The sequence below is a fragment of the Camelus ferus genome, chromosome 24, assembly GCF_009834535.1.
Source record: "Camelus ferus isolate YT-003-E chromosome 24, BCGSAC_Cfer_1.0, whole genome shotgun sequence".
Taxonomy (NCBI): Eukaryota; Metazoa; Chordata; class Mammalia; order Artiodactyla; family Camelidae; genus Camelus; species Camelus ferus.
The window spans coordinates 5,826,913-5,894,839 of NC_045719.1; the positions used below are offsets into that span (position 1 = coordinate 5,826,913).

The 67,927-nt window shown below is 41.3% G+C and overlaps 2 protein-coding genes across 3 annotated transcripts; both read right to left on the minus strand.

The window, feature by feature from the left end:
* Positions 1 to 24,968: 24,968 nt before the first annotated feature.
* LOC102510666 (myosin regulatory light chain 12B) lies at positions 24,969 to 37,452 on the minus strand. Its single transcript, XM_032467369.1, has 4 exons — positions 37,311 to 37,452; positions 28,833 to 29,031; positions 26,373 to 26,534; positions 24,969 to 25,478 (listed from the first exon to the last, which is right to left on the minus strand). Exons 2-4 carry the CDS (start codon positions 29,014 to 29,016, stop codon positions 25,306 to 25,308), a joined length of 519 nt encoding a protein of 172 aa, XP_032323260.1. The 5' UTR covers positions 29,017 to 29,031; positions 37,311 to 37,452; the 3' UTR covers positions 24,969 to 25,305.
* A 4,530-nt stretch (positions 37,453 to 41,982) lies between these two features.
* LOC102511070 (myosin regulatory light polypeptide 9) lies at positions 41,983 to 52,056 on the minus strand. 2 transcript variants are annotated; one of them, XM_006194326.3, is made up of 4 exons: positions 48,001 to 48,144; positions 46,737 to 46,935; positions 46,105 to 46,266; positions 41,983 to 42,987 (listed from the first exon to the last, which is right to left on the minus strand). In XM_006194326.3, the coding sequence occupies exons 1-4, from the start codon at positions 48,001 to 48,003 to the stop codon at positions 42,815 to 42,817; spliced, it is 537 nt and encodes a 178-aa protein (XP_006194388.1). In that variant the 5' UTR covers positions 48,004 to 48,144; the 3' UTR covers positions 41,983 to 42,814. The 2 variants fall into 2 exon arrangements, with proteins under 2 accessions (XP_006194388.1, XP_014422836.1); XM_014567350.2 differs by lacking the exon at positions 48,001 to 48,144 and adding an exon at positions 51,891 to 52,056 and having other exon boundaries at positions 42,485 to 42,987.
* Between the last annotated feature and the right edge of the window lie 15,871 nt (positions 52,057 to 67,927).

Here is a 67,927-nt window from a genome sequence, read left to right on the forward strand (position 1 = left end):
AATTCCTTTGCCTCCACGTGAACGACTCAGCGCTTCCCAGGATCTGAGTTCAAATGGGGAAGGAAAGGAGCGTGAGGGTCCGTGGAGCTGCCTGGAGGGTAGGACCACTATGATGACAAGGTTCTCTTCATTCCCAGACCCGTAGTTTTTACACAACTTTCAACTGATTTTTTCCCCCTACTAGGAAAGGACATAAACAGTACTAAAATCCACCTTACACCCCTGGTATCTGGATTTGATTTATAGCAGACATGCTTAAATTCCCTACATCACTTCGTGTACAATTTTCCTCTTTAGTAACCAAAGTTTAGCTCTTTGGGGTTTAGCAAGATAGGAAGGCTAATGCACCCGGGGGGAAATTATGCCATGCACTTTTTTTAGTGTTGGGAGTAGGGTTGCCAGAAAAAATGCAGAACGCCCAGTTAAATGTAAATTGATAAAAAAGGATGTACTTGTAAAGAATATTATTCCTTGTTTATCTTCCATGCAAATGTCCCTGGGCATCCTGCATTGCTACTGGCTATCTCTGGCAGCCCCCTTGGGTGGTACCCAGACGAGCTCCTCTCCCCCAGCCGGCTCAGCTTCCAGCTGCAGAGTTATTGCTGGGCTTGCTCAGGGAGTTGGTTTGAAGTTATTTGGATTTGATGACCTTTTCTCTTTCCCCCTTGTGCAGGAATTCACTTACCAAGACAACTAGAGGAAGTGGTAATCAGATACTGCTTTCTAGAAACTGTTTAATAAGCAGTGGCCATCTCTTTTTCTCCACCTTCTTTCAGTCATGGGGGCAGGATCATTGGGATAAAGTCATTCTAGCTCCTTATTGTCAAATTCTGTTTTCATGCCCTTCACCGGAGTATCATTCTTTAGAGTGGTGTTTAATCAAAGCGTCATTCTTTAGTTATATGAAACGTTTATTTTCTGTTTTCCTTCTAGACATGGAAGCCAGAGGTGAAAGGCAGTCTCTCTCAAGTAGCAGCTGGGATTTGGTGCATTTCTACAGACAGAAGTGGGGCCTTTGTGGCTGTCTGTCTGGTGAGCCCAGCTGGGCACAGCGCCTGGGCACCCGGTGAGGCTGGACAGGAACAAGCACATGGGCTCCAGCACCTGACCGCTCCGCTGCCAGCTCCCTGTGCGTCCCAGTGCAGCGACTTCACCTTTCTGTGCCCTGTTCTCCTATCCATAAAATGAGGGTGATGTTGTTATTGTGAGGATCGCAGACCCAACGACAGCAAAGCCCTCAGAACAGCCCTCAGTGACTATCTGTTAAACACATCAGCAGATCAGCCTTCCATTCTGGGACGTTCCCTCTTCTCTCTAGAAGCCACGTGTTAAGTGGTTATAACTGTTCCACCTAAACCTACAAGATTTCTGAAGGAATGAGCTAATAATTCTCAAGGAGTGCAGGTTCTTAGAGAATCTGGCCACTATGGATGGGAAAATATAAATTGTTATCATCAGGGGTGGATACTTTTGAAAAATCTGAAAATTTCTCTAATTCAGAAGAAGGATGGAAGTACTCTCTGCATTTCTGGGTAACACAGGGAAACAGGTGCCTCCACAGTGTGGGGACTGCAGGCTCCTCTGAGCAAGCGGTCCAGGGCACCACTCGCGGGCAGGGCTCGGAAGTTATCCTGCTCCTCCGGCAGAACTGACCACGCCTTTCTTTCTCACCTCCGTGATATTATCACCAAACTGGCAAAGAGTGGATTTGATAACAAGTAAATCTGAAAACCCAACAACCACAGCGTGAAGAGAGAAGACCGGTGCGTTAGGTGCCAGCAGGGGTGGAGAGGTCTCGGCACGAGCTTCTCCATCAGGCTTTCCTCTGGCTCCCATGTCCAGAAGGAAAATAGAAAATAAATGTTTCATATAACTAAATAATGACGCTTTGATAAAACACCACTCTAAAGAATGATACTCCGGTAAAGGGCATGAAAACAGAATTTGACAATAAGGAGCTAGAATGACTTTATCCCTATGATCCTGCCCCCACGACTGAGGGAAGGTGGAGAAGAAGAAATGGCCACTGCTTATTAATGAAACGCAGATCATGGGGGCAAGCACAAGGAATACTGCAGCGCTAAATGAAGAAAGGACCTTTGCATGGACACCTGGCGTGCATTCTGCTTTGCACAACAGGAGTTCAGGCCCTTCAGACGGTGGTGGGCATCCAGAGGAACCGAGTCTAAGTGTGGATAGTCTTCAAAAGCTCTAGGGGTTAAGAGCAATGTGTTTGGTATATTCTAAATCCCACACTTATATTTCACTTAAACAGGTAAGTAGCAGAGCTGGATTGGATTCCACACTGGCCTTGGGACCTTGGGCAGGTTTCTTGACCTCTGAGCTTCACTTTTCTATGGGGTTGTTGAAAATATGAAGTAAAACAGGTTTCAGTTGCTTTAACTGTAAGATGAGGATATTACTAGTATCTAGAAAATCATCAGGGAAATGCAAATCCAAACCACAACGAATGTCACCTCATACCTGTTAGAGTGGCTACTACCCAAAAGACAAACGACAGACAGTGCTGGTGAGGATGTGGAGAAATTGGAGCCCTTGCACACAGGTGGTGGGAATGCCAAGTGGTGCAATTGCTGTGGAAAAAACTAGAACTACTGTATGATCCGGCAGTCCCACTTCCTGGTACACACACAAAAGAACCAGTGTCAGAATGAGCATCCCCATGCTCCCTGCAGCACTGATCACAGTAGCTAAGATGCGGGAGCAATCTGAATGTCCATGGACAGAAGAACGCATGAAGCAAATGTGGTATATATACACAACGGAGTATTATTCAGTCCTAAGAAAAAGAAGACAGTTCTGTCATTTGAGACCACAGGGACAAACCTGGGGGCCTTTATGCTAAGTGAAGTAAGTCAGACACAGAAAGACAACTGCTGCGTGATCTCACTTACAGGCAGAATCTTAAAAAGGCAAGCTCGTAGAAGCAGAGAATAGGATGGTGGTTACCAGGGGCTGGGGAGTGGGAGAAGTGGGAAGATGTTGGTCAAGGGTACGAAGTTTCTGTTAAGCAGTACAGACGCATTCTGGAGATCTAACGGGCAGCATAGTGACGACACTTAATAATGCAGCATTGTATTCTTGAAATTTGCCAAGAGAGTAGATCTCACTGCACACGCACACGCAAGTAACTGCGAGGTGACGGCTGTGTTAAGTAGCTGGATTGTGTGGAGCATTTCACCACATACATACATATATCAAAACGTCACATCGTATACCGTAAACATAAACAGGTTTTGACAGTTATACCTCAATAAAGCTAGGAAGCAAGATCTTAGAACAGTGCCTGGTACATGGCCATTTTGTCGTCATTATTTCCAGAATACGAAATGGCCTGCAAGGCCCGCAGGCCACGTGTCCCAACAGCTGGGCCTAAAGGTGCCTTTTTAAAGCCTTGGACGTTCCCTCCCACACCCACTCTGCTTATCTCTACTGCCAGATCTGCAGTGGAGAATTTGGGGAATTTATGGGTTTTTGGAATACCAGTAGTCTTAGAAATATTCCCCCAAGGGATCCTGGAGGTTTAACCGAGACAAGATGGATCTCTGTAAGTAGTCTGTAATTGTCCTACATTCCTCTTGCCAAGGTTTATTGACACAGGGGACATGTAGCCAAACCCGACCCTCAAAAACTCACCGTCCAGTGGAAGCAGAGACCCGTGCAGGACAAAAGTTCGTTAACTCAGTCCAGGTGCATTGATGGAATTCGGCAGAGTGCATAATGGGGCACAAAGGGGAGAGGTGTTTCTCCCTGGGGAAGCTGGGAAATGACTCAGAGGCCGGGTGATGCTGGGACCACGGTGGAACTCGAGTGGATTCGCAGGGGGAGGAGGCGGGGTGCAGAGCTTGGGCAGAGGAGGCGGCACTAAAGGCAGTGGCTTTGTGAGAATCACCTGGGGAAATTCTAACAGGTACCTGTGCTGGGGTCTTCAGTTAAATTAGAATCAGTGACGGTGAGCCCATGCATTATATGGTTATTTTTTTTCACATGATTCTATTTTGTAGCCAGGCTTGAGAAACAATGATCCAAGCCAAGATTTTAAAAAGGAGGGAGCATCTGATGTGAGGTTGGAGAGCCTTTCAGGGGTGACAGGTTTGACTTGGCAAGACTGGCAGAAGTCCCATCATGGACAGCAGTAACACGTGAGCAGGTGGCGTTCTTCCTGAATCAAAAAAGCAAACACCACTGGTCAGAAGGAGCTGCTTTCAGGGAGATGGTAGGATCAGCAACTGTGGTAGACACTTATTTATTAAATGAGTAAATAACCCAGAAGCCCAGGCTTTATAGTTTGGATTCTTTTTAGGGCTCTCTTTAGATTCTTTACCAGTTTCTCCGTTCTTCGAAACTCCCAATCAAAAGTCTGGCCGGCTTTGTGTGGTAGTGATCACTGAGCAGTATACAGAAGTTTGCTTTTTTCAGCAACCCTAACCTCGGGTGAGGCTCTAGCTACTCCTAATTTCAGCAGATCAGATTTCAAATAAGGTATCTGAGCAACTAATATTCTCATTTTGTTAACATTCCCCTAATCTCCTGTATCCAGTGTGTAATTTGAGAAAGGAGTTGGGCTTTCGAAGTACTTGGCAGACCTCTTGACTAATTAATGTTTTAGGACCTTCAGTAGCCTGTTCGAAACTGGCAGTTCTCTTTCTAAAGATTCATTCAAGTACATGTGATAATTTGAAATTAAATGCTGCCAGATTTTGCATTTGCAAAAGTAACTTTGATAGTACAATACCAACAAATGGATTTTGTCAGCCTCGAATGGATAAACACAGCTGTTTTCTTTATTCATGAGAAAGATAGGAAACAAAAATTATAGAGTAGCCTATGGGCATAGGATTTAAATTATTATACTGACTCTTTTTAGAATCTGAATAAGTCAACTCTATTTTTATTGAGTTAAATAAAATACATTGCACTCTGTGGTATAAAAATCAAACTCTAGAGTTGGGTTGTCCTAGTGACTTCCTAGAATAGTCAATATTGATAGATAGAAATGCCTGAAGCTATTTAATTTATTTAAATCTTTTATCAAGAGAAAAAACCATTCTCATTCTCTGTTTTCTTTTGTTTTTACTTCTACTCAAGTCATACAAAAAGAAAAGTGTCTTCAAAATATAATCTGTAAACCTAGTGGGAAAATCTCTCCTGATTAAGTAGCAGATAAATCTGTGTAATTAGAAATAGTCTCTAGAAAGGAGTAAGTCCAAAAGAGGAGTGAAGCTGTAAGTAAACACATTCTTTTCAGTTCTATCTTCATACACTGCACTACTTTCTGATTTCAGCTTAGGAAGAAATTAGCTTTTTCAGTAAGATATTAGAAAGTAGTACCCATTCATTTTTACATATACATTTCCTAATGTATTAATTTGATTTTTATCTATATAAGATGTGAACAGTCTTTCATTTATTCATTTGGTCATTTATTTATTCTTCCATTTAGCCACTGCAGGTTTTCATTTTAACCTGCTTCTTCTGGGACTTGTCCTGTCACTCACTGCTCAAGTCCCAGGGCACACTGTGGCCAGTGAAATGTACACTGTGTCTTCATCGATACCAGTTAAATTGCAGAAGATGTCCCCATTAGGGCAGATTTTCTGAAACTAAATGAGGGCCTGAAACACAATGCAAATGAAAGGTGGGTCTTGATGGTCTTTAGGAGCATAAGGAAATCTGGTTAATTGTTAAACTTCCGAAGTTGTCGTAGAATAGACAGGCTGATAAATGCAAAAACATCAAACACCTAAAGATGAAAGGAACGTCTTTGTCGGGCCAAGTACAAGGAAGAACATTAAGGCTGCTAACCTTCCATCATTTAATTCTGATCTTCAAATCTACTCGTCACCATATTTTTATGTATAACTGACAAAAAAAAAAGTAAAAGATTGGTAATGCCCAGTGTTGGCAAGGGTGGGCGAAAACAGGCACTTTAACACAGCATTGGATGAAAGACAAATTGGTAAACTTTTAGGAAGGGTAACTTCACACAGTCTACCAAAATTTAAAATGCACTTATCATTTGATCCAGTAATTCTACTACTGGAAATATACCTTATAGGATATATTTACAAAAGTCTGCTTATTTATATGCATAGAAAGATGTTCATTAACAGCATTAATTGCAATGACAAAATTCTGTAAATAACCCAGAAATCTATCAGTAGGAGAATGATTGAATAAATTATGATGTACAATGAAATAATATGCACCTGTTAAAAAGAATGAGGTAAATTTGTATGTTTCATGTGAAAGATCTCCAAGATATATTATTAAGTGGAAAAAAAGGCAAAATATAAACAATAGTATGATGTCATTTGTGTAAATATTTTTAAGTCTGTATACATATACATTGATATTTGCATAAAATTTTCTTGGAGAATAGGTAATTATTCTAATTATATTTGGTTAATATAGTCTAGGGGACTAGAAATTGGTGGAGAAGGAGGCTTCATTTTTTATTTTTCTGTGCTCTTTGAAGTTTTTTTTTTTAACCATGCCCATGTCTTATTTTTTTTTAAATCAACTTTCCCTTAGGTAACTGTTCAATACATCCATTCAAAGCATTTGTAAAATTCAAATTTATAAAATTGTAGTCTCATAATTTTAGAGTTGTGACCCCCTTTCATAAATAAGAAAATTGAGGGCCAGAAACTGAGAGTGCAGGTGACTTGGGCAAAGTGACTGAGCAAGCTGGTGATGGGGCCAGAAGTCAAGTTCTCTGGCCCCTGGTCAAGCGACACTTTACTGCTTTGATGTCGTGGTCTCTGGGAAATTGCTCCAAAGGCACCTGAAAATTCAATTAATTTAGATCTTATTGTTAGATAACCACTTCTTGAAAAATAATCATACTTCACATATATTGAACAGTGGCCCCATGGTTATTAAATGTTTTTTATTTAATAATTTTGAAGTGGCCTAAATGGATGGAACAATCCCCTCCAAACTGAGGTCACTGCTGATTCCCTGGCACCTGGATATACCTGCGACATGCGGTGTGGGGGTCCCCAACCTGCCCACCGAACACACGATGGGAACTGTAGGGCAGTGCAGTGTGTTACACTGAGGGGACTAGAAACACTCTTTGGACCTCTTAATAAGTTCGGTTAGGTCAAATCTTCAACTGATTTTAAAATTATTTCATTTCGTAATGGGCTCAAGCTGTAAGTGCTTGGCTCGATTAATTTTCACACACACACACACACACACACCCTGTAGCCACCACCCAGCTCAAGTACCCAGCAGGTTCCCCTGTGCCTCCATCAATATTCCATAAATGTAACTATTCTGGCCCCTAACAGGGAAGGTTAGTTTTCAGGTCTTCATTATTTAAAAAAAAAAAAAAAAAAGGCCCTGATGATATGGGGGGATGGGCTGGATAAGGAAGAGGGGTCAAAAGTATTCTAATCTATTCCTTTTAAAAAAAAAAAATCCTCTTATCTTTTCACTTATCTCCCTTGTTCACTGTGTTCTTTTAAAAGTTATTATATAAAAGAACTTACATTTAATACATCTCTTCTAACAGGAGAATTGTTCTAGGCTTCTCTCTTTGTAGTTTACTTGTGCTTGAACTTTTGGCACGCTCCAGAGATCAGAGAAAACTACACGGAAGGGGGAAAAGCGTGAGACAGGGACACTGGTGTTTGGTTTTTTTTCAAGTCCAGGTCCATTTTCCATACCTGCTGTACTTCCCACTCCTTTTACTTTGACTCAATGCCTACTTTTACATATTCACCAAAACATATGCATAGCATATAACAACTAAGAATACACATACTGAAACATGATTTTTATTATTTAACACTAAAGAATAAATGCCGTAAGACTGCAGAGTTAGAGTGTAAAGACTTTAGGGAGAAAACAGACCTTGAAATGGGTTTTGCTTAAAGCTTGGGGGTAATTACTCTGGAGTCCCAGATACCAACTTAAAGGATGTTGAAAACAAACCATATTCTAAAGGGACTGCCTGGTATGGGATGCTAGTGGATGGAAAATAGCGGGGTTCCCCAGGGGTACAGCCCGGCCCAGAGTTTTGATGTTTGCAGCTGGCCATCAGCTGACCTCACGTGATGCCACCTACCTAGAGCAGGACTCTTCTGAGCGTGTGGGGACGTGGGGATGGAGAAACTCCAGCACCCTTTCAGCTGTGCTGAAGGAAGCTAAGAAGTAGCTTTCAGGAGGCTGGAGATGGCAGTGGAGAGACGGCCATGCCTCCTGCAGACAGTGACCCTGTCCCCAGACACTTAGGGTCCTGCAGACAGTGACCCTGTCCCCAGACACTTAGGGTCTGGGAAAGCTTGTGATACAATTGGATACAAACTTCTTGCAGTGTTGTAGTGAACGATAAAGATCAAATTCACCACTGATCTGGTGTAAAACTACACCATCGATCTCCATACAGGTCCAGAAGGCCAACGCAAAAATGACAATTTTTATTAATTTAAAATCTATGATTTCTCCACTGCACTACACCCTTTAAACTACAGTTCACAAATATTTTTTGATACTGCTTAATGACAAATACAAACCTTCCGGGAGTGGTAAAAGAAAATCAGAATGCTTGTTATCAGAAATAGAATCTCAGGCTATTTTGTTCTAGAAGTGAGAATTGGGTGAGAGGCAAACACTGAAATGCCTTTTCATATTGAGCCCCCAAAGGGCAGGGGAGCAGAGTTCCCCTCTTGCTTCCACTCTCACAAAGGCGTGAGGTCTCCCCAGATCAAGGCTGAGCAGTCCAAGGCTCGAATTAATCACAGCAATTCTTGCGAAGATTTGAGTCTATTCAATTTCCTGTCAATTGGGATTTCTGAGCTTGAGACAAAACAAAGACTTCAACTCATCTCTCATGACTGGGATGGGCATTCAAGTGAAAAGTGAGAGGGGTGGGTATAGCTCAGTGGTAGAGTGCATGCTTGGCATGCATGAGGTCCTGGCTTCAATCCTCAGTACTTCTGTTAAAAAAAAACCAAAAACCACACACACACACACCAGAATCACTAATTCATTCCTTGGGAATTTACATTTTCTGGCTAAAGGGGAAAAAAAAAGAAGAAAAATCCCTGCCTACCTCTACATCCAAAAGATGGATGTAAAGTGATGGCTCCACCTGAACACCCCAGGAGAGCAAAGCTACTGAACAGTGTTAGTGGAAAAGTGACCCAAAGTATCGTGGAGGGAAAAGTGACCCAAAGTGTCGTGGAGGGGAAAGAAGCAGAGAGAGACACGAAGGGAAGCTGCAATTTCGTGTGTCTCTCAGGACTGTAAGCAAAAAAGTGAGTCAGTAACCAACAGATGACCGCTTTCGGACACTGAGGCTGGTATTATAATTTGGGGGCAGCGGGGCAAAGGAAGGACATTTTCACGCTGACATGGAGGAGTCTGATTTTGAAGTCAGTCTCTCTGCTCCTGTGCAGCACTGGGCTGTGTTTAAGCCGGGTTATGACTGGTTAGGGCACAGCGAGCGTCAGTTAAGCTGGATGCTTCTCTTGCCTTGTCCTCAGGCAATGGGAGAGAAGAGAGCACGGAAGGGTTGGCCTCAAAATGGATTTCTAAGAGGAAAACAAGTCTCCGATCAACATGATAAAGGTAGTAAATAAGAATCTATCCACAGATCTGTGAAAATAGAAAATCCAGACAAGGCGCCACATGTTAACTACCAAGATGGAGAGGAGGATTTATGAAGGCAACGCAAAAACACTAGGATGGAAAAAGAACAGGGACAAAAGATTAAATATATAACTGGAAATAAGCTTATTTTTAAAACCTGAAGAAAAATTTCTACAGCAAATGTTTGGATTCTATGAAAAAAAATTTAACATATATAAATTCAATGAAACAGAAAACTAAAGGTGAACTAAGGCAATAGAAGGCTGAGATTGCAATCTGTGACGGTTAATTTTATGTGTCAACTTGACTGGGCTACAAGATGCCCAGACATTTGGTTGAACATTGTATTATTCCAGGTGAGTCTGTGAGGTGTTTGTGGATGAGATTAACATTTGAACACTGATTCAAGTAAAGCATATTGAATAAAGCAGATTATCCTCTCTTTTATATAAATTCATGAAAGGTAACTATTAGAAGACTTAAAAGTAGACAGTAAGTCTTCCAAGTTACAGAAAGAAAAGTGCACACTTATATCAAAGGAAACAAATAATGAAGTAAAACAAAGGATGCATTAAAAATAGAAAATATATATGACAGAATTAACATTAAATATGTGACATACGGCTAAGTATAAATGTTTTAAATACATAGTAAGAGAAAAAGAACCACAGGTTAATAAAACGATTAAATACTATATACAAGACAGTTATCAGAAACACAGTTATTCAGAAATATTGAAAGTGGAAGGCCAATAAATCCTGAGAATGAAAATGGAGGAAGAGAGGCGACATCAAGATCAATGAAGGACAAACTCAGAAGCAACCACAAAAGTTGAAAAAAAGATAAAGAAGGAAATTTTCTGATGGTAAAGGGGTGAGGCTATAACTACCATAAATCTTTATGAGCCAAATTTCATGTTATTAAAATACATAAAGCAATTGCAAAGGCGAAGAGAATGGGGGGGAAAAGGCAGTCTTACAAGGAGTCATTAACTCTTGGAATCCCATTTTCAATTCATCTTTGGAAAATAAATATGCAAGAATAGCCAGGAAACAGGAAAAATAAATGTGCAAAAAGTACAAAAAAAAAAAAAAAAAAAGAGAGAGAATTGAGGGAGACTAGTCCTATCAGATATTAACATCTATTATAAAACTTCAATCATTGACCAATGGAAGTAGATTAAAGAGCCCAGAAATAGAACCAAAATTATAGAAGTGTTTTGAGATGATCTGTGTAACAGATCTGTAAATCTGTGTAACAAGAGTGATTATTCAATAAATAGTGTTGATTCAACTGACTAGCTAATTAGGGTAAAAAATGAGTTTCAATTTCTGCCTTATTCCAAAATAAATTCAAGACAGAATTTCCTGTAACATATAAAGCAATAAAAACGCTAGAATAAAGGATGTGTGAAAATTGTAAAGCACATAATTTTGAAGTAGGACTTCTTTCTGAGCAGAGCACAGCAGCACAGGCCAAAAATATAAAAGACACACATTTAATTTGATAAAAATGTAAGATTTCTGTTTGGCTTAAATACCACATAAGTATAGTTTCAAAAAATAAGCAACAAAATTAAGGAACTATTTGCCACACACACTACTGAAAAGGGCTAATGTCATCAACAGGTATAAAAACTATTACTTTTTAAAAGTTTGATAAAGTTGGGTTTGTGGAATGTGTGAGTAACCACAGTACCAACTCTTAAAAATGTTTTCTGTTTTGTTCTTTAATAGCTTTATGGACATATAGTTGACATGTACTAAACTGCATATATTTAAACAGTTTGATCAGTTTCAACATTGTATAAATTCATGAAACCATGACTGCATGAAAATAATGAAGAAATCTGTCACCTCCAGAGTTTTCTTGTGTCTCTGTAATTTCTCCCTCCCTCATTCTTACTCCCCAGGCAGCCAGCAATTTGCTTTTCATTCCCATAGGTTAGTTTGCATTTTATATAAATGGAATTATATAGTAGATACTCTTTGTCTGGCTTCTTTAACTCAGCATAAATATTTTGAGATTCATCTATGTTATTGTTTGTTCTATTTTAGAGAATTATTTTTTTACTGTTGATTTGTTTTTCATTGTACAAATGCTGTCATGTTGTTTAGCCATTCACCTGTTGCTAGTCACTGGGTGCTTTCCAGTTTGGGGCTATTACAAATGGAGCTGTGAACATAGGTGTACAAGTCTGGTGTGGACACAGGATTTTATTTCTCTTGGACAAATTCCTATGGGTGGTATATCCTGATATGGATGGATATTCAAGGTGTATTACTCATTAAAAAAGAAATATAGCATGAATACTTTGGTCTCATTCATGAACATTTTAAAAATACATATGATTTTACGGATGACCAATAGGCACATGAAAAGATGCTCAACATTGCTAATTATTAGAGGAATACAAATCAAAACTACAATGAGGTACCACCTCACACCAGTCAGAATAGCCGTCACTAAAATGACTACAAGCAACAAATGCTAGAGAGGGTGTGGAGGAAAGGGAACCTTCCTACATTGTTGGTGGGAATGTAAATTGGTGCAGTCACTATGGAGAACAGTATGGAGGTTTCTTAAAAACTAAAACTAAAATTGCTGTATGATCCAGCAATTCCACTCCTCGCATATATCTAGATAAAATTCTAATTTGAAAAGATACATGCACCTCAGTTTTCATAGCAGCACTATATACAATAGCCAAGGCATGGAAGCAACCTAAAGGTCCATCAACAGATGACTGGATAAAGAAGATGTTTTATACACACACACACACACACACACACAGACATATACAATGGAATACTTCTCAGCCATAAGAAAGAATGAAGTAATGTCATTTGCAGCAACATGGATGGGCCTAGAGGTTATCATACCAAGTGAAGTTAAGTCAGAAAGAGAAAGAAAAATACCATATCATATCACTTATATGTGGGATGTAAAATATGACACAAACTTATTTACATCTAGAATGCCTCCTATGTTTAAAAGTAATTGTTCAGATAATAGCAATCAATGACTTGCCCTGTTTGGATGTACGTTCTTATGCTGATTAGTTAGCTATGGTGATGGCCTAACCAGAGATGGCAAACCTTTTCCATAAAAGGCCAGACAGGAAATAAATTAGGCTTTGCAAGCAAGATTCTATTGCAGCTACTCAATTCTGCCACCTAGTTTGAAAGCAGCTATAGACAATTACCTAAACCAATGGGTGGGCTGGGTTGCAATAAAACTTTATTTACAAAAACAGGAAAAAAAGCCAGATTTGGCTTGCAGGTGGTAAACTGCAGACCGCTGAGCTGGATGAGAATTGACCGTGCATAAGTCTAAGCGTGCCAGCGTTGACAGCAAGTTGTCATTTGACTATTCAATCTTCCACAGGCCAAAGAACACGCATCTCAGAACTTTTGGAAAGATATAACAAGTAACTGTCAGTCTGATTCCCTCTGGTAGTGGAAAGGAGGCTGGGGTAGGGAAACTTTTCCTTTTGCTTTTATATCTGTGTTTACTCTGTGAATTTTTTATCATGCACATTTTATTACTTTAAAATGAAGTTAAAGAACATTTCCTCACTGAATGATTTGGGATGCATAGCATCAGAGTTTGATGTTTTGTACCAAACAAATATTTGCTGTTGTGACACTTTCTTTTTAAGTAGAAGATTAAAATTAGCAGACCTTCTGAAATTCCCCTACGATAACAGGTGGCAACTCTTATATCAGGCTAATAACGACGGTCTGTTTTTTGGCACACGACAGTCTTTGCAAGGTCAACCTACAATGCCAGTCCATGTGCTCAAATGGCTGTAAGAGGCATAAATAAGGAACATATTAGACTAAATGATATCAAAAATCATGAAAAGTTTCATTTGGTTCACTGATTAAGTTTTCAGTGTTTGCTTATCATAGCGATCATATTCTTGACAACAAATTTTTACCAAAAATGGCTTTATAGATCATGATAATACTATGCTGTAGGGCAGAATATTTATCAATAAACCTTGGAGAAATAGCAGTGATTAAAGTGTCTTGAATACTTATAAAGAGCCAGATACTATGTTAAGTGCTTACCATGGGTTATAAAAATCAATGCTCACAATGTCCTTATGAATTGGGTGCCAATAGTATCCCCATTTTACAGATGATCAAAAGTGAGGCTCAAAAGGGTTTACAATTCTGCCCAAAATGGTACAGTAATAGCTTCCAAGATTCAAACCCAGGGAGTCAGATTTGAGTCCTTCCCCTTACTCTTGATATTAGATCCAATGAGGAGAGGATGGAGTTGGTAATTCAGACAGAATTTTAAATTGGCCATGGAATGTATTCTATGACTTCCCAGTGGATAAGGAGGTGGGAAGATGAAAAAAGTTACAAGTGGCACCAGAGTCACCTCCCAGAGTCACCACTGCCTTAGAATATTGACTGAAGTTGGCATTCCATTTCTGACCAAATGTCATTTGGGCTCAAGGGGAAAACAGGACTTTTCAGAGCATCTGTAAAACTTTTCCAGCTTTTAAAATTCACTGCTGTTACTGGACTCGCTAACTGAAGAGTAACTGTATTGAAAAAAATCAACATCATCAATTCAGTTCCTCTGGTACCCTAAATGTTCTAATGCAGCATTAACCAGTTTCTGAAAGTGCGCGGGAACGACAATAAACCCACACTCAGAGGCAGGCTGCGCTTGGGTGAGGGACAGATGTGACAAAAGAAAAGAAAAAGTCAGCATCAGAAGGAAGTGGCGGGTGCCCAAGGAAAGAGGAACAGGAACCTTATCTGCAGAGTACAAAGCAGTGCATGGGTTGGCATGTGTGGCTGGAAAGAGGAAATAATGTAAACATCTTAACAAGGAGGCTCCCTCAAATCCTTGAAAGTCCGTGTTTGCCCTCTGAACGACTCGGCCTGTACAAAGATAACACTCACAGCCAAGCCCAGCTGCTGCAGACGAAGGCCGCGTGGGGCAGCCGGGCCAGGGAGGCAGGAAGGGCAAGCCCACAGGTCGCGGTGGCCCAGCAGACTCTCGCCACCGTGCTTGAAGTTTCCTCTGTCTTGACTTTTTCCTCTTTTTGGTGAAGTCTGGCCGCAAACGGAGTAGTGAAATTTATAAATAATTTACAAATTTTATTTCCATTTTTCTTGTCCAAGATCCACTTCCTTCAGAACCTGGAGTCTATGGTCTTGTAATCAATCTGAAAATCCAACGTAACTGGTATGTGAATGGCACCATGTTTAAAAGTGTAAACACCACACTCCTCCCCAGAGGTTAAATTCATCAAGTATCGAACCACTGGGCTTTAGTAGCTCAGCCATTAAATGAAACAACAGGTACCCGGACTACCACATGCCCACCCGCCAAGAATGAAAGTACACTGTAAACCCTAGGCGCTGCCGGGGCAGTGGACAGCATCCGGTGTAGTTCGGTGGTTTCTAGACCCACTCTCCATCGGTCTCCACATGGTGCCTGTCAAGCATGTTGCAGGACTCTTTCGCCAGAGATTCTGATTTGAGGGGCCAGAACAGGAAACTACTTTTAGCAAGCCCCCACGTGCTTCTGGAATTCGGGACTGGCTTTTGAGAATCTCTGTGTGCAACTGATCTTCACTCCCTCTGGCCCCACTCTCATCACCCAGCCTCACCCTGCCGCCTTCCCTGCCGAGGGCCCCGACTTCCACCCAGGTAAATCTTGTAGTTGCTTCTGTTCTTGTCTTCTGCCTAACCTAGGCCTTCTTCCATGTCATGTTGGCATGTCCTCCAACTTTACGACTACCAGATATATCCCCTCCCTTCCCTAAAAAGTATTTTTACTGAGTGTCATTAGTGTAAATTGGGCATAAACTTCAAACTGGAGGGAATGTAGAAAAGCAGTGGGAGGGTGATAAAGATCCTAGTGGAAAACTTTCAAATTGCTTAAGTATAACTTTTTGAAGGAGCATTAAAAGTTACACAAGAAGGTAACTTTACACACAAGGGGCTTCCACTTAGTCCTGAAAATCTAACCACCAGTTGCGAGGGGACAGGGAAACAGGGCTATGACATCACGAGGATGCAATCATCAGAATCCAGACTGTAGAGGGCTCCGGAGTCTGCTAGTCTGAGTGTGGTTCACAGACCAGTAAGATCCGCTTCACCTGGGAGCTTGCTAGAAATGCAGAATCTTGGGCCCCACTCCAAATTGTCTTTCTAAAGCAGAATCTACTTTTAAAATAAGATCCCCAAATGATCTGTGCATAAAGTTCCAAGTTTGAGAAGCACTACTGTACTGGGAAAGACTCAAATATCTTCTACAAATAAATTGCAAGGAAAAGAGAGAGAGAGAGAGTGAAGGAAACAGATAGATGAAAAGAGAGTAGGGAGATTATATTACAGGGATTTGGCCTTAGGCATTTGTTGGAACTGGTTAAGCAGTCTCTGTAAGGCTGTAGCCTTCCCACCTGTACTGGAGCTTGGAGAGTCCAGATGGTGAACAGTGAGGAAGGGAAGATGGATGTAAAGCGAGGAAGATCAAAGGCATGTTGGAACCCAGAAGGACAGGCTGACACCTGTGACAATTCATGGCGCCTCTGGTGTTGGTGGTTAGGGCCCTTCCTTGTGGAACTGAACACATACACATCCAAGAGTCGGAGAAGCCGAGGGAGGGTCCGGGGAAGGGAGAGCTGGTCCCGCTGCTGCTTCACTCTGCTGATGTGAGTCGGCACATCAGCAACAGTGTGTGTGAGCCGCAGAGCGGCTGCCGCTTCCAGCCTGCCTTCCAAATCTCACAAGACTCTCCCTTGCGACCCACCAAAACCGGAAACATGCAAGAAATGAAGTTCTGGGAAAAGTGGTTTGGGATAGCCAAATTGATACATTACAAGGCCACCACATCTAAAAATAGTAAGCATTTGTAAATCAACCAGTGCCTGGAAATAACTATTTAAGGGCCAAGCTACTTCACAAAGAAAACTGAGAGACATGGTAAACCCAGCCCACTCCCGGAGACATATTTGTCTTATGATCTGTGATTCCTCCTTCCCTCCAGCATAAGAGGATTAGATCTCCCACCAATTCTCCACTTGATCTGGATTCCGGGTTCCATCATTTTACACTCTCCAAAGGATCATGCTCCTTCAATCAACTTCTAATGTTTTTGGTTGGAACATCTTATGTTCTTTCTGACTCTAAAACTTCAGTTTTTAAAAAATTTTTTTCTCATGATTCTCTAATCCCTCGAGCAAACACACTTCCTTTCTTTTTTCATTACAGCCAAGTTCCAAGAATGAAAAGTCTACTGGTGCTGTTATTACTTACATATAATGTTTTGCCACATTATCTGAGAATACTGAATTACTCCACAAATAACAAGTGAAACAAGTAGAATAACAGGTGGAACTCATGAAACGTTGAAGAATGACAGCAAATGGCTAAGTTAGAAATCTGTTAAGTGAAACATAAACAGCATAAACAGAACATATGCTTGACAAACAGATGAAAAGAGTGGAATAAATCAGAGCACTACTTGAAGATAGGGAGGCAGACAAGGGCCAGTTAAACCTACAACGTTAATAAAGCACAGATTATGTGTCGTCCTTTTGTCACATGGGACCTCTGCCCAAGACAGACAAATCCACAGCTCCTCAGCAAGTTATTGGTGAGTTTCGGTTGTAACCAAGCTACCCGTCCCTCCATCTTTTGGAAAGAGTAAGCATATGTTGGCTCCAGGTACCTTCAGGCTGCTGAGTCCCGTTGCTCATTCTCAATTCTGGACCTTGTAACCATACCAGCAGCAGGGGATGAAGATGAGAGAGAGACAGACAGACAGAGACCAACAGAGAGAGAGAGAGGGAGAGAGAGAGGGAGAGAGTTGTGGCTCTTCTACCCAGCTTGCACCCTATCCTCACGGTAATGACCGCCTTCATCTCTTTCCCTTTGCTTTTTGCTGTGTGTTTTAAATTTATTCAATAAACCTTGTGATTCAAGACCTTAATTTTATTTCAGCCTATCTACTTCATGACCTCTAGACTAGACTTCCTGGTAGTGGGCTTGGAGGTGGGGTGACCAACCTGTTCTGGTTTGCCCAGGACTTTCCCAGTCTTAGCACTGAAAGTCCAGCATCCTAGGAATCCACAGTCCTGGGCAAACAGGGACAGTTGGTCACTGCATTTGGAGGCAACCACTGTATCAAGTTCACTTCCCACTGCAACAATCCTGGCACATCTCCCTCACTTCCCCAGTGGAAGTAAGCTGGTATAACCTGCTTTCTGCTAAAACTACTTTACCAAAAACATTCTCACTAGATCACCAATTACTTCCATACTGTCAAATAAAATGCACACTTGTTTTATTTCATTGAAAAAACCAGACATTTTTATATCACTTTTTCTTTCCTGAGACTCTTTTCTCTTAGCTTCCACATCTCTTGCATTACCTAGACGCTTCCCAAAGTTAATGTGAACCAGACGGCCATCAAGCGCCTGAAACCCAAAAAGCTCAACAGTGAACTCATCATCTTCTTCCCCAAAATCTTTCTTCCTGAACTCTCTACCTTTTACCACCGTACCTCCGCCCACCCAGCTACTCAAGCCAGGAAGTGAGCGATCCCAGACCCCTCCCCACCTCCATACCCGTGTTCCCTATCGGCTCCCTTGGGGCTTCTGGAACACGGACCAGCAGCAGCAAGGGTCCCACGAATCAGACTCCTACGGGATTTACTTGAACTTCCTCCCTTCACGCTCTGTCCTGCCTGGCCTCATCCCCTAACTCCCTCCGCTTGGTCAGGTTTGAACTACGGAGTTACCTAGGCCTTCAGCCGACATGTGCTTCGACGCTGCCTGGCCATTTCTCCTAAGCTCCTTTCAGGGAGATCTGTGATGGCATCCCAGTCCCTTTGAGTCAGGGAGGGAAAATCATAGAGTCACCCCTGTTGCGGTCTCACCTTCATCCTTCTCTTTTCCTGCAACCGCCACCTCCCTTCCCCATCTCATCCCTCCGTGGCTGAAATGATACAGAAGCCACTTGACTGGTCTCCTACCTCTAGTATTTCCCACTCCCAAAACATTGTCTCTACGGCCTTCAGTTAGCTTTGTAAAACACAAAGCTTGTTAAATGTCATCACACTCCCGCTTCGATCCTTTCAAACGCCTTAGCTTGACATTTAAAGCCCTTCCTCTTCCCTTTATACTTCCCACCCTGTCTTAGATGTGATGTTTCTGCCATGCTGGCAGTTTGTAGTTCCTGATGAGCCGTGTCATTTCTCGTTTTACGTATTATTAACTCTTTGTGCAACGCCCTACACTCCTCTCAGCACCCACTCTCCTGTCACTAACCAGCAACAGCACACTCATTCCCACAGCTTTTCAGATAAAAGAGAAATGTGCCACAGCAGAGTTTCAAAACGGAGGTCTGTTTTGAAATATTCAAGCAAAGAAGCAAAATCATGAAGGTGACAGACATCTGGAACACAGGCGGTGAAAATGCAGAAAATCACAACAAAAACCATATGCATACACCACAGGGAAGAGATAAGCAAGAATACTAACATTTTCAACCCCCACGATTGTAGAGGGAGAAGAAATGCTTACTTCTCACCGCTGTAAAGCGACCTTGTCTATTTCCTCTTTGTAATACTTTGATGGCATCCACTTGCCTTCTGTTTCACTTTATTCACTCAGGTCTCAGCCAATTCCATCAGCTTGCAGCATCAGCTCAGTTTTGTATATCTTTCCATTGTGACCATCATGGGCTGGCAATGGGTTTGCCTTCATCCCTTCCCCGAGGAGTACACGATGGATTTGCATCAGATCAGCCAGTCAACTGCTATTCATGGATTGCCCGCTCTGCGTGGCAAGCCTGTTAGGTAAAGACTGGTTCCTGCTCTGCTGGGTTGATTTTATGTGAATAGGTTGGGGCTGTGGACTGTCTCTAACAGGGAAAGAAACAGCCAGACTCACAAACAAGGTAGGGGAAAAAACGTTATATGACTGTGACGTAGTTCAAGGACAGTGCTGCAAAACCTTAGAGCTGGGAACTAAGACCTGAAGTCAGGGTGGAGCAAGACTGAGACATAAATCGTTCCTGCTTTTGGGAAGTTTCTCAGAGTCACTGATTAAAATCTGCCATTATGATTGTTTTCTGAGATTGCTGTTTATTTCCATGAATGTAGGCAGTCATTCCTCTTTACAGACGCCTGTCTCTTTGTGTTTGCATTCAAGGTTTGGGGACCAAAGGCTTAAAAACACTGTGTGGGGGGAAAAGGAGAGGAAGGGAGCTGAATTCAAGAGCAATTTTCAAACAAAGGGAAAAGACTTCCCTGGTAGAGCAGTCAACCCTACTGCCTGGTAATGCAGGTGAGGAGGAGGTCCCCATGGGGGCCAGAAAGAGCCCGAAGTAGGAGGCTGGTGCTGCCACCGCCGGCCGTGACAATGCAAGGGAGACTCGAGAGATGAGGGGCGTCAGTCTACACAACCGAGAAGCGGCAGTCTCTCTCTCAGGATGCCTTTCAGTGACTGGACCCTCCTCCCAGCTGTTTATAATCTGGTGAGGGCCTAACATGGATCACATACTGGATTTCTTAAGCTGTCTCTAAAATAAGCAGGAAATCTTGAACATTTTCAATGTAACTTTTAAAATCGAGGTTTTTCTTTTCCATGTGTTTGCTTGAGTTCTTAGCTATGCGACTGGCTGGCAAGAAGGCAAACAGTGGGAGTGCTGGGAGAACGCGCGACCCCCTCAGAGCTGGCATTCTTTTAGAAACCGTCTTTGACCTTTTCAGTGAGCAGCTCAGACGGCATCTGCAGCAGCTCCAGCACAGACACAGATCATGGCTGGGTCAGGGAATCTGGTAAAGGGAGCAACCTAACCTTTATTACGTGCATCCAAAGCACCACGCATTGTAACACTTCTAGAAAGCAGAGTCAGCATCTTATCAACCCACAAGCCCCGGACATAATATCCATTTCAATAACTAAGAACTGAACAAAGATCACACAAAGAAACGTATCTTGAGTAAAGGACAACGAGCCCAGCCTCCTAAATGACTCACTGTCAATTTACAGTCAGATCATTACAGAATGTGAATAAAGTATTCAGATTCATTTTTGCTGTGTTGGTGAGCCACGTCCGTGAGGAAATACGCATCGTCAGCATGTTCATTCAGAATGAGTGCCTGAAAGGAAGTACTGTTGTGCACTGGGAACGAAATCAACCGCAGCAGAAGAGGGCCTGGTAAAAGATTAGGCTGGCTTCCTGCAAGAGACACCCTGCAGCAATTTTTTATATATAAACACACTCACTCATATGCACCCCAGATGTACTTCTCGTGTCCTTCTGCCAAAACACCTCGGAACTATCTACTTCATTTTGATTCTAATGGTATTTCCAGGAGGTACGTAGAGGCAGGCAACAACTGCGCTAAGAAACTGACTCAGGGTCATTTGTATTGAGGCTGATCTTAAAGACTGTGTGACTGAACAGTCTATAATGTAAGTGGACCTACTAATAGAAACAGTTCTCAACATTCTTGAAGCAGTAATAGTATGCATACAGAGGGCGTTTTACAAAGCATTTTCATATACATTCACTGGCTCTGTGCCTTAGTCCGCTCATCTCAAAAACAGAAATGATTATAATAATAATGATGAATTAGTCAAGATGACCCAGTCAGTAAGCGGAGTCAGGTCTTACTACTGCAAAGCCCATGATACAACTTTCAACAAAAGTCATTACTTCAATGTGAAAATAACTAGCGCTTCACTGAGATCCTGGCACTTTCTAAACACTCAATAAATATTTGTAAGTGAACAAATGATTGAATGAATGAATGCAGCGTTGTAAAAAGGAGTCCTAGAGATTGCTCCCTGCATTTTGGGGTTCATGAAATAGTATGAATTTCACTGTAATAGACTTTACTATCAATTCTTTCCCTTTAAGAAATAATTTTGACAAAGTTACGGCATTACTGGGACCAAGAGTAACTAACTGTCTACATGTTCTCATTCAGGCGTTATCACTCTCCAGGGCACTGAGGACTAGGTTACTGCAGTACTAAGAATAATAGTGCCATCTAGTGGCACTTCTAGTTATTGTCTCTAAAAGTGTGCACGACATCCCCTGTTCTAAAAAAGAGATTAAGTACAGAGTGGTATGTGCAATTTATGATCTTTGGCATTTGTCTAAGAAACCTTCCCTCAAAATTTTAGCACATGATACATTCTCTCACCCTCACTCACACCTCCCAGATGACACATTTACAGAGCCTATCCACACCAAAATTTTCAGTAGTTAAATGTTTATAATTCAAAAATCGTGCTTTTTGTATTTTAAGACCCTTCTGTTTTGAGATGCAACATTGATACAATTACTTTTAAGGATAAATAATGTTAGATTTATACGTCAATTGACATTCTGTTTCCAAAACCATTAAAATGTGAAAAACCAAATTTACAATCAAGAAAATTCATTATTCAAGTATTTATTCATACAGATACTGAATTTAAATTTTTATTTTTATGCATTTTATCAGGAAAGATGATTCATTAAATATATAATTAAACATAATTCCAATTTTATAAATATTAATAGCTTTCATGTATATGATCAATAGTATATATAAATTTATAAATCAAAAAGTTTTGGTTAGTTTACAGGCATTATTTAATTAGGAAATTATAGGTTTAATGAGATGCATCCTATCTCACTCAAAAAGCTTAAAAGCTAGTCATGGCTCAGATACTGTCTAGTTCTATAAAGTTAGGCAAGTGAGGTAACTTCCGTAACTCAGTTTTCTCACCTGTAGAATGGGATAACGATGCCTACCTTAGCCACCTCCTAGAGTTCTGAGGAACAAATGCAATAATAAATGCTTTTAAACTCCTCTGTGATGGTAGGAAATGAGTGGTGTTACTTCCAATAATTATTTTCCTGGGAGGGCTGGGAGGGCAGGTACTGGAGCTCGACTGACTGGACTCAAATTATGGCCGCATTACTTCCTACTTGGGTAACCTTGGGGAATCACTTCCCTGAGTCTCAGTGCTTCATCTGTAGAACAGGGATAATAATAATAATTTTTTTTTAAAAGACCAGTAGTGTACTAAGTAACATGCTTAGTACAGAGTAACCATTCAGTATAGTTTTAACTACAAACACACATTCCAACTGCGACAGCAAGGGATCGATTGTCAATTTAAGAGATCCCTGTGCTGTTCTCCCAAAAAAGAAAGATACTAAACAGAGAATTTTCATCATCATCACTGTTATCTATTGGACCAGAGAGGAACAAGGCCCCAGCCGAGGTGCCTTGCAGCACGTACTGGACTCCACTACTCTCCACATAGACAAAACAGAATGGGATATGTCAGGTCAACCTAAAGCATTCAAGAAACAGTTTTTCTTGTTTTTAACCTTGAAAACTTTCTTCAGTCTCCCAATCTTTTCATATCTGCTTTTTTAAGCAGAGCAAAAGAATAAATGCAGTTAAAATGCTGCCAGAGAGCTGGTAACAGGGCAGGGCTGGAGCAACGTAGTAAACAGGTCAGAGAGCCACCTGCTCGACCATTTCCGCCAGAGTCCAAGTCCCCCTCTTATCTCGCCTGCATCACAGGGACAGACTCCTAACGGAAGCCCTCCTGCTTCTGCTCCTGCCTTCCATTCTATACACAGTAGCAAGGTTGTTTTTTAAAAGTAATTCACATTTCTTCCATGACCAAAGCCCTGTGATTCTGCATTAAGACCACGCAGCAAACACCATCCTTATGTCTCTCCCTTGAGTTCTCCCAATGCTCCCGCCACAGTGTGCCTTGGAAGGAGCCCTCGTCCCCTCTGAGTGGAAAGCCCTGCCCTGAACTCCACACGGGGACCTCCTTCTGGCCATTCACATCTCAGCTTACACATCCCATCTCAGAGGCCTTCTGCCACACTTGCTGAGTTCTGCGTCCCACAGTACTTACATGCCTTACTGGTCCTGCCTCTCACTAGAGAACGTTGAGTCCTGGGAGGTCAGCATCCTTGTCTGTGCCCCTCCACTCCATCCTCAACTTAGAACAGTGCCTGGCAAGTAACAGGTGACTGGTAAGCACGGGCTTAATGATGATCAGGATCATCCCACTCCATTTCCCCCTCTGTCTACACGCAGTGATTCTCCACCTGGTTTTGACACTGCATGTGACTTCAAGCTTGGAAACGGACAGGGACCAGATGCAGATTCTTATACTAGTGGGTACTTGATTTTCCTGAACTTCAGCTCTAATAAAAAACAGCAGGAAAATTAACCTGCCCTACTTACCTCACGGGCTGTGAGGATCGGGTAATAAATGTGGAAGCTCTCATGAATGGTGAAGCATCTCCTGTACTAGACAGAGGCTGGAACTGCGCTCACTTTAAACATGAGGAAAAGGAAGCCAGAAAAATTAAGTGACAGCAAGTGACCAGGATTTGTCTACCATACCAAGCTCGAAAGCACAAATATTAAACATGTAAACGCATCAATTTTAAGCAGATAAAATAGCAATTCAATAGTTTTAAGAGGGGGACTAGGTGTTGAACAACATTGTGAAACTTTTTTTTAATGGAGTTTTTCCTTTTTTTAGGTAGCAGCCTTGTCTGTATGGTTTTCAGACCTTCTGTCCAGTCTACACTCTACACTATGTGAACTGCCTTCAGGCATTACATTGCTTATAATCTGTCTTCTATTTTTTACCTGGCAAGAATTTTTTGAAATTCTGTTCAAATAATAAGTTTTCCCCAAATTATTTCAAATTTGAATAATGACTACAAAATTATGTTAGAGTGTAATGGAAATGCTTGACCTTCTAGGCATTTGAGGTTTGTCAGCAACAGCACAGTGGTCCCAGCACCTGTGCCCTGGAGTCGGGCGCCCTGGCCTGGGACCCCGGCTCTCACTGAGAGTGACTCAGTTCAATCACTCAACTCCCGGAGCTCAGTTCTGCCCCTGAAATACAGGGTTAATGAAAACCTGTCTCACAAGGTTGTTGGGACAAGTCAATGAAAACCGTCCACGTGCAATGATTTACACACAGTAAATGTTCAATAATAATTATTCTTTTCTTCAGAATTTTGCCTCATCTTCTTGGACTCAGATTAATAAAATGTTTTCTCAGATACACATTCTATATTTATCATCCCATAGTTTAAATGTCTGATTTACAAAAAATGGGAAAAAAACTAAGGCATAACTAGTTTTTACTGTATAATGTTAATTTGTACTGAAGAACACAGTTCTAAAGACCACTGTCCCAAATATGTGAAAAATCAGTTTTACCATGAAATCTGAATTATATGAAGGTGAAAATCTAAAAAAAAGACTACCCGCAACTACCAGTTATTTGTTTAACTTTGCATTATATTCCATTTGAGTCAGCATAATCTTTATTTCAAAATAGCATTTTTATTATATAAAAATGTAAAAATCCAGCAAAACCAGAAATACCGGATATATTTTCCTGGGCTTTCACATTTGTTGATTTTTATTCGCAATCTATTTTTCAATACAATTTACAACCTCATCCCATATGCAGTCTGATTATACAAGTGCTAAGTGGCAGAAAGGTCTAGAATAAATACACCAAAAACAGGCAAAGCTGTGAATATAAGTTGCATGCAACAGATCTAGCAGGGGGGAAGGGAAGTGCCTGGGAAATAACACAGAGTAAGACAAAGTAATAGGAAAGTTTTAGCTAAAGTTCCTTCAATCGTCTTTGTCTTTTGCTCCATGTTTAAGGATGCGCGTGAACTCAATGTAATTGAAATTCCCCTTTTTGTCAATAGGCGCTTCCCTGTACAGCTCGTCCACCTCCTCGTCTGTGAACCGATCACCCATGGTCGTCAGCAGCTCCCTCAGGTAATCCTCCTGAATGGTGCCTGGGAGGCAACAGAAAGAAGGGAGTCATGAGCACTTCCTGGCACTTTACTGATTCGGTTCTCAACTAGGTCAGTCTTACAAGATTTCACAATACATATACTTACGTGAACAAATTAGCGAACCAAGGCAACATGTAGCTACATCATTATGTTTTCCTATTACTTTTAGAATTCTGTATTAATATTAGATTAAATCATTTTAAAAGCTCAGTTGATAGATCATATGCTTACAAGGGTAATTAATTTGAACAAGTGTTTTCCAGAGGAGAAAAAAAAAATACCCAGTATTTCAGACATACAGAGGGAAAAAAAGGGGGCTGTCCAGAAAAAAAAGGCAGTGGTGCCAAGAGCAGATGTGCAGGGAGGAGGATGGTGCAGTCTGAAAAGGCAGAGCCACTGAGCAGGATGGAGCTGCGAGGTGAATCTGAGGAGATGTGGGTGGGGGAGCATGGCGGAGCAGAGTGTTAACACAGAAGGAAAGGGGAAAACGCGGAGTGAGAAAAGAGAACAGCTAGGCTTTACACACTTTAAAATAAGAAGAAAAAAAAAACCCTAAGATTTTAACTGTTCAAGTTAGATACATACTTCTTGGTGAGATTTAAAATTTCCTGAATAAGTTAAGTAATTTCCTTGTCTAAGAAACACCATTTAACAATTTTCCCTTTGTCTTTCAGGAAGCTCAGAACCAATTCAAGGATTCACAGCACACACTGTGTAGCTTTATGATCTACATACCATTCCAGTTGTTCTCTGTGGGACGGTCCTACTGTAAGTGACAGTTTCCTTTTATTCATTTTTTTGAAAATTTGTATTTTACTCATCGTTTTCATTTCCTAAAAAGTGCTTCACATAGTCAGGAATGAGGCTGGGCACCAACAAACGAAGAGCACTTACCGGTTGCCTCTTCGTCGAAGCAGGCGAAAGCGTTTCTGATGACATCCTCGGGGTCGGTGCCATTCAGCTTCTCGCCGAACATGGTGAGGAACATGGTGAAGTTTATGGGCCCCGGCGCCTCATTCATCATGGCGTCCAGGTATGCGTCAGTTGGGTTCTTCCCTATAAAATGTCACAGTTTAAGGACAAAGAATTCATTTCAATAAATAATTTATTGTAATGGTCCCCAGCATATTTTAAAAAGTTACATCATCATCACATGAGACTAATTTTTCAACTAACTTACATTAAGAACATTTAAAAAGACAATTTTTCACAACATAAAAAGTCCTTGATAGATCATTATAAAAATGCATTCTGGGCTCACGTTGCTCAACTACAGTCTTGTGTAGTATTGCTCGTGATGGGAAATCTCAGGGCCAACTGAGAAGACTTCTCCTTCGTCCAGCACAGTGGTGAGGGGACCCCCTGACCCTCCCCTTGGAGTTGGGAGAAATTCCTCTGCAACGGCCAGACTTGGTGGGAGTTAACAAAGAGCTCCTCCTTGTCCTGGCATTTGTGAGGTCCTCAGGGTGCAGGAAAAGCAGCCCTGAACAAAGGTTCTTGAACAGTGGGTTGGAATACGAGTTCTGCCACTGGCTGTGTGACCTGGGAGAAGGGGGAAACTGTTGAGGGCTTACTCTTACCTGTAAAATTGGCTGAAGTTGGTATCTGAAAGGCCTCTGACAACGTTAAGTTTGTAAGATTCTCAGACATGGAAAGAACATCTATATGTAAGCATCCCCTTATTACACCCAACTAAGTACTAATGACAGTCAAGTCTAGAACTTTAGTTCATTTATAAGTTTACTCCTAGGAATTTGGGTGAAATTTAAATGCCAACTTGTCATCTGTCTTACCATACGCATTCTACCTATTCAACACACCAGTACAAATTAGCCCAAAATTAATCTCAAGATTCTTCAAATAAATTAAAGTAGCTAAAAAGAAATGCTTTTTACCTTCTGATTTAACCCAACTCTCTTGCAGCAATTTTTTGTGTGAAAAAATGTAACCCAAATGTGTCAAGAAGACATAGGTACAAATAAATACACAGGGATTTAAAATGAACTGATTTAGGCTAAGCACCTATAGGTCCATTTAAAGCGTCCAATATAATTTGTTGATCTGAAAGCTACAATGTATCTTTAAAGGCATGGGGTCCCCCAAAATGGAAGGCCCCAGAGTCAGCCTCTTACTCCACCATTACTCATTCATCCAACAAACACGGTGCATCTACTAGGAGCAGAGTGAGTGTTCAATCTCTGTAATATGACTAAGTCCCTCAGTTTTCCACTGTGGCCTTCTTTACTAGTGACCTACCCCAAAAGTACACTTACTGAGCTATTCTGAGTGTGGAAAATGCTGGAATCCACCCCACCAGCAAGTCAACAAGTTAGATCAGTATCTTGATTCTACTCCACTCTGAATAAAGGAAATGTTGCAAAATGTTAATAATTGCTGAATCTGGGTAAAGGATGTATGCTGGTTCATTATATTGTTCTTTCAACTTTTTATAGGCTTAAAATTTTTGAAAATAATATGTTAGGAGAAAAAATTAAAAATAAGAGAAATAAAATTGTGTTGTAGTTACTAAAAGGAAAGAAATAACTTCTCTCTCTTTGCCTTCCGACACTTTAACTGCCCTTTCAGGCTAACAGTCAAACACAAGAATGCAGAAGTACAGAGCCTAACTGGAGGCCGTCCCTGAACTGCATGCACCCTCTTCCCTGCCTGTCATTCTGGCCCATCGAGAACCCACCGGCTTGACATCCCCTTCTTCCAATTACAAAGTCATTGCCGACTCAGACAGAATGTGGAGGAAATTTCCTCCCTTCCCTCTTTTCAAGATCTAAACAAACAACAAAACCATAAAAGGAACAGTAAGTTAACACTCACATAACCAAAATGCCAAAGGGAGTTTATGTTTGCTTTGAATCTTGTAACTTCACATTTCCTTTTAATTATAAAAAAAAAATTATGAACTGTGAAAGTCCCCTTCCCTGTGTTCCCTTTTTCAGAAGGGCACTGCCCTTCCTCCCTGAGATGATCATTATCACTTATGACGTCAACTCTGTCTTACAACCCGTCCTCAACCTTTATTACTAAGTACATTCTATTATTAGCTACACTTTTTATTTCAGATTCTGGTATTTTGCCACCTAGTCATCCCTTAGCTTTCCCGCTAGCAGACCTATTGCATTTAGCTAACAGGACAGACAAGGAGCTGCCAGGCCCCCACCCGTGCAGGCTTCTCCTCTTGTGCCTGGCCAAGCCTCAGCACAGCACCTCCCACCCAGCATCTCTCAAAAGACCTTTGAGATCAGGAGATGGGTATTTGTACATCACACAAAAAATAATTCATAAAACGTTGAATTATCATCTGGGGGAAGTGGGCACATTAAGAACACAAAAGCCTACCTAGAGAAGCAAGCATATCATGCAGATCCTCCTTGTCGATGAAACCGTCTCTGTTCTGATCTATCATGTTGAAGGCCTCCTTGAACTCCTGAATCTGTGACTGGTCAAACATGGCGAACACGTTGGAAGTTGCGCGCTGGGGGCGCTTCTTGGTGGTCTTGGTCTTTGCCTTTTTGCTCGACATGGTGGCTGTTTAATTCTAAATTAAAAAGAGAAGAACATAAAGCCAAAAAAGAATGCATAAAACATAAAGCAAAAAAAGAACTCATAACACCTAAAGTTAGTGAGTAAAAATAATATAGAAATATTAATTCGAGTGGGAATAAACATTCATTTAAACTGTTTTCCAATGTGACCATTAAATGGCTAGAAAAAAAGTAGTTAAAAAAATTAAGACACAGAATAGAAATTATTGATATAGCTTCTTCTCCCCAAATTTCACGGAACTCATTTTTATTAAGTGAGAATTAAAGTATGTAACAACAGCTAGCACTCACCAAGTGCTTACCACGTGCCAAACACCAGAATGACGGTGGGGCTCCCCTCAAAAGAAAAGCTCCAAAGCTCGTTCCTTGCTTTCACAAGGACTGTCCACTTAATCCTCACGACGATCCCATGCAGTGGGCATACCTTTTATTTCTACTTTACGACCAATATTGCATAACTCTCTGAGCCTTGGTTTTTTCCCTCAAAACATGGTTTGAATACCAGAGAAGCTCACTCAATCCTCAGTTTTACAGCAAAACACAGTAATATTTAAGGCAGTGCAAGTGAGATTTAAACAACACATGCAAAGGCACGAGGACACTCACTGTATGGTGCGTGTTCACAAGGCTCTCATGTTAAAAAAAAATCATCAAAACACACCTTGAATCTTGTATCCCTTCTAGCTACATTCTCACTTCCCCTTTGCCTTGACAAAACTTTTAGGATAGCAGCCTACTATTCCACCCTCCCCATTTCCTCATCTTCCCAATCACTCCTCAGTTCTCTGTAAGATGGCTTTAAGTGGTAGCCTCAAATACTCTACTGAAAGACACCAATAATTTAAATGTCAAACAGAATGGACATTCCTCACTCCACTTTTCATTTGCAGTTTCAAATAATGTAATAAATACAACACAAAAATACTATTGGCTTTGGAGTTAGAAAAGGCCTGAGTTCCAATCTCAGCTTCACCATTAGCTACATATAACCTCGAAAGCCCATGGACACCAGAATAAGTTTTTGATCCAAGGTCTTATTCAATGTTCATAACTGCCCTACAATAGGTACTACGTAGATTAAAAAAAAAAAAATCCATGGCCCTTGTGTAGTTAAGAATTTAATTTTGCCCAAAGAGAGGTCTGGCCTTTGTCCTCAGCTCCTGGGAGGTAATCTCTAAGCCCTTAGAATGTCCTGCCTGGTATATCTGGGGTCTTGGGTCACACCAGATAGTCGAACAATGTGATTTATCGTGGGGGCTTTGGGTCACGTGTTATCAGCTTGACCTCTAGAGGAACTGGAGACTGAAGTCTATGTGACAGAGTCCCAATAAAAACCATGGCTCTCAAGGACTGAGTGAGCTCCTCTGGTTGGCAATACTCCACGCACTGTCACACCTTGTTGCCAGAAGTCAACACTGTTCATGGGAGGGGACCACTGGAGGCCATGCATTTGGAATTCTCCTGGACTTTATTCCAGGTGTCTCTTCCCTTGGTTGATTTTAATCTGAATCCTTTTACTGTAATAAATAATAACCATAGGTCTAACAGCTTACAGTGAGTTCTTGAGTCCTAGCGAATTATTGAACCTGAGGGTCATCTTGGGGAATCAAACTTGCAACTGGTGTCAGACATGAGGGTGGCTTGGGGACTGTTCCCTAACTCTGCAGCCCCATTGTGTGAAAGCAGATGACTGGCTGGGCAGTGGCTCAGCAAGAGAATTTTGGACCAGGGTCTCTGGGACTTCTAGTCTTGGATTTTTAATTTACATTGTTTACTTCTCTTTCTTCAATCTAAAAAAATACCCCCCAGGGTGTTTTGAAGCTTGGCTTAGAGGTGTTGACCAGAACTACACCAGTCTTAAGAGTCCTTACTCTCACATTCCAACTCCTTCCCCTCCCCACACACTTGGCCTGAACATATGTTAATTCTCTCCTTCCTGTAATTTAGCTTGTTATGTTGACCTTAGTTGTATTGAAGGTTAAATCAGAGACAGATTGTGGTCCACTGGCAAGGCACTTGACTCTGCTTTAATTCTTCACATACCAAAACTGTTGGATTAAAATTCTTTCTTATGCTAAAAATTCTATGATTCTATTTCTTCAAGATTCATAGGAATAAATGACGGTAAATCTGAAGGTAAGAATTAGTTTTATCTCTCAGTATCAGCAAATTATGTTTGTGATAGAGTCACTGAGAAAACCCTCCCAAAGAGCAAGTCTTTATTTTTAAAAACTAATCAGTTAAATTTTATCAGGCTAACCCTAAAGTATATTATATTTAAACATTTTTGAAACTTAGTTGGAGTTCTCCAAGAAACTGAGGTCAAGATAGGATTAAACACACAAGGATTTTTATTAGGAAAAATGCCTTTGAGAGAGAACGGGGAGGTAACCCAGGAAGGCTAGAAAAGCCATTATCTGGTGAACAAGCCTGAGTCGCCAATCAAAACACGTTACAGAGCAGATACGGCTCACTGCGATTTCTTTTCAAAGGAAAAAAGCTTACTTTCCCTCTGTATGCCATTTAAAACCAGCGCACACTGGTACTGTATATGGTACCTATAAAAAGCACACACACACACCCACACACACACCCACACACACAATTATCAACTGAAACCGAAACATCAGCTGAAAAGTGAGGCAAAGTGGGAGCAAATCAATCTGAAGAGAACTCTGGCCCCAAATGAAGTACCATCCTCTGTGTCCTCACCTTCTGAGATAAATGTCTTGGCTTTCTCCACTTTCTCACTTCCCACTCACCACAATCTGGCTTTCTTTTTTCTCCTGCAACCGCTTCTGCATCGCCAAAGCCAGTCTAAGTGTCTTTGGACCACTCTGCTATTTGACACCATTTTAACTCTCTTCTCTTCAGGCCTCAACAACCCCTGCCCTTGGTGAACTGTAACAGCAGAAATGAAGTGTCTCAAAGGGAAGACAGCCCAAGGTTCCCAACCTTGAAGGCCTTCCACTCTGATGAAGGAGACTCCTGAACACCACACTGGAAAGACTGGTTTGTGTAAAACGCTGTATCTGACTTGGTGACATCAATCTCCCGTCAGTTCTACTTCTGTGGCTGGTCCTCCTCCATTTTCCTGTTAGGCTCCTACCTCCTCCACTCACTTAAATATTCACGTTTCCCAGTGTTCCAGCAGCCCACGGCTTATTAAGTTCTTTTCACTCTGCGTTCCTTGGATGATCTCACTGACTCTCGCTGCTCTGATAACACCTATGACTCCCACGTCTGTACCTCCAGGTCTGACCCTTCCGGTCGGCTCAAACACCCAACTGTGCTTGTGAAAGGCGCCCGCCTGCTATCCCACAGACACTCACAATCACCGTACTAGAAACTGAATTACCATCCCCCTCCTAAACTTCCTCAACTTTCTGTTTTCTGTCAGTTAATGGCACCATCATTTACTCACAAAGCCAGAAACCTAGGAGTCATCCCCAACTCACCCCTCTCCCTGAGCGACCCAGCCCTGCCTCTTAAATACTTACCAGATTTGCTCATCTTCCTCTGCCACCTCCCTGAGCTGGGCCCTCATCAACTCTTTGGGCAGAGTATTTCAATGGCCAACTAACCCAGCTCCTGGCTTTTTGGTCCCCTCTAAACTACTCCTTGTCTTCCAGCCAGAGGTGTGCAAAACATGAATATGACCGTATCATTCCCTTTGGAGAAACCTTTGGCTCTCCACCGCCTGCCGGACAAAGGACAAGTTCTTAAGCATGGCACACAAGGTCCTCCTTTCCCTGCTCCAGAATGACCTTTCCAGCTTCATCCCGAGCCATTCTCTGCTCTGTACCCTTCCCTCAGGAACACCAAACCACTAGTATGTGCCCAAGTACCACGCCCTTCCTTAACTTCTGTATCTGTTCTTGCTGTTTTTCCATCCCCCAAATGCCTTAGGACCAGAGAGAGAATTAAAGGTCTTTTCAGCTATGGCTACTAACACACAGGCACTGGCTATGGTTCTGAGTTGTCGGCTAACACCCTGTAATAACAGATTAACAACAGAAAAACAAACAAATTTATTAGCTCATGTATACATGGGAGATACGCAGGGAAAATTCAACTCCCAGAGGTAGTTTAGAACTCTGGGTTAAATATTACCTTCAGAGGCAGCCAAAAGAAGAAAGGTGTGTGTGAAGGGGAGAGGCTAGTAATGGAGGGTTAAAAGCACAGTAATAAACAAGGGCAACGCTTCTCACACAGACTCAAGTCAGGCCCTTCTCCAGTGAGAAGAGTCTAAAGTCTTCGCCAGAGAGTAACCTTTGTCCTTCCTGGCAGAGGGAAGGAAGGACACCTTTGTAAATTTGTGTCCTGCTTTTAGGCAAATTGGGGGGAGGGCAAAGGGCTTTTCTTGTGTCTGCTTCTTCTTAATTGCCTTCAGCTCAAAATAATCTTCATGCCAAAGTGGCATATTCTTTCACCCTTCATAACCAACAGGATATTGTGAAAATGATGACGTGTGCCTTTGTCATAATAGGTGTCGCAGGTTTTGCTGCGCTCTTTCTCAGACTGCTCAGTCTGGGGGAAGCCAGCATCAGGCCCTGAGGGCATCACACCACCCTCTGGAGAGGTCCACAGGGCAGGGGGCCGAGGCCTCCGGCCAGTAGCCAGTGCCCACTTGCCAACCAGGTGAGTCAGCCAACTCGGAGGCTGATCTTCCTTCAAATGACTGCAAACCCAGTGGCTATCTGGACCGCAGCTCCAGGAAATCCTGAACGAGAACCACCCAGCTAGGCTGCCCTGAGATTTCTGACCCTCAGAAGCCGTTCACTGTTTTCTTAAGGGGCTAAGTTTTGGGGTAATTTGTTATATAGTGATAGAAAACTAATAAAGTGTCTTTAACATTTAATAGGGCAATGCCTTTATTTCAGAATTATAGCCAAAGAATTTTTAAAACTTGAAGGGGCCATAGCCAAGTCTGCACTGGATAGGGGACTTTCTATTCCTGCTTAGCAAATTTTAATTCCTTCTACTCAATTTCTCTCCAAGTTCTGTGAGTTCTTCTTTTAACTGCAACAGAGCCATCCCTTCCTCACCATTCCCATCACCACTATCTTATTCTTCGGGCTGATTTCTATGCTCATTTGCTAGTAGTTCTTGCTTCCTAATTGGAGTTTCCTTCAGAGCTTGTCTTCAGTGACTGGGCTTTTCTCAAGTACTGATTGTATAATGTTACCACTCAAAAATGAGGTAACTGGGGGAGGGAGAAGCTAGTTTTATAAGCAAAGGAATGATAAAGAATTCGAGTTTTAGCCAAGCTACAGTAGAGATGCCCGGGGGCAGGATGTTTAGAGGGTCTCCATTGGCAAGGCCGATTTGTGAGCAGAGGCACAAGGTGAGGCCTGAGAGTGGATGATCCCAAAAGAGCAGAGAGTAGATCCTGGACTAAAACCCAAGGTCATGTTTGATTCAATTCTCATCTTTGCCAAGGTCTATCAGAAACTTCAGACATTTCTGATGTATTCTCATGGTCATTACTGGAGTCAAGACTAGTGCTTGTGAAACTGGGAGTATCAAATGACTGGATACAGGAGCAACAGTCTGAAAACAGCAATCATCAAGAGAATTCAGTATATAATCAAGTTAAAACACCCCACAAAACTAACCTAACATACTCAATAATGTATTATTGTTTTTATGCTGCATATTTAGGCAAATATATAATCAGCTCCATAAGTTATTATATCTACTATGTCTTTACAGAGCCAAACTCAATTTTATAGCTTTTCTCTTAACACCAGTTAAGCTTCCCCACAGTATATGTATTTTAATATTTACCACACACATAATAATGCTATCATTTCTTTATTATGGACTTTATGATTGTCCCAGTTGGCAGTAAACTTTCCACTCTCTGTACTCCGCTACCACTTTGTTTTATTGCAGTGAAATTTATACATGGTGAAATGTACAGGTCTTAAAAATGAGTTTTTGTAAATATGTACACCCATGTAACCACCACCCCAAACAAGTAACAAATGTTAACATCACTCCAGAAAGTTCTCTGAGTCAATTAGCCTCTCCCATAGGCAACCATTGCTCAGATTTCCATCACCAAAGATTAGTTTTACCTACCTTTGAACTTTTTATAAATGGAAGTATACAGTGCATACTCTACAAGCCAGACTGCTTTCACTCAGCGTGTTTTTGAGATTAACATTATCATGTTGCATTTATCAGTGGTTCATTCTTTTTTACTGCCCATTAGTATTCTATTGCTGTGCCATTTACATGTACATTTTTGTGGTATTTAGCTTTTCCACCTTGGACTGCAGGGTCAAGCAGAGTGCCTTAAACATGGCTGGTGCTCAATAAATACTAGTTAAGGGAATAGATACATACGCTTCCTTACTATCACAAACAGAATCACAGGTACGTATGTTCTTTATAAGGTAGGTCCTGGATCTGACTCCTCAAAGCAGCTTTTCTCTATAGTCTACCTGTGGTTCAACATAAACTCCACTGGACTCCTCCCCAAGAAATCCTTAGTAAAACTTACCAGTCACTCCATGTTTCATACCTGAAACACACAGTACTAATAAAAGCTAGTAATTGAGTGCTAATTATGTGCTAGGCACTGGTCTAAGCATTTCATATACATTAACACATTTAATCCTCACAACTTATGATATAAGTACTGTTATTATTCCCATTTCTCAGATGAGAAAATTAGGGCAAAGCGAATAATCTGCCCGCAGCCACACAGCTAGAAAATGGTAGGGCCTAGATGCAGGACCACACTCAGGGAGTCTAGCTCCAGAGCTTGCAGCACTGGCTCTGATGTCAAGCAGCTGAAATGCGCTACCAGGAAAATGTGGATCACTGGTTGCAGGTAACAAGCAAAGCCACCACAGCTAAATGCAGATTGAGGATGAAGATCCGAAAGCTGCTGGTAATGAAAATCATCTATAGATATATACTGTCTGTGAATCTTGGGAGAAGGACAATCATAGGGGCCCTCAGTCCTTTGCTCTTTCCTAACCACAGCAACCCTCACCTGGGGACCTGCCCGGCAGAAGCTGCAGTTCATCCTGTCCAAACTCAAGTCTCATGAAAGCATAAATGAATATCGAGTCAGCCATCATAGAAGCTGTCTCACTGAACAGAGCCTGAACTAAGAAGAAGCCGTGCACTTAGCTATCAGCTCCGGGAGGGAGGACCCACCTAACGCCTAGAGAAAAATGGATGGCACCACGTGACCCCCTCAAGTGACCTTGGACAAATTATCTCACCTCGTTGGGTTTCAGTTTACTCAATGATAAAACGAAAGATAACCTCTGAGGTTCTTTTGAATTCTAAAATGCTGTGATTCTTTTCTTACCGAAGGACCACTGCAAAGCCATCTTAAACAAAGGCTGCCAAACTAATTCTCTAAACAGTCCCCTTTCTTCATATTACTCCCTAGTGGAGAATCCAAAATGACTCCCTAATGCCTCTTACATAATCTTTTATTGCTCGTCAAGTTTTCAAGACATCCATGAAAAGGCCCCACTGATCTACCTGCCTATTTCCAACTATTACCCATTATAGTTCTGTTCCCTTCAGGCTGGTCTGCCCACAGTCTCCTTTTCACACAACCCAATTCCCGTCTCCTGAGCTTTTGGTCTTGTTACCTCCTGCCACAGATCCCGGCCAGAAATTCTAAGTTCTCCCTCCGGGGACTGAGTCGAAGGCCTTCAATGAGGTCACGATTCTTTTTTTCAGTAAACTTATCCTGATTTTTGTTACCTGTCCTTTTCCTCAGCACGAATGAACTAAATCTTTACAAGATGCAAGATGCTGCGAGGAGTTACAACTCCTACGGAAGTCGTTACGTCTTAGCCTATACCAACCGCGCACTCCGACCAAGAACCATGCGCGCAGACCCCGTCCGCCCACAAAGCCTGCGGCACCGTGTGCGGCTCAGAGCAGGCCCTCGACACCCGGCCGCCCCGGCAGGCGCCGGAGGAGGGCCGAGGGCTGTGCGCCGCACCAGGTGTGCGAAGCCGGCCGGGTGACGCAGCGCGGGGACCGGCCACCCTGTCCGGCAGGGCAGCTCCCCGGCCCGGCTCCATCCGCCCGAAGCCTCCCGGCCCCTGGACGTCCAGGCTCGGGTCGGCCGCGGCCAGACCTCCCGGCCGACCCTCCCCGCCCCACCGGACGGGTCCCGCAGCCCCCGCCCTGGCCGCCCGGGGCGGGGTCGGGCCGCGGGCGCCCGGCGGGAGGGGCAGGCGAGGGGGCGGCCCCTGCGGTGTCCCGCGCGGGGGCGAGCGCCACTCACCGCCGCCAGACACGAGAACCAGAACCCGAGCTGCCCGGCGCGAGAGGAACGACAGCGACGGCGACGAGCGCTGGGCTGTGGCGCGATAGCGGCGGCGCCGGCACTTCCTGCCTCGGGAGGCGGACCGGAAGACGCGCCGGAAGACGCACCGGGAGGCGCGGCGGGATCCATCTCGGGACGGGGGGATGCGCCGCCATTCTTTTTCAGGAGGCGGCCGAGGCTGCCTCGTCCGCCCGGGCTCCGGGCGCGGGCCGACGACCGCGGCCTGGGTTTCACTTGTCTCCCTCGGCCCGTGCGCTCTGAGGCGGCTCTCCCCGCCGGCGGCGCGGCTCGAGCCCCTCGGCCTGCCCTGCCTCCCCGCCGTCCGCCGCGGTCCCGCAGTCCTTCCGCATTCCCTGGCCGCCGGCGCGGGGCCGGCCTGGAATTTGACCCGGCGGGGCGGGCGCGAGCCCTCAGGGTCTGAGGGGCGCCGGGCGACGCCCACCCCGGGCTGCGGGAGTTTGCAAATAGAAGTACAGCTCGCCTGGTTAAACTTGAACTTAACGTAAAACGAGCAGTTTTTTAGGTCCGTCCCACGTCATACTGGGGAAGGTAAGAGGGCGGCGGCCGGGCGGTCTCCCGCCTGCTGGAAAACCCTTTCTTTTTAAACTGCACGCCCAGTTTACCCTCTCCTCCTCCTTTCTTACCCTCACAGGCCACGGTCAGCCTACGACTGTTTCCCCTTTCAAGCACAGAAAAGCTTTATTCAAATTATTTGCTTTCCTTTGGTTCATTAAAGACAATACAAAGTTAAGCACACACACCCAAGCGCGCACACATTACATAATGCTTTTGGTCAAAACAAAGGAAATCACGAAACTATTATCCAAGTTTTGTTCTAGATGTTGTTTGTGGCTATAAGCTTCAGGTTCCCTCACCTTGTAATAATATAGATGAATAGTACTACTTCTGGATAATGGGGAATAGTTAATAGCAAACCTTTTTTTAAGCACTTGTGATTGCTTGAACGTACGCCCGATGCTGGGGAGATGAATAATCGTCTTTTATATTACGGAAAAATACGACGAGAAATCCAGAAATCTTTGATTAGGAATCCCTAGATGGTAGGAACCATGTGTTCAGGACTCTTATAAAACAGTAGCACCAGTAAGAAAACCCTGGGGGCTTGCTAACCAAGATTCCAGAGCCTCAACCCCAGGTATTTGGATTCTGTGTATGTCGAAGGTGAGGCAATAATCTGCATTTCTAACACAGTAAGCACCCAGGTGATGGTGATCCTATGATCCCCACCCTAGTAGCACTGCCGCAAGGTCCTTAACTGAGTGCATTTTCTCAATAGTTTGAAAGCAATTGCTGAAAAGTCACTTCCGATTCTAAAATATTTACACTTTCACTTAGCTGCAGTCTTCCCTTTGGTCCAGTAGTTTAATCTGTTTATACTCATCAGAACATTTTGGCTTCTGAGGTCTTCGAATCAGAGCTCTTTCAAGTATGGTCTGTTACCATCCCATAAGCCCTCACCCTGGCCACCTTGATTAAGATTGCAGCTGAGATACTGACTGTACTTTGATCTCCATCTTTGTTTCTAGAACTGTGCTTTCCAGCACAGTGATCACTAACCACATGTGACTATTTAAATGTAAATTTAAAACTCAGTTATATTAGACACATTTGAAGTGCTCAGTAGTCACTTGTGGACAACACAGAGAGCATTTCCATCATCACAGAAAGTTCTACTGGATAGCACTGTTCTAAAAAAAATAATTCTAGGGTATACTGTTCTCTCTAGATTCAAAAGAAAAACATTCATATTTATTAATGAAAAGCTGAACATCGACATATCTAGTGCTTGGGAAATGACTATGGCATATCCTTGTCACAGATAATTGTTAACTGTGGTCATTAAAAATAATGGTTTAAAAAAAGGGTAATACACTTAAAACTCAAAACAAAAATGGTGGCTATGCCAAAATGTGACAAATAATTTAAGATACATTAAACTAAAAAACAAGTTGTATATTCACCTCAACTATAAAATGTATGTAGATAAATATGGAAGCAAAGTTATGCTGCCTGCTACTTGAGCAGGCACATAGAAACCTAGGATAAAAGAATACAGACTTGGGAAACTGGCTATTTCTTCAATATGGGATTAGCTCCAGCAATGCCTTTTAGGACAGCAAAGATAAAAACCAGGGTTTCAAGGAAATCAAGAAATTGGACATTTAAGGAGGACCTACAAAGGCATGATTCTGGCATATTGAACCTCCTCATGAAATCTAAAACTATTTGAGGATCTACTTGGTACCACACAAACCAGCAGGCATTTTTATGTATATTCTCATCAAATCCTCATAACCACCCTTTAATAATAAAATTCTAGTTTGAGATAATTTACTATCAAACCACTATGGACCTTTCTCCAAACCTCAGCCTTTTACTTAGTCTCCAATTAAGATTAAACTCATTCCACCTACCTTTTCCCGTTTTCGGAAGGAGCAGTATCCATTTTTATTTTCCTAAGAATAATCCTACAATATGTGATCTAGGTTCTATCTCTTCCTGTCTCCTGGACATCATTCATTTGGTTTCACTTGTTTGCTTCTAGTTTGCCTTCTTCCTCTCTGTCTAGAGGCAGGCTTGAATCTCTAAAGAGGTGCCTTTTGGTCCTGCCTTCCCTTCAAACCTCTCCTCACTGCCAGATAGCCCCCTCTGGTAAACAGAATACAAGTAACGACTATCTGAATGCCTACTGTGTGCAAGACCACTTAGCTTTAGTGTTTCTATTTTCACAATAAACTTGGAGGGTATTTTCCCTGTTAAACAGGTGAGGAAACTTGACACTTAAAGGCAACCAACTCAAGGACACAAAGCTCATCAAATAACAGGCAGAATTCACTGAACCAAGTCTGGCCCTAAAACCCATACTGCCTAGTCACAAAAAATACTGCTTTATAGATTATTTTCCTATTATGAACCAAGAACATTACTTCCATTTTACAAGTGAATAGAGGTTGAGCAAGGTTAATAACTTACTTAAGGTTACAAAGCAATGATGTAGCAAGGAGATTAAAATGCAGCTGGCCTGACCTCCAAACCTAGGCATCGTCCCCACCTCCTGCTACACCATGGATTCTGCACTACAGAACTACCTAATAGCTCTAGCAGAAGTGACCAATGACTTGCCAAATCTAGTGGCCTCATTTAAACTTTCCTGTACTTGACTTTCTGTAGCTTAACACTACTGACTAATCTCACTCTTGAAATTATTCACTTGGCTTTCATAACACTGTGCTGTGGCTCTACTGCCCAAGCCCTTTTACCATCTTCTGTCTGGTCCTTCTTAGAACTTGCCTGCACATCTTGAATTCTAGTTACATCTCTTGCTGTCCTTTCTCTCCTCATACTTTGTGAAAAACGGTTGCCTTTCCTTTTCAGAATTTGCTTTTACTTGTCTCATATAGTCTGGCCTGCTCCCTCCTTTCCCAGTAGCACTCATTAATTCCTGCTCTCCTCCAGTCATAGGCTTCTTGATCAAATAAAATTTGGATCCTGGAGTCCAAATGACAACATAATCATAAGCAGGTGGATAAGGATGCTGCCCTTTTGAAATGGTTTGTTTCAAACCATTGAGACCAATCATGAGACTGGTTTTTCTATCAAATGCACTATCGGAGTAAACGCTTTAGCTCGCTTTAACTCTTTACTGGCATTCATCTTAAGCAAAGCCTACTTAATACATAGAGAATGCTATTACTAAATTAGGAGACATTTCATTCATTGAGACCATTCCCTGTTTCTAATGGTGGCTGGTCTTTGGGCAGTTATCTGAAATGGAAATAGGGCCACCGCAAGAGGTAATTTTAGTAGATGAGACTACTACTTTTATTCTGTGTGGAAACAATGTTGTTACTTGTTTTTCACTGGACATCTGTTAAAGCAGAAGTGATTTTTTTCAATTGAAATGTAAATTCAGTTCTACAAAAAAAAATTTCAGCATCATGGCTACAGTCTGGAAAAAGTGCTTCGTAACACTGAATGAAATTCAGGAACACATTAAAGGCAAAGAGTTAAGGCAGGTGCTAAAGTGCTAATCTTGAAAGGGGCAAGAATAGTCTTGTCACCAATCCTTCTAGCTGGCCTCATGAGGTGAGAGGATCTAACTCACCTGTCCTGTTGCGTGTAAAGGTCTGTTGCCCTGAAGGCATTCAGTAATTGCTTATTCAATGAGGTCATAGTTTTGTCCAAGGATAATCTTGTTAATAGTAGTATAAAACATAACTTATGACTAATTATCTTTTATTCATCTTCGGAGGCTATTTGTCAACTCTTCACCCAACTTTCCCCCAGTGTTTCAAGATTTCTTAAACTCCTGAGAGTTTAACTCGTCCTTGAGTCAGATTTTTGAAGCCCAAAGCAAATGAAACTGTCTGCCACTTCCTGATTAACTCTGAAAACAGCCCTGCATTCCTGCAAACAGCAGGAGTTATTTTTAGGACTGAAATAATGATCTCACTTTCCCAGGCATGTAGCTTCAGCTGTTCTGATTGTGGGCAGGTCAGGAATGTCCAAGATTCATACATGAACTCATGTGAATCTCTACATAAACATACATGGTATTTCAATAGGGACTATTGTGTTAAAAAGAAACTGCATACCAAAATAACAAAACTAAAAACAAAACCATATTATATTTCCAACACTTTGAAATACAATAAATTCATCTTTTCGGTAGAAATATTCCACAGAACCTTTGGGGCTAAAATAGTTTTAAAAATTAGGACAAATTAAAATTATACTCGGTAGCCTGGTCTAATTTTAAGTGAAATGAAGTAAGGTACAAAAGCTTAGAACAGATATGGAGGGATGTCGGCAAGTATGTTAAACTTAAGAATTTAAAGCTATCAGAGCTACCATATATATGCAAATTCTACAGGAAATTATTTTTAAATTGGAAGACAGTACAGGAAACCCAAATAAGGCAGTTAAAATGACTTCTTTGAAAAGGGGGAAGAATGAATTGTAGAGGAGATAGGACTGTTAGGAAAACTGGAAGGAGTAAGGGAGAGGTCTAACAACTGTATCCTTTCCTAGGATTTGCCTCATCTACCTTTCTTTAGAAGATGCAACCAAAACCAACAAAACCCAATTCTGGTAAATAAAGAAGTTTTAAACAAGTTTTTATCATAAAGTTTAATTATGGTTCAGAAAAAATTGAGTGAGTAACTTTCTCTGAAAAAATATACTGACTCTGTAGACTGTGTTACTGGGAGGGAGGGGAGGCAGCTGGTAAGATAAATTACCCTATTTTCTATTCTGAAAATGACAAAAAAGTCCCATTTCCAGTCTGAGTATAGAGATGCACGTGCCCCAGATGGCTGAGAATAAATACAAAAGAGAGGCAAAAGCTGTAAGGCTAAGGGCATGCAATAGGCTCTAGGAGAAAGTCTGAGAGAGACCCAAAGTAGGAAGAAGGAACGTTTGGCTGGAATTTGAAGTTCTTTTCAGTCATCTTTGTCTTTTGCTCCATGTTTAAGGATGCGCGTGAACTCAATGTAATTGAAATTCCCCTTTTTGTCAATAGGCGCTTCCCTGTACAGCTCGTCCACCTCCTCGTCTGTGAACCGATCGCCCATGGTCGTCAGCAGCTCCCTCAGGTAATCCTCCTGAATGGTGCCTAAAGAATAAAGAACTGGGGGTCAGAATACATACTACTCCGGGGATTATTTACAAGGAGCATCAACACTGACTAAGCACACGCTGTATGTTAAGAAGGATAAGCACGCCAGTGTGTGAAATGTGAGATCTCTACATGCCTAGGCCAGCCTCAGCACACAGCTGCCCAGAAAACGCCGCATCGCTTGGTGACATTAACCTGCTCTGCTCTACCAACCTCCCCCAACACCCATCTCCTGATCTCCTGGTAACGGGCTATACCTATGCCTAAACAGAAGCCAAAAAGTATGACTTAGGAATCTAAGTCACATGGTTCCTTGAAGCAGCATGAATGGTCACACACACTCTACAAGCAGGTAGCACTAAACTCAATACCACATCATCAACCTCAATAAAGTGCTTCAGTGGAAAGAATACCGACGTCTACGGGCCCAGTTTTAACAAGCTGTGTTGCTTTGGGCATTTCCCTTTACCTGACTTTTTTTTAACATGTAAAATGAGATTTAAAAAAATTATTTTTAAACAAATCTAATTTAGATTCAGTAACAAATATGATCAGGCCCAGGGGATGTGTAGTGGTGAGCTAAGAGCTTTCTACTCTGGACTTGTGAGAGCAGGGTTCTCATAAAACTTGACTGCACAGCACAATCAGAATCATCCAGGGAGCTTAAAACGAGACAACCCCAGAGGCCACCCTTCATTTATTATCTGGCACTGATTTATTTATTTATTTACTTACTTACTTACTTATTTATTTACTTCTACAGTGAATAGTACCCAGTAGATGCTCATTAAATATTGGTAAGTGTTTGCATGATTATAGGTAGAAGGACTATTATGTATTGCTATTTGAATTAGCACCCAAGTCAAATACTCTTGTTATTTTAAGACACAGATAGATAACATAACAAAGTGTCTAGCAAACAAATAAAAATGTTGTTTAATACTATTTGGCCAAATATTTATATGAGAAAATTGGAACAGACTTATATGGGTAATTAAGGTAAACTGCTTCTCTTTTATGAAACCATTTTTATCAAATCACAAACTGGCTGAAACTTCCTGAATGAGAATAGTTTATACTGCTTGTCACTTTCCTTACTTACATAATCAGGCTAGCTCTGTTTTCTACAAGACAAATTAGTTATTTTTTAAAATATATTTTTCTGACAGCAAAGATTGTGCTTAATGACGCATTTAAACCAGTTTTGTGGGCATGAACTATGTCTACCGCGAATATTCCTCTGCTTACACCATGAGAGAATCTGCCTTTAGATGGCACTCATGCATGTGGTGGGTGGCACTGATATTTTTAAAAAGCTCCCCAATGTGCAGTCATGACTGAGAACCAGCAATGCCATAATCCAAAGGTGATAAATGACAGCTCAAGCACAGAGATTTTGAAATTCATAAAGTAAAAAATAAAAAAAATCTGATAACTTCCTTGTATGTGAAATTAAGCTAAAACATGGATAATATATTTCCTATAAAAATGAGTTTAAAGTATAAGTTCAGTTCACAAAAGGAACTCTAGATTTATAGGGTTTTTTTGCTAATTCAATTCTAGATTTTAAAAAAAAAGTTCCCCAAATCTTGAATTTTAGCTTGTAGAAACAAATCCTATCTCCAGCCAAGTCATCCAATTATCATGCAAACTAATCAACTGCGTGCAAGGGACTGTGGTCAGAGCTGGGAGGGGTTACAAAGATGGGAACATGATGCTGGTGACAACACATAGCCATTCCCCAGGAGGAGGGAGAGGCGGTGCTGATTAGGAATAGGCACACAAGTAAGGCAGACGCTCAGGTGGAGTATGTGCCCGGAGAGACACAGAAAGTACTGTGGAGATGGAAGGGAGAGGCTTTGAGTTTCCCTGGAGGCCAGGAGAAAACAGTAGAAAGACACAGGTTAGGCTCTATACAGAATGTGACCATTGAGATGACTTTGAAGAACAGATAAGACACTTTAGTCTTTTATGGTTTTCTTCTTTTCCACTAAAAAAGTAAAACCTGTTCACAGTAAAAAATTCAATCAACACACAAGCATTTGTAGCAGGAAAAGTCTCTTCTGCTTGCCCCTCCTGTGCCCCTTCCAGAAATAACTGTTCAGAGTTTTGATTTCAAGAGGAGGGAGGAAGAAGGTGGTAGGAGGAGGAAGGCAGAGGCAGAAATGCTGGAGGGAAGTGAGGGCAACAGCACACAGAGGAGCTCGGAAGGGGGCTAGGAGGGTGACTTGGGAGTTGGGGATGTTATACCTGAACAGGCCAACTGAGGCCCCATCGTGGGGAGTCTCGAAAGCCAGCATAGGGGAAATTATACTTCCATCACCAAACTATGCTTGGACGCTTTAAACTAGTCCAAGTAACGAGTAACCACAGGGTGTGCCTGCCTTCTCAAAAACTCACCACGTAAGTTACCCCCTTAACTTTCCTCTCCTACACTTATGCCAGAGGATCAGGCATCTATGTAGTTAACTTTTGTGTTTCTCTGAGTCCACTCTATGCAGGCAGTAAGCTATTATCTCATTTCCTCATTTAATCCTCATGACAACACTATGGTGTAAGTAACATTACTGTCCATCTTACCAATAAGAAAATAGAGGCTTAGCGAAGTTAAGTAACTTGCCTCAGATCACACAGCTATTATGCAGAACACGATTATGAAACCAGGGAGTCTGATTCCAGACGGAAAGGTTAGATACCAGATCTGAACAATCTCAGAGCTGACAGGTACCTGATTGACAAACATAGGCCGGAACTGGTGTTATCACCTGCAGCATTTATACTCTTTCCAAGATTGCTCCAGTAAAAGATACTCATTCAACACACACTTACTGAGTGCCTCACCCTTGTGGAATTCTTCTGGTAAAAGAGTGACATAAGTTTCCAAAAGAAGTTTCAAATACACCTATTAAATTGTAAATTAAGTATTTAGAGGCAATGAAGTGAATGACTAACATGCCATAGGAGAAACCTGTCCCCAAAAAACCCCACAACAGGTATGGTATAAACCTTATGGTATAAACGGTATCATGTCATCATATTCCAAGTTATTATATATTTTAGTTGCCATAACTAAAAATTAAATCACTTGGTAATTAAAGGTTACCTCAGACTTACCAGTTGCTTCTTCATCAAAGCAAGCAAAAGCGTTTCTGATGACATCTTCTGGATCTGTGCCATTTAACTTTTCACCAAACATTGTGAGAAACATGGTGAAATTTATGGGGCCTGGAGCCTCATTCATCATGGCGTCCAGATACTCATCGGTTGGATTTTTTCCTTCACAAAAAAAGAGGATCATGATTTCAGCTACCTCACAAAATGCATTAACTATTCATCAGAATAAACATTTTGATAAGAAAGATGATCATTTATACAGTTTGCAATTTGCATTCAAGACAGCAAAATTCCTTGGAAGAAAAGTCTTCTCAACGACCAGGACCTGTATGAAGAGTCTGGAGAGTGTGTGCTATTCCACTGGGATGCCAGGAGGAATAACGCTGCTCTCATAATCAAGATCAGTGTTTGCAGCACACACAGACACATGGCCGGCCCCCAGCCTCATCCTGAGACTCGGCCAGAAATCTGCAGGTGGTCCAAGGACCACACTTTGGAAAATAATGCTCCAGACTTTGGATCTCAGTGAATGACATCATCATTACACTGACTTCACAGAGCTTTAAGACTTAAGGAATAAACATAAAAGGTGCTACAGATATTGATATATTAACATGAAAACTGATCATTACCCAAGGAGGCAAGCATATCATGCAGATCCTCCTTGTCGATGAAACCGTCTCTGTTCTGATCTATCATGTTGAAGGCCTCCTTGAACTCCTGAATCTGTGACTGGTCAAACATGGCGAACACGTTGGAAGTTGCGCGCTGGGGGCGCTTCTTGGTGGTCTTGGTCTTTGCTCTTTTGCTCGACATGGTGGCGGTTAAATCCTAACAAAGAAGGGAAATACAAGAAGTAACAAAAAGTAAGTTGAACCAACCTTCCTGATATGTTTGAACTACTTACAGATGTGTCTAAAAACTGTTCAGCAGGACAGTATCACTTAGCAAAAAAACTCTCTCAACTAACTGATACCATTACTCATAGACAAACTGCAAAGAAGAAAGCCAGACTCATGCCATGAGTTCACTCATCCTTAGTAGTTGTGACCTTTAATAAACAGTCTGTCACTAACTTCAAGTTCCAAACTACAACCAACATTAATTCAAAGCTCAGAGCACTATCAACAAGATGCCATGCCGCCAGTACTACTGGACAGGCTAATGAGGACCTATAACCCAGTCTACTAGCTTAACAACAATACAGAAAACAAGAAATAAAAAAACGCTGGTGTCCTGGAGAAACAGTGCTGGTTCCGCACCTCAGTGCTATGGAGTATTAATAGGATACTGATTCATCTGCAACAGGTCTGACCTTCCGCAGCCCTAGCTGAAACCAGCACTCCTGCTCCAAGGTGGACAGAGAGGAGGAAGGAGGGCTAACTGATGGGACAGGTCTTCATCTCCTAATCCTGCTGCCAAATATTCTTCCACTCCCAACTAACATTTCTTACCATACTCTCACTACTGAAATCAAAGTAGTTCAAGATAGATAATTGTTGAAAGGCTAACTGAAAAGTATAGAAAACTGAAGGTAATTCATCTATAATTAAGTTTTACAAATATTTCCACTCTATCCAAACCAATTTGTTGCACAGAGCTAAACTAAATCACTTCAAGTGACAAAGTCCTCTAAACAAAAATCAGAGCACAATACAAATTTTTAAAGCAATTTAGTTTCTAAAAATTTCAGAAAGCATTTTAAGAGGTATGGAAATTACCTTTGCTCTCTAATGATTTAAATGTATCTTTGTAAAATTTAAAATGAAAATAAAAGGTCTAATAATACCTAAGATAAAAAGGCAATTTTCCCTTCAACACTTGATCTTTAAGACTATAAAAGTTTGTTTGAAGTTAAAAATCCCATAGTCATCAGATAATAACATTTTACCATACCATCCTTTAGAGCTGAGGTGGCGATGGCAGCCTGTAAAAACCTCTAATCAACAGGACTAATAAGACACTGGACTCAGTTATATTCTTCCACGCAGGTCTAAAATAGGCACAACTGATTTCACTCTCTGACCAGGACAACAATTTTTAAGCTTAGGTTCTGAAAACAACATTTAGCTATGATGCAGCAAAACACTATGCCCTTGCTCTAAAAATAAGTCTGTGGATTGCAAAGAATGAAGTACTACCTAGATGTCAGTACGGCAAAGTGACCTTAGAACACAATGCTTCATATGAGTTTAAAAACTTACTTCTCACATTCTTTCCTTGATTAGACCACATCCGCCAGACTAAATTCAATTATGGAAATAGGTAGAAAAGCTCTGCCTCAGATTTTTTTTTAAAGCTAAATCTGTTCTCAGATTTTAGAAGGAAATTCCACAAAGGAGAGTCACAAATTCCAGCCCATCAAATATAGCACTCCTTTTCGATAAGCTGGAATGTGTGGCTAGTAAGATATACCCGGCATCACACAGAAGTTATGTTATATACTCCTCTGTACAGTTCCCTTGAATCACCCTTCCAGGAACGCGTATTTTCATTCTGTAACACCTTTGGGCTCAGTAAACCCCATTATTATCTAAACTATGTAGAGCTTTAATTTTCCCCTCTATTCTTGAAGTTTAAAAACTTCAAGGTGCTATGGAGTATATTACTTCTCCGTCTCCTGAATGTACTCCAGGACTTGGGTTAGCGGTTGAGACCCAACGAGGAGCACATATTTACCAGTCCATATCTCTTTAATATTTTAGGTATGCCATGTCTTTGCAAAACAAAGCACGGCTTTAAAAATAGTCTGTTTTGTTTGACAGCACTGGCTTACCCTAATGATGCACAAATGTTAGTCATTTTAAGAGCAAAGAAACTGATGAAAATTATAGGTCATATGGCTGACACAACTGATTTTTTAATCTTCATAACTTCCTAAGACTAAATTTGTGGGGGTCCTCTACGTACATTTTAAAAATGCTTAGTTTGGATTATAAAGTAACACACTCTCTCACCCTTGAATTTTGATGTATTTCCTATTCAGTCTTTGTTTTACTCATGCATTTCTTTAAATGTGTAAGTGCATCATAAAATAGTTTTTAAAAGTTACAAAGGTTTTTTCTGGTCAGCACTGACAATGGTCTCACAAAATATTTCTTTAGCTCGATACTTAATGATCAGCCTTTAATATGATCAGTTAATTACACTCATGTGCATCAAATGTCATGAGTGCTGATTATTATTTAAAAATTAAGAAATGTAAGGCAGGGGTCCTATATTCAAGAAGCTTAAAATGTAGTTTGGGAGGCAACTGTAAAGAAACGAGATGATTGGTTCAACTTATGAAATGAGTCACGTAGTTTTCATACCAGAAGGATGATGACTCTCAAAACAATGTGTAACAAAAAAGAAAAATAATTCAAAGGTGGTACATGCTTATCAAAAAACTGAGTTCAGAAAAGATCTTTGTTTCTAAAAGTTTCAGGGGTGGGGAGATGCTGAAAAACCCTAAAAGTTACAAGATGTCTTTAAAATTAAGAGATTTAAATGTTAGTCTTAATTCTAACAAATTAAGGTAGTTAATTCTACCAAAAACTGGTAGCATCATGTTGGGTGAGTTACTACATGACCCTTTATTTTTTCAAGGAGGTTGGATTCTGATCCGTGAGTTTATCTCCCACCAGAAACCTGGATTCTTTTAGTGATAGGGAGTTCAGCTTCGCAATCAGTTATTTCAAAATAAGGGAAGATAGTTTTTTTTCCCGTACCAGACTAAAAGTATGAGTGGAGTAAACACTGGTGGAGAGGGAGCCAAATGAGAAATAGGGCTATAATCCCAAGAAGCAGATCATTTATGACAGTCATTGTCCTCCTTGCTATGACTCTAGTATGCTGTCCATTTTTACTTTCCCCAAACAAATCAGACTAACTCTCTTCATGGAACAAGCCTTCAGCAACTGCACAATTCTCATAAGCTAGGGTCAAATAGAATTGAAAATACTTCATATATCAATGTAAGTACTCTTTATTTAGCATGGGAAGACTGCCATGAAGGCACCTGAGACTTCCAAGTTATGAGGGTCCTCATGCATCCTCAGTTAGAGCCTAGAGTCTATTTTTGAAGCATTTAATGAAAGATCTTTGGTATGAAGAGGTAAGTGTTGTATGAAACTTGAAAGCCCAGAAACTTACAGAGCAGGCTTCTGTGAAATATACAAGGATTTCAGACTCATGAGAAAGTGAATGAAACACTGTCAGTGGTGGTCAAAGGGATCCAGTTTACAGACGTGAAGAAGCAGAATCTTGTCTTAATCAGGGAAGGGGAATGTTGGTGGTAATGAATTTGTGGATTTTTTTTTTTTAGCTTGATGAAATAGGAAGAGAATCATTCAGGGCTGTATCAAAAGGAGGGATACAAACTAAGAAGATGTTAGACTAGATTAACTGATGGGAGAAATGGAAAATAAAGATCCTCAGAAAGGCTTTCCCCACACACCAAGGGCAACCAGAAGACTTTCCAGAATTTCATTTTATAAAATAGGATTAATCCATATCAATATTATATTACCCTAGTTAGAATCCTAGCGTCCAGCATTATAGCGGTAATAAATGTAAACTAATCTTAAGACTTCTTCTACAGAACTAACACTCAAATTGACAGTACTCTGGGAAATATATGTTCTTTAAAGGAAAAACTCCCATCTTAGGGGGAAAAAAAAACTTCCTGGCGTGACAGAACATAGTATCTGCTTTCCAAACCTAGACCAAATTTACTGTCTTATTTAATCTATACACTTTTTTTCAAGCTAAGTATATGTAATATTTTGATGCCAAGTACAGTTTTTTAAAAGTACATTTTCAGGCTGGTGCTTCCGTTCCAACGGAACCAAGTTTTCAATTCCTTTGCAAACTTCCGGTGGAAGGTAGGATCTGTTCTCTTAGACTGCCACACCCAAAAAGTTCTCAGCACTTGACAAAAGACAATTCGTTATCAGGGGTCACTTGCCAGTAAGGCCTCACTTTTGAAACTAAAAAGCTCTTTTGGGTAACTTTAATCAAAAGCCTTCCAGAACATGAAACATAATAGTAGTAATTTTAATAATCACTTTCTTCACCTTTAGATACAAAACTTTTCGCACTTAAAATCTCAACTTACTTCCGTTCCAAAGTTCTGTAAAGAACCGATAACTCTTTGATAGACCAATTCAACTTCTTTAAAAGGAAGCACTTTGAGAAACTGACTTAACCCAAAGTCTCCACCCAAGATGAATATGGTGATGTATTCTGGAGTTTTTCTGAAGCCGCAAACTAAACCCCAAACCCCTCTGTCCAAGTATCACTTATAAAAAAGTTCTAATTACAGAAGTGGACACTGAACTGAGGAAGCTGCTAATTTGAGGTGGTTATTCCCACTAAACGAAGTGCAACAACAACAGCTGCGGGTGAGGGAGTGGCAGGGGAGGGTGGGGGAATGGGCTACAGTTTTTTGCACAAACTCTCTTGAATCGGGCAAGTTTACGTTAGAAACTAAACTTAGTCCCAGAGTCAGCTCCGCGGGGCTCAGGTTTCGCAGGACCGGCTGTCGCCCAAGTTCCTGGCGCCAGGAGGCTAAGCCACACTTCCTAAGCTCCAAGTTTAGGCAAAGGAACGAAACTGGCGTCCGGGCCGCCTCCGGCCACGGCCTTCGACGCTGGAGCTGGCCCGGGGGCTCGAAACCCGGGACCCAGCTGGTACACCTGGCCAGGTGCGATCCCGGCGCCGGGGGACCGCCGCTGCCGCTGCAGCCGCCCCGCGGGGATGGGCCACGGGATGGCCTCACGTGTCCGACTGCGAGCACCACTCACCCTGCACAGCCGCGGGAACCCGAGCGCTTCAGTGACTCCCTCGCTGTCCCGGCTGCCTCTTCCAACTCCTTCTACTCCCAGAGCCGCTACAAACCTACACTTCCGGCCTCCACTTAGCAGACCGGAAGGAAGCCGACTCACCCGTCTAGGCTAACAGAGGAGGCCAGACTTACTGGAAGGGCGACGGGGCGGGGGACTTGCCGGTGTGTTCAAAGGGCGCATTTTTGACCGAATGCACGGTTAGGAAGTGTCAAGCGGGCGACTTAGAACACAGTAAAAGGTGTTAATGGTTCGTTGGGTCTGATGCCTGAGTTTTCGTCTTCTTTATATTTCCTCTTACAATGTAAGCTTTTTCTCCCCCCCTTTCCTGTTGGCAGATGGGTGAGTCCGCCCTGTGGGTTTGCCCCTGCCGCGCATTCCTTGGCCCGGCCTCGGGCGGGGCTCGGCAGCCCAAGTCCTTGTAGGGAAATCGCGGAGCGGGCTGCGCGGCCCACGTGACTGGCCTTCGCCCCGCCCCCAGGCGTCGGGCCCTTGCCGCCGGCGTCATGCGCCTGCGCAAGGCATTCACCTCAGGGTGCATCCGGAGACTTGGGGTCTCCACGTGGGGGTCCCAGAGCGGTCGGCGGACGTCGTGAGGAGACGTCTGGGCAAGAGAATTGTTCTCTGAGTACCGTGATGTTTTATGAAGAGGCCTGCCCCTCCTCACAGGAGCAAACCCTGCGAACTCCTGAGGGCCCTCAGCCAAGCGGCCGCTATCTGTTGGGCCCAGAAGAATTTCCCAAGGCCACGGGCGGCCGAAGACTTCCTCCTTTTGCAGAAACGTTCGCTGTTGTTTTCCCTCCAGAGTCCCTTTGACCCCGATGAACAAGGAGAGCCTGACTGCATCTGGCTGGGGGGAAAGACAGGCGACGGCAGCCCGGGCTGCCTAGTCTTGTCCGCGCCTCGCCTCTCGCTGTGGTGCAGGCCTGCGCCTGGGGGAAAGAGGGAGTAAATAAAAAGTCGGGGCTATTTTTTCTCGGCTCTCCACACCCAGGACAGGTTCAGACAATGCGGCTCCTTAAAGGAAAGCCCTCCCCGATTCGGTCTTCCTCTGTCCAAAGTCTGGCCAGGAAGACTGTGCTGCCGGTCCCCTGGGCTCTCTTGGCGCAGGGACAGGGACGGAAGGAGTGGGCTGGAGCGGATAACCCTCCGGCGGTCATCATCGCGCCAGGGATCAGTGCCTGGTCTGGCTCACGTGGCCAGAGCAGTTCTGGAGTTTGTGGTCGCCCTTGAAAGCCGCCCTCATTCGAATCACCCTACTGAAAAGGAAGGTAAAAGCTGCAGAATAATATACTTGAAATATGAGTAAGCTACACCTTCAAGGACCTCAGGAGCACTTCACTTCTTAACCAGTAATATATTCCAGAGTTAACTTAGAGGCAGAGTCACTGAGAAATCAATAACTGCCCTAATTCTATAGCGTGACTGAAACCAACACGGTTAGCTTACTAAACAGCCTTGATAGAATCACTTGGGGTACTAGTTAAAAATACAAAATACTGGGTGCCTCATCTCCATCCCACTGACTCAGAATCTTCTAGGGCGGGTTCTGGGAAGCCATCAATTCCAAAGTGACCTGTTCCAAAGCTTGGGGACACAGAGCTAGATGGCAAAGGCCTAAGACGAGGCAGTGGTAGCACGAACAACAGGGGACTGAGTCAAGGGGCTGCAGGTGGTTTCTGGAGTGTGGCTTGGGCAGCACTGCGAGCACCCTGCAGTGCACACGCCTCCAGAGAGTGGTGGCCTGCCACCAGGGAGAGCTGGAGCTTCCAGTACTGTTCTCCATCGGAAAGAAACTTTATCCCATGTTATGAAAGGGATAATTCTTTCCTTCCACCCAGTCATTCAACAGGTATTAAACAGCAACTACATTGCCAAGCACTGTGGTGGGTGCTGTGGTTTATATGGTTTTTGAAGTAGAACATAGTTGCTACCTCTGGGGTGACAGAAGAGGGAGTAGAAGGGGTGCCAGAGGCAGAGGGAGTGTCAGGGAGCAAATGTGGAGCAGATAATTACAGCACAATTAGGTAAGGTTTATAGAAGGAGCACAGAGGAGGAAATGAACCTGTCTGGGGAGGTGTGGAAAGTGTCCGGCAGGGGACTGTGAAGAGCTGATTGTAGAAGTCAGTGGGGAAAGAGAGGAAGGGAGATTCCATGCCAAGGGAGCAGTGTGCCTGATGGTCTGGAGGTGATTGGAAGGCCTGGCTGGTTGAAGATTAACATGGATTGTGTGGTCCATGTTCATTCACTTATTTATTCATTCCTCAATTAACTGTGGGTATACAAAGGCTAGCAGTGTGGGAAAATAAAATCTTGATGAACTATTATTCAAATATCCCTCTAGTATTTTGATACAAGATCTTAATGATTGGGCCCACCACTGAAGACCTCTCACTCTGATATCTCCGTCCTTGTGGACCACACAAGAGATCTTTGCCTTCAGGTCCCAATCTCCTTTGCACCTTGTCATTAGAAGTTTAGAGACTCGGGTTGTGTCTCAATGCTTTAGCCTACTGAATATCCCTGAGGGCAAGTCACTCAGTTGATCTGTGGCTGAATTTTCTGATTTGTTAAACAGAGGATAAGATCTGTCCTGCTTATTTTGTTTAATCAGAGTTTTCTGATTAAATCAGTTAGTTTATATGAAAGTTTTTGTTAAACATAAAACAGTGGCTTTCAGATTTTTGACCAAAACTCTCAGTAAGTAATTTATATCACTAAGCAATGCTTGACTACCTGTGATACTTTCTAAGATACCTATTCTTTTCAATTTTATGCCATTTAACTTTTTAAAATGCTCCTTAAAGACCCACTACATGTGAATTTATGATCCACTAATGCACGGGTGACTTTCCCTCCTAGGGAACATTTGGCAACATCTGGAGACATTTTTGATTTTCATAACCAGGGAGCTGCCACTGGCATCCAGTGGGTAGAGGCCAGAAATGCTGCTAAACATCCCATAATGCACAGGGCAGCCCCCTACAACAGAGCATTATTCTATCAGAAATGTCAGTAGTGCCAAGGGTGCAAAAACTAACCCACTAATGTTTCAGGAACTCAGAGTATATAGTATTCAATTATTTGGGTGTACTATAATTACACTAAAAGGACACTATTGCTCCTGCCTCAAAGTGAGGTTCTTTTCCCCCTCAAAGATCAGAGCTAAAGGAGGAAAGAAAAGAAACTCACAGTTACTATGTACCTATTATGTACTAGGTATTCTACTTAAACATTTTTTTAGTTTAAATGTTTTTTTTTATTGAAATACAGTCAGTTACAATGTGTCAATTTTTGGTGTATAGCACAGTGTCCCAGTCATGCATACACATACATACATATTTATTTTTATATTCTTTTTCGTTCAAAGTTAAAAGATATTGAACATAGTTCCCTGTGCTATATAAAAGAAACTTTTTAAAATCTATTTTATATATAGTGGCTAACATTTGTAAATCTCAAACTCCCAAATTTATCCCTCCCCATCCCCTTTCTCCAGTAACCATAAGATTGTTTACTATGTCTGCCAGTCTGTTTCTGCTTTGTAGATGAGTTCATCGTATCCTCTTTTTTTCTTTATTCTTTTTTTTTAGATTCCACATATGAGTGATATCATATGGTATTTTTCTTTGTCCTTCTTGCTTACTTCACTTAGAATGACAATCTCTAGGTCCATCCATGTTGCTGCAAATGGCATTATTTTATTCTTTTTTTCTGGCAGAGTAGTATTCCATTGTATAAATATACCACAACTTCTTTATCCAGTCATCTTTTGATGGACATTTAGGTTGTTTCTGTGTCTTGGCTATTGTATATAGTCCTGCTGTGAACCTTAGGATGCATGTATCTTCTCGATTTAGAGTTCCCTCTGGATATATACCCAGGATTGGGATTGCTAGATCATATGGTAGGTCTATTTTTATTTTTTTGAGGCATCTCTGTACTATTTTCTATAGTGGCTGCATCAAACTACATTCCCACCAGCAGTGTGGGAGGGACATCCTTCCCACATCCTCTCCAGCATTTATCATTTATGGACTTTTGAATGATGGCCATTCTGACTGGTGTGAGGTGATACCTCATTGTGGTTTTGATTTGCATTTCTCTGATAATTAGTGATTTTGAGCATTTTTTCATGTGCCTGTTGGCCATTTGTATGTCTTCATTGGAGAATTGCTTGTTTAGGTCTTCTGCCCATTTTTTGGATTGAGTTGTTTGTTTTTTTGTTATTAAGTTGTATGAGCTATTTATATATTCTGGAAATTAAGCCTTTGTCAGTCACATCATTTGCAAATGTTTTCTCCCATTCTGTAGGTTGTCTTTTTGTTTTGCTTATGGTTTCCTTTGCTGTGCAAAAGCTTATAAGTTTAATTAAGTCCCGTTTGTTTATTTTTGCTGTTATTTCTATTGCCTGGGGAGGCTGCCCTAGGAGAACATTGCTAATATTTATGTCAGACAATGTTTTGCCTGTGTTTTCCTCTAGGAGGTTTATCATGTCTTATCCTATATTTAAGTCTTTAAGCCATTTTGAGTTTATTTTCGTGTATGGATTGAGTGAGTGTTCTAACTTCATTGATTTACATGCTACTATTCAGTTTTTCCAACACCACTTGCTGAAGAGACTGTCTTTTCTCCATTATATATTCTTGCCTCGTTTGTTGAAGATCAATTGACCATGTTTTTATCATTTAATTCTTACAACAACCCTATGAGGTATTATTACCTCCATTTCACAGATTAGGAGGTTTAAATACTTTAGTGAATTGTAGATGTTACAAAGGCAATAAAAGAACCAGGATTAACTCATGTCTCTGCTTGTCCAGGGGTAGGACAGAGGGAAGGATAGGGGCCATTATTTCTTTTTCACCTATCCTTAACTTCTAATACAGTGCCTAATTATGCATGGGTACCAATAAATATTCGGTAACTGATTACTTGTCCAAGTGCACATAGCTAGTAAGTGTCCTGACCCGAAGCCCACATTTTATTTTACTGTACTGTGGTCTCTCCTTTGGCCCAAAGAGGGAAACTCCATAGACAAACAAGGATACATGGCTGAATTGACCCTTGGTGTTTACTGTTAAAGTCAAAAACTTCCTAATGATCACCTGTAATTTTTATTGCATGTAAGAAACTTTTGAATGTTAAGACATGGCTTCTGTTCTGGTTTTACCTACATAAATGGAATTCTAATTTTTGTACATGAAATAGAATGTAACAATTAGCATTAATTCAGGAAAACAGTAGGAGGAGCTCCTTTCTTTTATATGAAGTAAAGGTGTTTGAGTTACTCTGTGTAGAAAGTAACTTTAAAGCATCAAAACTGCAGTGTATTAAAAGGGTGTAGAAAATTCTTCATAAATAAGTTAATTTTCAATTAATTTTTAAAATTAATTTTCATTGCTTTTAAAAAATTAATCACAATTATTTCTAAACTCAGAAATGATGTAAAATAAAATAAATAATGTGGAATTGAATTAAGAATTTGGGGGGAAATTTATTACTTACACACTAGCAAATCTGAAAAATTAAATTAGATAGATAAATGCTTAGCAAAATTAAAATACTAAATGAGATACAAGAAGAGAGAATATGAATAAACCAAACCAAAATAAGAAATAAGAATTGTCTAGAAAATAAGTTACCTGGCTTTGGTAATTAGTTGAAGAAATGCTGCTTCAACTGTTAAAAGACAAAAGATTTCTAATATCATAAACTATTTTGAAATATATAGCCTAACATAGTTGATACTAATAATAGTTTGTTAATTAATGAATATAGTGACCAAATTACATTTTCTGAATTAGTTTAATGAGGCAAATGTTTTTTAAAATACCCACATTTAAACTAATACCTAAAACAAAAATTTTGGTTTAGGCTTACTTCAGTCAATTCTTTAATTTCTTCATCTGGAAGAGGGCATGATAACAGTTCCCACTTTATTCAACCATTGTGTGGATTAGGTGAGATAATCCATGTAAATTTCTTAGTGAGAAATCAACTTTGACTGGTTAAGTCACTTAGATTTGGAATCTGTCGAGCAGTTAACCTAACCTAACTAATTAATATCCCAGTGATTTGTCTGCCTAACTAGGGGAAAGAAGCTGATTGGCCACTCTTTAAATAATGACCACAGACCTCAAGTGGGCCCTTGATGCTCCCTAGATACTTATGACATTTCTCTAGTTCTTTCATGCTCCTTATCTCTTAGATGTCAGTTTTGTAAGTTCTGTCTTGTCACACGTCTGACACCTCTCCCCAACCTTTGCTCTCAGTGTGTGAACTTGCTTCTGAGTCACTGAGAAAGAAATGACCCTCTCAATCTCCCACATCACATTTACACACCATTCAGCATCTGTCCCCATGCATTGTCTTCTCCCTCCTTTTCTGTTACACGGCGAGGAACCCTTCTTGCTCCATTTGCTAGCTCATGTCGCTCCAATGATTTTGTCCTTCCCTTGCATCATCAAGCTCTCTCTCTCTCTCTCTTTATTGGATTATTTGCATCAACAACTATGCTCTAATGTATCCCAAATGTAGCAGGTAGAATCATGGCTCCCCAAAGATGTCCATGTCCTAATCCCAGAACCTGTGACTATGTTAGGTTATATGGCAAAGGGAAATTAAGAGTGAAATTAAAGATGCTAATGAGCTGACCTTAAAATAGGGAGATTATCCTGTGTTATCCTGGTGGGCCCAGTGTAACCACAATGGGCCTTAGAAGTAGAAGAAAGAGGCAGAACAAGGCAGTCAGAGAGAGACGTGACAGTGGAAGAAAGGTCAGAGTGATGCAGTGTTGCTGGCTCTAATGATGGAGGAAGGCGGCCATGGGACAAGGAATGTGGATGAACTCTAGAAGCTGGAAAAGACAAGAAAACAGATTGTCCCCTAGAGCCCTTAGAAAAGAACATAGTCTTGCTGACACCTTGATTTTAGCCCAGTGAGAACCAAGTTGAACTTCTACACAACTGTAAGATAATTAAGTTGTATTGTTATAAACCACTAGATTTGTGATAATTTGTTAGAGCAACAACAGAAAACTGCTGTAGTACAAACAAACAAACAAAAAACACCCCCTCTTCCTGAAGCACTTTCTTTCTCCAGCTTTTTCTTTGTTCTTCTTGATAAAGTTCCTCAAAAGAGTCAACTATGCTCACTGGCTCCAATTCTCTCTTAAACTCTCTGTAATAAGTCTTTTTTCCCAATCATTCCACCAAAACTGTGCTTATCAAGGTCACCAATGGTGACCAAGGTCATCATGGATAGTTTTCAGTCTTCAAACCAATTTGACAGGATGATCACTCCGTCACCTTTGAAAATGCTTTTTTCTCTGCTTCCGGGATTCCTCACTCTCCTGGCTTTCCTTCTTCTGTGGCTACTCTTCAGTCTCCTTTGCCACTAACTGCTAATTTCCTCAGCCCTGTGGTGCAGCCCGGGAGTCAGTGCTTGGCTCTCTTCTCTTTTCTGTCAACACTCCTTCCCTAGCTGATCTCATCTACTTTCATGGCTTTAAATACTACTTAGACACTGATCACTCCCAAGCCTGTAACTCTGGCCATGACCTCTGTCCTGCATCTTGTATCTAAATATTCACTTGACATTTCCATGAGGAGGTCTACTAGGCATCTAAACCTTCAGATTCCAAAACCTGCTCTTCTGCAGTCTTCTCCAGCCAGGTTAAATCGTTTAAGTTGCTCAGGCCAAAAGCCTTTGACTCATCTTGGCCACTTCTTTTTCTTTCATGACCCTTGTCCAACCTTTCAGTCAAAGTATCTCCAGGGTTTAGAACAGGAATTAGCACACACCTCTTGTTTAAGTCCTTCAAAACATATCAGAATGTGACCTTGTCTCACTATTCTAGTGTAGGGTAAATTCTCAAGCCTGGATTTTTGCAATAGCCTTCTAACTGGTCTCTTTACTTCCATGTCCCCTTCATGAAACGTCCACACAGGCAAAGAGTAAGGCTTTTAAAACATAAATTAGATCATGTCAGTGTTGTGCTTGACACTGTCACTCAGAGTGAAAACCAAACACCTTACTTATTTGTTTACTGCCTATGTCCCCTACTAAATTCCACGAAGACAAGTGTTTTGGCCTTTTTTGTTAACTAAAGTATCCCCCAGGCCCAGAGCAGTAATTAGCACATTACAGGCACTCAGTGAGTAAAAATACATAGTGACTGAATGAAAAGCTGGAAGGTAGAATACAAGGAGAAAATGGTAGAAAATATGAGGCCAAAGGGGTAAGCAGAGACCATATGCTGAATGGCCTCTAAGCCATTTTTGGAAGGTCAATAGGATACCACTGATCTGTCCTAAGTATGGGATTAATATGATCAGAATTGTATTATTTTAAAATCCCTCTGATAGAAGAGAGGACTAGCAGAGGATAAGCCTGGGAGAAGGAAGAATCAGGATTCCTGACAGATGGTGGAGCCAATCACTGAAATAAGGAACATGGGGGAGAAATAGTTTGGAGAGTAGGGTATGGTGATGATAGGAGATGACAGTCCCAGTTCTGCACATTTTGAGGTGGTGGATTAGAAGGCAGTATGGAGGCACTCACCAAAACAGCCCAAAGAGACAAGAAGAAAAAAGTATAAAAGAGCTGTCAAAAGTCATGGAGGACATATTTTGATAATACATTGTATATTTAGTAGGAAATCCAGAACAAGATAAAAATAAGAATGATGGAAAACAGTATTAAGAGAGATGACTGAGTGTTTTCAAGAATTGAAAGAGTCAAAAATCTTCATTCAAGTTGAAAATGCACTGAATATGAAGCAGGAAAAATAAAAATAAACCTATACCAAGTCATGTCACAGTGAAACATCAAGGGTAGAGGAAAATAGTAAAAACTTCCAGAGAGAAAAGGCAGGTTGCATACAATGGAACAATAGTTAGACCAGCAGGACGCTTTCTTCCAGCAGTAATACATGCTGAAGGCGGGCAGTAATAGCTTCACAGTGCTGTGAGAGGCACCACCCACTGCTCACACAGTGTGTGTGTGTAACTGAAGCGCAAGAACCTGAAACCTCTCTCCAAAGAGTCCTGGTTGCTGGTCTTGCTAGAAACTTGCAGGTCTAGAACTGACCTTGCCTCTTATAATTCCTGAGGTGGAACGTTAACTAAGGGGTCACAAAATCAACTTACAGTATGTAACATGTCCTGATTAGACGTTCTGACAACTAATGCTCTCAGCCTTTGGGACTTCTGCCAAATTCATGAAGTAACGTGAACCTCTCGTTTCTCATACTGTTGCACAGATCATTTTTTTTATTGTTCTCTACTTTTTCATGTCTCTTTACCTTCCTTTCCAACTAGCTTGTCAGCATACCCTGTATTACTTTTACACCAGCTAGGCAGAAGTTTTTCAATGTATACTTTTAACAATAATAATGAAATTATTATTATTATTTATAGAGCCAGGCATTCTGCTATGTGTTTTATTAACTCTCAGTCATTGTCCTGCAAGGTAGTTACTGTCACCTCCGTTTTACAGATGAGGAACTTGATGCTTAGAGAGGTTAATAACCTGTCCAAGGTCATATTTTGGGGAAGAGAAAAGGCAGGAATATTTACTGTTGACACATGCTAATTATTGGTAAGAATGACTATGCTAATAATTTGAAGTGGGAATAGTTATCCAAAGTGTTGGCTTATTATTTTTTGTTGTTGTTGTTCTTCCCAGGAAAAGAGACTTTATGTTCTCATGCAGACTTTCCAGTAAAACTTAATTTCACTGAAATTAGCACCTTGGGAAAATACCTGTTTTGCCAGCCACCTTTGATTCTGAGTTCTTCTTTTCCCTGGAGAAATAATGGTCAATGAAAGTAATTTCTATGGGGAGATTCCATTTCATATAACACATCAACATTCAACACAGAACACCTCCTTTTGCATCGCCCCTCAAGTGCTGATTCAGTAAAGTGTTAAGGTACTGGTCTGGCAGCACTACCCAGTAACCCCTGAAAGGTCAAAGAGCCAGAGGTCAAGTTCTAAGGGGCTTTCCCAAGGTCAGTATTCTCCAGTGCCTTACTGTGTGCTGCACAGTTCATTACTTGCTGCAGGAAGAAGAAAGAACCATTATACAAAGGTGGACATACTTCCCAAGAGTGCCTTCTGTTTGTAGTTCCAGTACCTTGCATGGTGCTGTGCATGTCATGTGTGTTCAATAAACCTACATTAAAACTGTAAACCTTATTTAAGAACTTTGGGGAAAAGGTATTAGAAACAAAATAAGGGATATTTAGGAAGTGGTTAAATGATGAAAATAGTCCTGTGTTGAAACTCAACCAGATGCATGTTCTCAAACTTCTGAATGTCCTGCTCGGTCCAGAATGAAAAGTTTCCTGGTGTGTAGGTAGTTGAGGTGACCAGATTAGCCACAGACAGGTTAGATCTTGTTTGGTCATACAAGCCCAATAAGAATTATTGTCCAAGGCAGGGGATAACAATGAATAAAGTCTTTTACATTACTATATTAATTCTCAGAGTAATTCTGTTTAGATTCTTTTCATATAAAACGCTTCAGATGTTAATTAAAATAATATCATTACATAAAATTTACATTATGTAAGTAAGCAAGAACAGCGGTGTGTGTATGTAAACTAGTATCAGTGTCCTTGCCTAATGTAAGCTCCTTTACATGACTTTAAAACATTACAGTATTAAAAAGGAACAAAATTTCAAATCTCCAAACCAGATAGTGTTAAGTTTAAAAGACGAAAACTGGCCAAGGAATGAAAAATATTAATAGGAATAGATTCAAAACCATAGGGCTCAACAAGTGACTTTCCAAGTGTAATAAACAATGGTGAAAGAAATAGCTATTTATGAAATGCAGTTGAAAAATGAACTATTGAAACTGAGAAAAACAAGTAGATTAACTCGTAGCCTATACCATAATAAATTGCAGGTGATTTATAGTTAAGCATAAAACATAAAGCATAATCAGTTGAATGAAATAGAATTGTATAAGTGTTTTAGTTAAGGAGAAGAATACGTCTTTAAAAATGGTTTTAACATAGGTATCACTGGCATAAACTACACATATAGAGCGTAAAATGTGGTAGGTTTTGGCACATGTGTACACTTGTGAAATCATCACCACAATCAAGATACTGAACATGTCCCTCAGCCCCAGGGTTTCCACATGCCGGTTTGTAATCCATCCCACCCAGCTCCTCCTACTTCTCCCCACCCCCATCGCGAGGCAACCACAAATCTGCTTTCTGTCACTGTAGTTTGTACGAATACAAGTTTTTGACAGTGAAAGTGTTACTGATTGTAAGATTGGTCATTTTACTTTTATGAAAGTCTTTTATGAAAATATAATGAAAGAAACAAAGAATTGAAATAGAAGCATTTTGTGACAAATATGATACATAAAAGCTTACTATCCAGAATATTTGAAAAATTAATAAAAAGAATGTTTATTTTGGCTTATTTAATAGCAAGGAACAGAGACACAGTCCAGTTAGTTCTGGAAAAAGGGTGTGTATTTTAGGGATGTACGTGGACTGGGTCTAAACTGGAGAGTTACTGAAAACAGAGGTATGAGGGATTGACTCTTTTCAAATGGTTGTTCTCTAAGTACACCACTGCTTCTTTAAGCGCATCTATTGTTTTTTCTCTCTACCAACTGTCATTCTCTGCTCATTTCTGGTCCCTCATAATTTCAGCTTGCCACGGTGTCTCTGACTCCGGAATACCCATGGCATCTCTTGGTCCAGCCCTTTTTACTTTTGCTCTTTCCAGTAAGTGTATTGACACTCAGCATTTCCAAAATCAAATACACAAGAGAGGAGTGTGATGACTCACCTTTTTGGCCCAGGCTGTACATCATAGGTTGGTAGCCAGGATATAGATCAGTTACCTTTGGATCTGAAATGACCCATGACCTGTGGTCAGAGAGCAGGAACCACATGATACAAAGCATCAGCAGATGCTGAGAACAGGGCAGGCACTGAGTACTTTCCTGTCCAAAAAAGAGAATGGAGCAGTAGAGCCAGGCGGAGCTGGGTTCAGATCTCAGCTCTACTATTTACTCGCTGTGTGACTTTGGATAACTTGCCTAATGTTGCTCTCTGAACCTTAGTTTTCTCATTTATAACTGGGGATGATAACTGTTTTGTAGGGTTTTGTAAAAATTAAATAAAATAATATGTGTAAAGCATGATCCAGTAGCACACAGTGGGTCTCAATTAAGGGTAACTATCTTATCTTATTTTAAAATTTATTTTATTAGTATATCAAGAGATTATTAATGACCTCAAGAAAAATAATCTCTGTGGCAAAGGTCAAAAGATAGCTCACACAGGAGGAAAACCAAATAGTTAGCTAACATTGACGGAAATGTCCAGCCTCACCATGAATTCACATGTACGTTTAAAAATAGCTATGTGATCTATCTTACATCTGTTAAACCTGCTAAAATAAACTAAATTATACATTCCAATATTGATGGAGCAATGAAGAAAGAGTACATTCATATTTGGTAAGTAGTGTTATAGATTAGGCTAATTATTCCAAATAGCAATCTCACAAAAATATACCCTTCTGTTTGTAGTCCCTTTCTGGGGAGATACTTCCCAAGGAGGGGATTGAAAGGAAGACTTTACTTATACAAAATATTTATAGCCCTCTTTTTAATTCAGAGGCTTTCATCATTTTAGAACTGAAAGAGACCTAGGAAATTACCTGTTCTAGTGGCTCTCCTGTCTTTTCCCTCTTCTCTTTTCTAGATTGTGTTATCAGGGAGCAGGACAGGAAAAGGTAGCTCTGTAAGCTTGTATCTGAAACTACTGTCTGAAGCCTTGTTTTGCTTTGTTTTTGCATCTTTGTTTTTGCTTCAGTGTAGACTAGGAGGAAAGGGGACTCTTAGGAAAGAAGGGAGAAGGAATAAAGAAACAGACATAACTAATTAATACTTGGAGACATATGCCTACCTCAAATATAAAAAGGGTATTACAATATTAATAGAACTGAAGAAGTGACAGAATTTTATCAGAATTGGTTTGCTTTAGTTATGAGGGAATGTTGTATACTGGTTAACTATATGATCTCTGGATCTGGGTTATCTGAATTTGAACCCTAGCTTTAACACATTTCAGTTGTGTGTCCTGGAATAAGTTACTGAACTTCTCTGTACTCAGTTTTTCTCATCAATAGTATGTACTTTATGGATTGTTATTAGGAATAAAGAAGTTAATACATATAAAGTGTTTTTAATACAACCTGGCAAATTGTAAATATGATGTAAGTGTTAGCAATACTTTTTGGTTAGTGTTTTGTTGCTTGTTACCTGCCACATCAAATTTGGTTAACCACGTAAGAAAAAGTAGATTTAAAAATTTAAGATGACATTATGCATACTAACCCCAAACTGGACACAATGCAAAGTCCATTCGTTGATGAACAGATAAGCAAAACATGGTGTATCTTTTAATGAAGCACTTCTCAGGAATAAAAAGAAGCAAGCAGCTGAATCATGCAACAACATGAATGAATCTCAAAAACATCTTTCTAGGGGAATAAAGACCCAGACACAAAAGACTACGTATTATAGGATTCCACTTCTATGAAATTTCTAGAAGAAGCTAAACTATAGGGACAAAAAGCAGGTGAGCAGTGGTTGCCTAATTGTAGAAAGGACCAAGGGCTAACTGCAGACTAACTGAGCGAACTTGTCCGCTGATGGAAGTGTTTTAAAACTGGATTTTGGTGATGGTTGCACAACTGTATAAATTTACTAAAACTGACCTTTACTCTCAAAGTGGTTGAATTTTATGGTATGTAAATTATACTTATATAAAACTGCTAAAAAGAAATTCGTAATAAGTTGAAAGTGGAGATTCATATCTGTCGTTTAGTCTGGTTCTCACTTAAAAAAAAAAGAAGAAAAGTTAATTGTTTTTGTAAGAATAACATATGTTGATTGTTGGGAGACAGTTCTTCATAGGTCTGTCGTGTTTCTGCACATCTTGCCTCTGGCTTCCTTTTGTTCCTGGTATCTTTTCAGGGATGTTTGGAGATAGAGATCCCTCCAGGGCAAAGGCAGGCACGCTTCCTCTCCAGCATAAGAAAGGGAACTGCCTCTGGAGCAAAGGGCAGGCATGCTCACTGCTCATTATAAACTGTTCAGGTTCCCTAAGCTCAAAATTCCACTCGTGTAATGCAACCGGGTGTGTGTGCAGGTGTCACCAGCCCTCTTCATGTTGCCTGTGGGGACTGGCGCTTGTCAGACCAGTGAAGAATATGCTGATACTCTGGCTTCTGCTGTTGTGTGAGTGATAAATTCCTTTACCTCTGACCCAGGAGTCTCATGTCTCATCAGCATCCGTGAAACTGTAGCAGATTAACTTGTTGGCTTGTAAGCAGGGTAAAATCTCTGACCCTTTATAGTTTTTTGTGTGTAACGTAAAATCTGCATAACATAAAATTTACCATGTAGGCCATTTTTAAGTGCACAGTTCAGTTTTTTTTATTTAAAAATTTAAAAAACTTATAAAGACTTTCTGTCTCTTTAAATTTAACTACACTAGGTACCTCATGTAAGTGGAATCATACAGTATTTGTCCTTTTGTGTTTGACTTATTACATTTAGCATGATGCCTTCAAGGTTCATTCATGTTGTAGCACGTACCAGGATGTCATTCCTTTCTAAGGCTGAGTAATATCCATTGTATGCCTTCACAGTTCTTGACACTAATTACTGAAAAATATACAAACAGAGGAAGAGTGTTTGGATAAACAAGGTGAAGGTTCTTGTGATAGGAAGGGAATTAAGGAGGGGAGAGAGAGGGCAACAGGTAAAGAACAGAAATTAATTCCATTTCTGCAGCCGCAGGTACAGCATTCTAAGGAAAACCGAGGCTACTGTGGGATCACGCTTCTGCTTCCTAGTGGCCTGGAGTCTAGTCTGGGGGACAGAGTGGTCGGCAGGGATCTGAGCAGTGGCTGGGACCCTATCCCACCTGCCTCTCTGCCAGTGCTGCACATCTCAGGGTTGTCGTTTTTCAGAACCTGGCTGTTGGCCCCAGCAATTCTCCCCCATCCCTAGCCTGGGCGGGGGCTCCTCACAGCCTGTAGGTCATGATGCAAGACATTGACTGTATTGGCTTAATTTGGCCATTGCCCAGATAACAGGCAAAATTTAGAACTAGATCTAATTTTAGATCTAGATCTAGTTCTTCTAGTTTAGATCGAGTTCATTTAATAACTAGATGAAATCTGGCTTTTGATAAGAGTCCTAGGGCCCTGTCTCAAGCCCTTCCCAACCATCACCTACGCCCTCTGCCCCTCTCCCCACTGCTCTACTCACAACCAATCTGAGACTCTGGCCATCGCACAGAGACATAAAGAACTGATTACATGCCGGAACATCTTTCTGGATTATTTTTAGTACAATAGGGGTTAAAGTCATAAAATGACACTCTCAGGAGAGAGCATTTCAGATGTGAGCTAGCAGGTAGAAGCAGAATTCTTGGAGCAAGGAGGATTTATTTTATTCCCCTCAAAATTGCTCTACATAGGATGTTGCTAATCAGCCTACAAACCAGGCAAGAAAAGAACAGCCACTTTTTGGATTGACAGCAGAGTTATTAGGGCTAGAAAGCACCTTAGAGATGATCTGGCTGAACCATTTATTTTATGGATGAGAAAATGAAGCTTCAGAGAGGAGAAATGATTTTTCAAAGTCACTCAGTAAACAACAGAACTAGATGCCATATGCCAATATGTATACATATATTTATATCAGGCAACTCTGAGACAGAAAGGGTACAATTAATTTATAACGTAAAAGAGCTCACTGAATAATCTAGCTAAGGTTTTCCTTCTGTTGAAAGCATCTTTACTGGAGAAGCTGCTTAGAATTTAGAAATTCTTGACCATAGGACCCGTGTCAGTCACTTTGCTTCCCTGCACATAGCATGTGCTTTGTGTAATAGGTGAGGAATGAGTGATGTATTAGATTTGCTCCTTTAATTCTTGTCT

Excerpts from the sequence above, each read along its gene's own strand:
- LOC102511070 (XM_006194326.3), bottom strand. Across the intron at positions 46,267-46,736 it reads TGATATGCTTGCCTCCTTGG|GAAAAAATCCAACCGATGAG; the intron begins GTAATGATCAGT and ends TTTTTTGTGAAG. Across the intron at positions 42,988-46,104 it reads CTTTGATGAAGAAGCAACTG|GCACCATTCAGGAGGATTAC; the intron begins GTAAGTCTGAGG and ends TTTATTCTTTAG.
- LOC102510666 (XM_032467369.1), bottom strand. The coding sequence starts at position 29,016 with ATGTCGAGCAAAAAGGCAAAGACCAAGACCACCAAGAAGCGCCCCCAG. Across the intron at positions 26,535-28,832 it reads TGATATGCTTGCTTCTCTAG|GGAAGAACCCAACTGACGCA; the intron begins GTAGGCTTTTGT and ends GACATTTTATAG. Across the intron at positions 25,479-26,372 it reads CTTCGACGAAGAGGCAACCG|GCACCATTCAGGAGGATTAC; the intron begins GTAAGTGCTCTT and ends GTTGCCTCCCAG.